The sequence below is a fragment of the Marmota marmota genome, unplaced genomic scaffold (assembly GCF_001458135.2).
Source record: "Marmota marmota marmota unplaced genomic scaffold, marMar, whole genome shotgun sequence".
NCBI lineage: Eukaryota > Metazoa > Chordata > Mammalia > Rodentia > Sciuridae > Marmota > Marmota marmota.
The window spans coordinates 12662126-12734214 of NW_025999924.1; the positions used below are offsets into that span (position 1 = coordinate 12662126).

The 72089-nt window shown below is 35.0% G+C and overlaps 1 protein-coding gene across 1 annotated transcript; it reads right to left on the bottom strand.

Moving 5' to 3' along the window:
• Nucleotides 1-31060: 31060 nt before the first annotated feature.
• Nucleotides 31061-38717, bottom strand: Mrps30 (mitochondrial ribosomal protein S30). The gene is made up of 5 exons (XM_015497325.2): nucleotides 38091-38717; nucleotides 36784-36929; nucleotides 35796-35901; nucleotides 34639-34815; nucleotides 31061-32301 (listed from the first exon to the last, which is right to left on the bottom strand). The coding sequence occupies exons 1-5, from the start codon at nucleotides 38671-38673 to the stop codon at nucleotides 32012-32014; spliced, it is 1302 nt and encodes a 433-aa protein (XP_015352811.1). The 5' UTR covers nucleotides 38674-38717; the 3' UTR covers nucleotides 31061-32011.
• Nucleotides 38718-72089: the final 33372 nt, after the last annotated feature.

The following is a 72089-nucleotide window of genomic DNA, read 5'->3' on the forward strand; positions in this document are numbered from 1 at the left end:
TGCTCATAACAGCATAATTATAAAGTAGAACAGCCCCCTTGGGAAAGCCTTGTGCTGAATGGAAAAGCTGGAATAGAGCCATAAACTACTATCTTCCGAGTATTCTCTCTCTCTCTCTCTCTCTCTCTCTCTCTCTCTCTCTCTCTCTCTGTGTGTGTGTGTGTGTGTATGTTGGGGGGGGGGAGAGGGAGAGAGACTTCAGCAAATGTTATGCCATAAAGAAACAAATTAGTAACATTCACCAAAATGTAAATTTCTTTCCTAGGAAAATATCAGTATACTTGATATAATTCTGTGGGCTAGGATGGAAAATAAGACAGTAAGTGTTTGAACTCAGTCTGCTAATGTATATCTGATCCTCTTTCCTCCCAAAGGAATCTTTTTTATTCTATAACTTCCCACACTTGAGCTGTGAACATTACAAGGTTAACATGGCATCTACTCTGTTGATATTTAAAAGCCCTCCAGGATTAAAGCTTTATGGTTTTTAACATTAAAAGTTTTTTGTCTCACCTCAAAACCTTGTTCTATTCCAAATCACCATGTTGATATTCATATGATGATTTGAAATGAAATCTGGGATGACTTCTGAGATGGGGAATTTTGAATGAAAGTAAAAATTAAATGTGCTAATCACAGTTTTTTTTTTTTTTTTTCTGAAACAGCAGGAGCAGTTGTCATCATTGTGCTGAAGGTTCTGGCAAGACTTGTTCTTCACAGCAGACCTTTGTTTTACTTCTACTTATCCAAGAAGTGAGTTAGAAGTTTTTGAGAATGAACAAACTAAGTCATGTCAATTACACATAGGTATTCCATTTACCTGCAAATGTTGAGATCCAACTATGTCATCAGTGTCTGAATAGTCTTTTTGTAACAAAAATATTTTTGAAGAACAATTCAGTAGGTTAGATACTGGAGAAAAATAACATTGTAAAAGTAAATTATTTAATTCTAAAAGGTTTTAAAACATTAGCATTGTATAGTCCTTCTTGAATCATCTTTGTTAATGTTTCATTAAAACAAGTTTTTTGTGACCTAACTGCCACAATGGAGTTTCAGTGTTTATATTCTGGTAGTGGTGAATTGAGAAATAACCCAATAAGCCAGATAAAGTAAGCTGTCAAAGTTAAGTTCTAGCCAATCTATTGCTCTTTTTTGTTTTTTTGTTTCAGCTTTTCAAATTGATGTTTCATTGTTTCCTCTTTTCACACACACACACACACACACACACACACATACACACACACACTTCCCATAAGTTAGACAAACCAATCAATCAACGCCTCAGTAGTAACCCCTCTACATCTTTATTTTTTTTTAAATTAAGTTATAAGCTATAAGCCCTTTTGGGTTTTTTCCTCCCCTAATTAGGAAGTGCAGATGTTTTTAGGTTTCATTTTAGTTTATTAATTTCTTCTTTATCTTTAGTAGCACTGAATATAAATATTTTTCATAAGTTTATCCTTCCAGACTTAGAAAAAATGGAATAATGAGAGCACTTGTTTTTAAAAGAATGGTAAATTTACATAAATGAAAATGTTGAAACATACCTAGGTATAGATGCTGGCCATATAAATTATCTTGTATATGCCTAGTAGAACATTTTATTTCTATTATAATGATGATGCCCATCATGATTCATGGATATTGAAACATTTTGAATTTAAAATAAAAAAAGAAGAAAGCAAGTTAAAAAGCACCAAGCAAGAATGAGAAGCAGGGAACTGAAAGGAAATTTTTCAAAAAATTAAAATTGGGTTGTCTCGAGCCATCCATGGGCTATGTGTATTAACTATGTGCATTTGAGTAGATGAGGGGGCTGGTCTGCCATTGTGCTCTGATTGGGCTGTGTGACACAAGTGTGCCTTTCCTCTCACTCTGCCTGTGATCACACACTGTACCTGAGATGGGTGTGACTTTCCAAGATGTCAATCAATCTGCTGACCACAAGACAACACCAAGCAAAACTCCACCTTTCAAAACCCTATCCCTTATCTTATTTGGGTTGAATATTCTATAGAATATCTTTTCCCCCAATAAATAGGGGTGTTCCAGGTGCACTATCACTCTTGCTCATTCTAGCACTATCCAGTGTGGAGCTGACCCTTGGGGTCACTGAGAAGTCCCACCCTCGAAACGTGTTTCGCATGGCTTCTTCGCCATTTTCTCAGTTATTTCTGCATCCAGCTCCTCTGCACCCAGCACATCTCCGCAGCCTGGCCAGCTGGCAACAAGGTTACATTTTGAACAATGGAATTAGGAGTGATTCTTGCTGTTGTTTTAAAATATAACAAAAATAGCATAGCTATTATAAAAATTGGGATAAATGTCCACTGGTGTGCATACAACAGATACAGCTGGAATGTACTCATATAAATATAAGATAGACAAATAAGGAATCTGAAGAAGAAATAATCTGATCAGTTGATCAGTACAGATTACTTTTCACAACATCGTTCCCTAATATCTTGTTGTTTTTTTGAAATTGTATCTAATGAAATTTTAGTCAGCTTTTTAGTATTTATTAGTTCGTCCACTTTTACATCATTATAATTATGATGTACTTTATCCTGAGTTTCTAAATACATTCTCTGTCTAGTTTCATTCCTTTGATCTGTTCTTGCACACTTGGGTCTCTTAAAAAAAGACAGGTAAAAGAAACACAAACCCACATCTGGAAAGAGCAGAGTCCCCCAGAATGCTGTGTACTTTATGTAGAACCCTACCTTTAGGGGCTTTTTATTTCAGTAAATATAGTTCACCATGGATTTTTAAACTTTCACACAACTTAGTTTTGTATATCATCCTTTAATTCTTCTATCTCTGTGTTGAAATTTAAAAAAAAAAAAACAGCTAGCTCTGTAGTAGGTGATGAGATGATAACAGTGAATCAGACAGTGTGTCTTCCCATATGTGGCTCACAGCCAGCTTTGTATTGCAAAGCTCCAGCTGGGTTTCCATGCTTCTTCACTCAATTATGCTTTGTTTTAATAGATCCCTGATATCAGGGCTCTTTTCTATTCTACCTTCTAACACAAAAACCCTATACTAATCTAGAATTCCCTAGTAAACTGATCACTGTCATAGGCATCCCCAAAAGCAGATAAAACCCACTATCAATGGACCTTTTCTAGTTCTCTGGCTAGTTCTGCCCAGTAGTTTTCCCCTTCTCCAACATCTGAGTTTTTATTAGCAATTCTGACTCCAGAAAAGAAAAATGTCTTTTAAGGAAATGGCATTTGAGGTGGAACTTCAAAGGAATAAAAGAAAAGGATTCATTTCAATCTGTGGAAAACATGAGAAAAGACATGGAGTCTGACTGATGAGGCAGAGAAGGATTACATGGAAAATACTCAAGCACTGCCAGTGCATAGAACCCCAAATGGAATGGGTACAATAAGGATATAAGAGATAGAGTGATCTTACTGGATGTGGCAGTGAATTCCTATAATCTCAGCTGCTAGGGAGGCTGAGGCAGGAGGATTTCAAGTTCAAGACCAGCCTCAGCCACTTAGCAAGACCCTAAGCAAATTAGTGAGACCCTGTCTCAAAATAAAAAAAACAAAAAGGGCCAGGGATATGGATCAGTGGTAAAATACTCCTGGGATAAATCACCAGTACCAAAAAAGAAAGGAAGAAAGGAGGGAGGGAGGGAAGCAGGGAAGGAAAGAAGGAAGGAGAAAAGAAAAGAAAAGAAATAAAGTGATCTCTATTCCACACTCAGATTAATGTTTTGGGCTTCCATGTGTGAGAGAGAACATGTAGTATATGTAGTACTTGTCTTTCTGTGTCTGGGTTATATATTAATATAATATGTTAATATTATATTAATATTTATTAATTCTTATTAATATTTATTAATTTATTATTCTTCAGTTCCACTCATTTTACTGCAAATTATAGGATATCATTTTTTTCTGTGGCTAAGTAATATTCCATTGTGGATATATACCACATTTTCTTTGTTCATTCATCACAATAACCTAGTATATATTGCATGAATAACTACACGAAGCTCAGAGTCTTCATACATAATGATAAAGAGATGAAAATTCTACTAGTCTTAGTTTGATCAGTACACATTTTATGTATGTTTTGAAATATTGCATTGTACCCCATAAATATGTGGTTCATGTTAATCCAAAATTTTTGAAATGTTTAAGGAGACGGAGATGCTAAATATCCTGATTTTATCATTCTACATTGTATACATGTAAAGAATTATCATATTGTTCTTAATGAATATATACTACTATCAGATTTTAGAAGAATTTGTTGCAGTGGCAAATAACAATGGCCTCTTTTTATTCCATAATATCTGCTTCACCTCATGCAGCGTACTTAATACATTACCTCCATCCACAGACACAATGAAGTGAGAGATAAGTTTAGCACAGAGCTGGAATTTGAATCCAGATCTCTCTTACTTCAGACTACTAGTTTTTACAGTAAGTAGCTTGGACAAGCCATGACACCTTCGGGCACCCTGGGAATCTAAGTCTTATGTCTCACATTTCTTTTTGGGGAAAATAGGTTACAACTTTCAAAAAATTAACTTTCAAATGAACTTCTAAACCATAACCTATTTAAAACCAGATGGAATTGACTATACAATTCTAAATGCTCTCTCTTCTTATGCAAGATGATAGAAGTTTTTCTACAGAAATAGAAAAATTATCAAGTATGTGAATTTTTAGGGTAGAATGCATGTTCTTGTATAATAAATTTTCTGATTCTAGTCTGTTAGGAAACTATAATTAGGCATTGTTTACTTATTGTTTTTTTTCTCTTCCACCAATTCATACTTCAACACATATCTTAAGGTAATAGTCTATCTATGAAATGGACTATCCAAAAAGGAGGACATTTGAGGATAATTACACTGTATACACTTACCATTCACACTTACCATTCATTACCATGTTTAGGTTCTGAAATTCTAATAACTCTTTATTTGAAACTTTCCCATCTAAGTCTTTGTTTTATAAACTTTTCTCTATTTTATGGTGTATGAATTGTTAGTTTTCACTGTCTGAAAACCACACATATACACATACACATATGTCCACAACCATATCTATAATGCCAATCCAAGAACTACTTACTGAGGTCTTTCTTAATAGTGTTACACAAACAGCTAAATGCCATGTTGCCTCTAGGACTCATGCTATGTGAACACAAAGCAGGATTTATGTTTTTTAACAGAATCAGATACTAAAAGTTAAGATAGTCCCCTGAATGGGACAATTATCTTCTTAGACGGAGACATTCACTCAGATACAGTAACACTACTTAAATGCAATATATTTCATGTTTCTTCTATTTTCCTATGAGTGGTTTATAGTTTTTGGTTTAAAAACACCTCAAGACATTATATTGGGGAATATTAAATTGTGAACTACTTAAAAATAATAATATGGTTGGAAGCATTAGACTTCAAAGAGAAAATACATAAATTTAATATTGTCCTACATCAGTATATTTGATTTTAATAATCTATTATTACCTTCTTTGTGATCACAGAACCCATCTTCAAAATGAAGATAGTAAGCTGGGCATGGGGGTGCATGCCTATAATCCCACCAGCTCAGGAAACTGAGACAGGGCAATTTCAAAGCCAGCCTAGGTAATTTAGCAAGACCCTAAACAACTTAACAAAATCCTATCTCAAAATAAATAAAACATAAAAAGTGCAATGGATGTGGCTCCGTGGTGAGCACCTCTGGGTTCAATCCCTGGTACCAAAAAAAAAAAAAAAAAAGAGCATAATAAGATAAAAAGAGGTAATTGCATTCATGACCCAATAGTATAAAATTACTGAATTTTCTGCAAACATAATACATTTTAATCCCTCTCTCAATTAATCATGCTATTCCTCTAACCGGAAGTATACTTCCTTCTCTTCTCCATCTACTGGTATCTTATTTCACTTCTAAGACAATTCAAATGCTTTCTTCAGGGGAACCTCCTCTGACTTCCCACCAGAACCACACCCCCACCCCAGCAAAACCTGAGGAGAGTCACTTGCTACTTCTCAAGTACTTTTTTGAAGAGATTTCTTAGCTAAAGTTTAGACTACACTGTTTCAATATTCCTTTGGATAGACTCAGTAAAATGTTTATGAGCTTGAGAGAGGAGCAATTTTCAGTATGATTTTTATACTGACTAAAATGTACACCATAACTAGAATCCAGTTTATTTTGAAATTTTTAAGTGTATTTTTCAAAGTTAGCAGTCACATTTTAGACCACAACCAAAAGTTTTCAAGTCAGAATTTCCCAAGATAAATTGCTCTAAAAAGCTATCTGGAATATTCTTTTTTTATTGTTTTTTAAATATCCATTTTTATTTTTTTAGCAACATGTTTTTCTTAAACATATTTAGGTCTAGCGAGGTTAATAATCATGGTTTTATTTTACTAGTGTACACTGAAAAGTGATAAATTTCTCATTGAATCCCACCTCTGTAAGGAAAATAGGATGGGCTTTCACCATTTCTTATTGTGATAGGGAAAATATTGATGTATGAATATTCAGAGCCACAATCTCATTTGTTCTCCATATCTTGCTTGGTTTCTGAGCTCTACATTTTATCAGTCATTTTTGTGGACAGGATTATGTTATATATATTAAGTGGCAGCACAAACAATAATATATGAGTGCGTGTGTGTGTGTATTTCTTATATTAAGACAGGTAAGTTAACTTCTTCAGAGAAAAGAATACATTTGGAAAAAGAGGGAAGAGAAGAAAATAGAAAATCAAGAGAACAAGGGTATTCTGAGATTTCATAGACAGCATTTGGATTGGGACAGATAATGTAACAGAAATTTCAAAGGGAGACAACCCAAGTGCAAGGTGAAGAGAAATTTGAAGGCAGCAGTCTTGCTATGATGATTGAGTTTGGAAGGTGGCTTGGTATAGATTTTTAGAATATTTTGCAATGTTTCATGTGATAACCACCCTTAACATTTCTGAAGGAAATATGCAAAACTGATGACATAGTTTTTCAGTGTTTGGATGGAGTTCCTCATGCATGTCACACTCCGTGGGACACCATGCTGAGTTAGGCCATTTAATAGTTCAGCTTTCTTCAGGCTACTTACTGATACTTTGCTAATCATCTCTTTAGGGACCGCTCTTCCTTACTAGGGTATAATCCCTGTGTGAAAGGGCTTCTATTGTACTCTTCAGTGTAACCACCATCTAGGAGAAGTCAATAAACATTCACTGAATGAATGAATGACTGAATGTGTGAAGATGAGGCTAGAAGGCTTGTGCTAGCTTCAGTAACAAAGATGTAAAGAAAAAAAATCTTAAGTTACATTTTTTCTTTAGAGCTTAGGATGAGTTATATAACAATATTTTTCCCCCAAAGGTAAGAACAGACAACGCCTACAATATTCCTTCAGCAGTCATTTTCCTTCTTGCATGGGAAAATTACACATCAGAGCACCCACACATGCTGCTTTGCAAAAGAAGGCAAATATGATATACAAAGCATTCTGCTGATTGTAGGGGAAAGGCATAAAATAGATAGTAGAGATAATAAATATGTTGATGTCTATAATTTACTGCAACTCTCTGATAATCTACTACAGTTGCAAACTGCATTTTTCCCTAAAGGTCAATATATTTAAATCAGACAGAATTACATTTTAACACATTCTGACTGATTATGAGTAAAACAAGTAAAGTATTCAACATTTTTGTAGATTCAGAAGTTTGTATGTTAAGTATTATTATGCTGTAAATTTTATTTGTTATTCTTATCAGGAGTCCTAATTAAAAGGGTGTATTAATTAATAACGAGATATTTACTGGACATTAATATGTACTAGGCACTGTGCTATGTACTGGAAAATGAACCAAAATCATTCTTGAGTGATCTCAGAACAGTGAGGTATAGTGAGGATATATGGGAGTGTATCTGGAAAAAGAGAGGAGAGCCTCAGTCTGTATGAAAGAGCAGGAAGTGGTTTATAGATCAATGAGAAACTACAGCCACATCTGAAAATCACTTTCTATGCAGGTGAAGAACAAACAAACAAACATAAAGTCAAGGACTTAAGGGACAACTTGACAAATTTAGATAAAGCAATTCCTTTATTATCGCTAAATCATAGGAGGTGAAGAATGACAATATTTTAGGCTAGAAAGGAAACCAGGTGTCTAGAATGTTTTATTTAGAAGCATATATTTAATTGGGGAAAAGGATTTGTATGCTAGGAATATCTTTCTGTTTCTTGGGAAGATTGATTAGAGGGTGGTGAGACTGGAGGCAAGGTCTTGGAAGACCCTGGGAGTTGTCCAAGTGATGGATGATGGGCATCTGCAGTGAGAGTGTTTGCAAGGCAAGAAATGAATGGTGAGTAGGAAACATCTTTAGGAATTGCAAGATTTGATGACTGGTTGGACATGGGGAGGGAAGAGTGAAAGTTAAAAATGAGTTCCCGGTTTTCTGATAGGAGACCTTAAACGGCAATTCCAATCCCTGGATTAGGGAATACTGAGAAAGGTAGGAAGCTGATGAGTTCAGTCCAGGGCATATTGAGTTGAGTGTATTTGAGATATCCAGGTGGAGATATGTGGAGAAATGCATGATTTGGTGCTCAGAAGCAAATGCAGACTGAAGAAAGAGCTTGAGAGTTCTTTAAGTACAACAGGACACTGAAGTCTTAGGATGATATAAGAATGTTTGGACTATATTAACAAAACTTTTACCTCTAATCTATCATCTAAATCTATATTTTTCACATATGAAGATTTTTTTCAAAAACAGCAGTGTACAAACTTTTATTTCCTCTGCTAGGGCATCTGGGAAATGTGAAACACTCCAAAATTAAATGTTAATGAAATAAAACATTTTTATCAAAATTGCTAATTTATGTTTCAACAAAAGTTGGCACATATGAAAAGTCTATGGTATAGACTACACATTATATCCTTTGCATAAAATTTAGTCCTTTTTGACAGCAAAGGCTTTGTAATTTAATAAAATAATTTTAAAACTATTATTTTTAAGGCTGAGAGGACTTTGTGGCCATGCTTCTAGAATATGGAGTTTTTATCTTACACACACACCTGGTTTACAAGAGTTAAATATTTTCATTATTTAACATCAAATTCTTATATTATATCAGATATTAAAAGTATCAATTATAGCCCCCTGCCTATAATTTACTTTAAATTGCTTTGTCAAAAGAATAATGATTTAGGTGTTTTTATAATTAAGACTTGTTTATACTTATTTAATGTGTTATGGTAAAAATAACAACACATTCAAAGTTTAATTGTATGTGCTCTATATAAATGAGAAGAAAGAAGATCTTAGAAATAAATAAGGAAAATTGAAGAAAAGTCTCAATATCTATATCATATGATAATAATGAATTTTTTTTACTTCTTTTTATTGTTAGGCAAAAGTAAACTTACATATTAAGAACATGAACCCCATCCTCTGAAAGCCCATTATGTCAGAAATGTCTTCAGACACTCCTCCCACCTTCATCAAACGTAATCATTTCATGTGTAATAATTTTGAGTTCATCAAAATAATTTCATGTCTTTTTTTATCATCATCTTTTCCTTTCTTTCGTGGCTTGATGCCCAAAGGCTCATATGTTGAAGACTTGATCCTCCATGCAAGGGTTCATGAGGGTGAATGGATCATGAGGAGTCTGGCCTCATCAGTGGGTTAATCCAGTGATGAATCCATAATTAGTTGGTATTAATGAGAGATGGTGGAAACTGTAGGAGGTGGGGTCAAGTTGGAAAAAGAATATCAATCACTGGTGGTGTGCATTGGAAGGATGTATTTTGTTCCAAGCATCTTTCTATGTTTCTTTGCTGCCCGGCTGCCATGAAGTGAGCAGCTCTCCTCTACCATGTGCTCCCTGCCATGATGTTCTGCCTTACCAAAGGCCCAAAGCAATGGGGCTGAATGACCTTGAACTGAAACCTCTGAAACTGTGAGCCAGAATAAATCTTTCTTCCCTGAAGTTTATTGTCTCAGGTATTTTGTCACAGTGACAGAAAGTTCACTCACACTCCTTTCCGCTTTCCCTGTCCTTCTGTTGTCTTGCCTTCAAGCATAGATATATTGGCATATTGGAAGAGTGGGAAAGAAGGTACCTCACAGAGTTCTCAGCATCAACGCAGCAAAATGGTGATGAGGGTGGGGCCTAAGGAAGTAACTAACATGCCTATGTCAGGTAGATGAAGAAGCAAGAGATGGTGGTGGCAGCCAGCCTGGAGGAAGCCAAAGAGTGGAAGAGGCAGCTGAAGTGGTTGGAGACACGGTTGGAGACACAGGGTTGGGAGTAAATGTGGATATTTATTTAAAAATAAGTAAATTCATTGAGGAGCCAGGTTTCTCAACATCTCAGAAAAGATTTATAAGCAAAGAAAAGGGAGAGGACTAGTGTAGGAAGAAATTGTTAAAGACTTTGAAATAGACCATGAAACATTACTGAATGTTTTCAGTAAGAAACTAGGCATTATCTGGTAATGACTCCTGTGGTATCTGTTTCTAAGGAATCTTGCATTTTTCATTGTTGAGCTTCTCAATGTAAATTATTCTTGTTCATAAACAGGCAAATTAAATTGTCCAGTAGAAATATAATTAGCCTCCTCACTCCATGGAATAAACGAGTTCAGAATCTATTTTTTTTAAAAGAGAGAGAGAGAGAGAGAGAGAGAGAGAGAGAATTTTTAAAAAAATATTTATTTTTCTTAGTTTTTTCAGTGGACACAACATCTTTGTTTGTATGTGGTGCTGAGGATCAAACGCGGGCCGCACGCATGCCAGGCGAGCACGCTACCGCTTGAGCCACATCCCCAGCCCAAGAATCTATTTTTAAATATATAATCAACCTTTGCTATCTACTTATGTATGTGGAGTTCCTTGAATTCCCCTTTTAGTTAATTGCAATAACTTACTGATTCATTCAAAGGATTATTCATGAGTTAAATGAAATGTTTGACTGCTGCTCATTTTATATCTAAATGAAAATCGTAATTTGACGGTCTTCTAAAATTGATCTTTTAACACTATAAAGAATCCCCAGGGATTAAATTGAGATTGAAAATCTACCACCTCATAGAGTATATATTTTAAAATATGTATAATTTTAAATACATATGTATATATATTAAATATATATATTTAAACATATATATTTCAAATATATACATGTACATTTAATATATGTATATATTTTTAAAATATATGCATAGATATAAAAATTGCCAGTAAGGACTTTTCTCTCTCTCTCTCTTTCTCTCTCTCTCTCTTACACACACACACACACACACACACACACACCCCTCATATTCCTAGTTTCATTTATAGAGGCCCCTTAGAAGCAATGAAATCTCCGTATCAATGAGAACTCAGAATGTACACCTTGATTTCTAAATACCTTTCTCCCCTAAAAGGGGCCAGGTCTTCATGGAGACATGGCCAATTCCAAGGAAAGAAGAAAGGAAAGAAGCCTGATATACTTTTGATACAATAGATTAAGTATATGCTCAAAGAAATCAGTTTCAGGAATCTCTTGCAGGTAAAATCTTTCACATTCTGAACATCAAAATAAATAATGAATTTACAACCTGTTAAATAAAATGGGAACCTCTATTATTTCTTAACAGATATAATTAATCAAATAAACAGATAAGAAGGGACATTTGTTTTTCCTTTGTACTAAATGAAGAAGAAATGATTCAAATAAAACTTTAGCATGTGGCATTGTTATACTGGTAGTCTGTAAAGATGGAAACTTTCAAGAGATTCTAAGACTGCTAAGTCAAGGTTTTAGTTTTGTTTTCTTTTGTTTTTGTTTTGTTTTAGTTGTTTATGAACCTTTATTTAATTTATTTATTTATATGAAGTACAGAGGATTAAACTCAGTGCCTCACACATGCTAGGCAAGTGCTCTAACACTGAGCCACACCCCAGCCCAGAAATGGTTTGATGAGAACACTATATATAAGGATAGTATCAGAAAGACTTTCCAAAAAGGACAAATGAAATTTATAGGAAAACCATGACCTTACATTGGAGAAAGTAGGCAAACACCAAATTGACAAGGTTATTAGTTTTGGAAACCAGATGAAATTATGGGTGCCCTCAATGAGGTACATTAAAAGCAGAGTTGCTCTCTCTTTCCCTCTCCCTCCCTCCCTCCCTCCCTTCCTCCCTCCTTTTCTTCCTTTCCTTTCTTTCCTATGACATAACAACTAAATGAAACATGTTTTTCTGGATTGCATCCCAACTTAAGAAGGGAAAAGACATTGATATGATATTTGGACGGGATTTGAACGGGATTCATGGAGTGTACGAAAATGTCCTATTAATGCTGCTTTGCTAAAGTTGAAAGATTATATAGTATTAAGATGAGAGACTTTATGTTTTGGAGTAATACATCCTGGAATATAAATATAAACTACATGCTAAGGAAATGTCTAAGCTATAAATGCATAAAAACAATCAAAAAGTCATGTTTTGTCCAGTGTATATTCTAAGCACGAATTGATGGAGGTCTAGCAAGAAACAGATACGCACCTAAACTAATAAGTTGATGATAGTTTAATAAAAGAACACTTCAAAAGATGCAGGAATTATGTAGAGAAACCACAAGAGGTGAGGCAATCCCCTCAGACTGTGAAGAGCCACATTCTTAGTAATTCAGGAGGTGGCAGGGAATGCATTTATTCTTTCTGATATTATCTGACGTCAGTGATTGTTGTATGTTGGAGTTCATTCCCTTTGTGCATTTCCCTGGAGTTAGATGACTACAAAATCCCCCCATCAACATTAATTCTGGAGCCACAATGATAATGATAGAACACTCTCTTTAGAATCTGAATCTTCCCTTTATTTTGGTTGACCAAGTAACCAGATATTAATATATTTTACTTATTTCCTTCTTTTGAGGCCAAGTATGTATCTTTGAATCAACATTCAGATTAGACAACCAAAAATTAAACTGGTTACTAACATTATTTTTGGTATAAAGCAGCTTAGTTGGCAAAAGATTATTTGAGTGACCATGAAGAATGTTAGAGATTTCATTGACTTTTAATGCAGAAGCCAACATCTGTTCTGATAATCTGCATAAAATTGTTGCAGAAATTTTCTGGAAGTGCTTAGTGGTTGTGCAACTAACTCTATTCAATAATGTTGTCATAGCAATTAGCAGAAACATTTCAATTTTTACCTTTGGTTCCTGGGTAACAATTTAAATTATGTATTTTTAGAACCCTAACAGACTTCAAATAGATTGGCCATTGAAATTAACAGTCATTACATATGACTGTTGCCCAAATAACTCTCCAAGCAAGATCTGTCGCTAACACATCAGTCTTCCTTTATGCTTATCACTTACTACTCTTTGTTACCTGGTAGGGTTTTTCTTCAGTTTTGACCATCAGAATTCATGGACATGGCAAAGATATTGTAAATGGAGTCAACTGGCCATTTTGCTATAGTTTCTTTAACACTTTGTCCCCATTTCTCAAGTGCCTGAATGGGCATGCACATGCTTCCAAGCAGTACTTTGGAGCTCAGGAGTGTCAATTAATACTTGTCTTGATTTAGAATAATTACCAATGCATTATCTACATATGCACAAGTGTGTGCATATGCACTTGTATTATAAGGTGGGGAGAGAGAACTAAAAGGGTAGAAAAGATAGGAAGGGAGAGGAAAGTCAGAAAAGAAAGGGGAGAGAAGGAGGAAGAGACCGGAGAAGAATGTTTATATATAGATATTGCCTAAATAGATATATCCAAACATTATTGCAAAGAATACAGCAATCATCAAAATATTAAGAACAGGGGCTAGGGATAGCTCCACTGGTAGAGTGTCTCACTTGCATGCACAAAGCCCTGGGCTCAATCCCCAGCACCACAATATATAAACAAATAAACAAACAAAAGTGCGACCAACTTTGTGCCCTATAAATAGCAATAATTCATTCTTTCACAGTCTTAGAGGACAGAAGTTCAAGATCAGGCTTTAAAAAAAAATGTTTTTAGGGCTGGGGATGTGGCTCAAGCGGTAGCGTGCTTGCCTGGCATGCGTGCGGCCTGGGTTCGATCCTCAGCACCACATACAAAACAAAGATGTTGTATCCGCCGATAACTAAAAAATAAATATTAAAATTCTCTCTCTCTCTCTCTCTCTCTCTCTCTCTCTCTCTCCCTCCGCTCTCTCTCTCTCTCTCTCTTAAAAAAAATGTTTTTAGTAGTGCATTATAGTTATACAGAATGGGTTCATTCTCACATACAAATGCATGTAACATAATTTGCTCCATTTCAATCTGCAGTACTTCCCCTCTTCCATCCCCCTGATATCCTTTCTCTATTGGTCTTCCTTCCATTTATGCATTTTTAAAATTTAAAGATTATAGTCATACATAAAAGTGGAATTTATTGTGACTTATTGATACATGGACTTAGTATAATTTGTTACATTTCATTCCACAGTTCTTCCCCTTTCCCATCCCTTCTCTTTCCCTCAGTTCCCTTTCTCTTTTCCACTACCCTCCTTTCTATTTTCATGGAATCCCCTGTTTTAAATTTCTTATTTCTCTAAAGCTTCTTCATCCGAAAGATAACATTCAACTTTGATTTTTTGAGTTTGGCTTATAAATCACTTAGCATGATATTCTCCAGTTCCATTCATTTACCAGCAGATGACATAATTTCATTATTTTTATGGCTGAGTAAAACTTCATTGTGTATATATACCACATTGTCTCCATCCATTCCTTGGCATTTATCCAAAATAACTAAAATAAGCATTCTACAGTGATATGTGCATACCAATATTTATATCAGCACAATTTACAATAGTCAAGTGATGGAACCAACCTAGGTTCCATTCAACAGACAATAAATTATATATATATATATATATCAAAAAGTTTGTGATAATTTGTTNATATAGTGTGTGTGTGTGTGTGTGGTTCTCTCCTACCCTCTCCTCCATATATATACACACATATATGTATGCACACACACACACACAATCAGTTTAAGTGGCCCAATTCAAGAAGTTCCCATGCACCAGGAGATTAGGAAATGGACATGGTTTGCGGCTCCATTTTTCAACTTGGGACATGCACTAACTCTATTGCAACCACTGCTCTTTCAGTGTTACCAGTGGTTAAGACCTGGGAAACTGTTTTTTCACACATTAGATCAGTCTGGGGACGAGTCTAAGCTTAAAATTAAGAGACAAGCATTTACTAATTATTTGTGATAAATGAACCATACGTGGCAGTAAAGTATTCCTTTTCACTCCACTCCAAGAGTGCCCTGAAAGCAGAGTGAGTCTTATCTCTGGATCCTCCATGCTCATCTCAGTGCTTGCTGTACTATAAAATTCCCTGTGCACTTGGAACAGACAAACAAACATGTTAGGTTTTCCTCAGTGCTGCCATCAATCCTCTCACAGTACCTAAGCTTCATTCTTCCTTGACAAAATCAATAATGGAGGTTATAGTTACAGGAAGCTCAGCTTTTTGCCTCTGTTCCTCCAGGTCTGCCTCACTCATTTCTTTGTTGGTGCTCTCCTGCCCTCTCCTCTGGGATTCCTCCTCACTCACAACCACAGCAGTCAGCAACTGGTTCTTTTCCCAGCCCTGTCGCCCCTAGCAAGATGGCTCTTGAGAGAGGCACAGGATGTAGCAATCCTTGCAGGGTGAACCAAGAAAGGACCATGGGCAGAAGTTCTTTTCTGTCATCCAGACACACCATGTTTTACCTTATATGTGTCCCAGTTTCTGTTAGATCGTTTTCCAAAACTAAGAGAAATTGATATACCTCTTTTCTTCTACAACTCAACAGAGCACATTGAGTGTTTTTAAATCAAAGGATTTTTATAGTTTTGCTTCTGTTTCTTGTTTGATTTTATTTTATCCATCTCACCCCCCCCCCATTTTTTTTTCTGTGCTTTGAATGCTGTATTAGGGGAATTCATTTAATTTCTACCACACTCAAAGTACTCACCATGACACCTTACTTACCTCACACACATCCCTAACATGCCACCTCATACTTTACTTTAACTCCTTTAGCACTTGGTCTTCAGGCTTTGTATTCTGATTATGCATCTCCTCCTACACAAAGAAGAAGTATACATTCAGCTATGGAGGTTTGGGGAGGCACTTAGCCAAAGGGGAACTATGTTACATTTGCATCACAAGAATTTGCTCAGAAGAAAGATTTCACTCAGCTTCCTTCTCAGAGCATTAATGCACTGAGAGTACTTGGAAATTTGGTGTAGGATGTGAGCTGCTAGGTAAGCAGCTTCAATCTTCTCACTTAGGTTCAGATTTCAACCTGAGAAATCTTCCCAAGAAATGACATTTCCTTTCACAGTTGTCAAAAGCAGCATTATCTGCTAGAAATTGCAAAGCCACCTAGATACTCCCTTAGAATATGAAGGCATCTTATAGACAAGGAGAGATTATCTCTTTGAGAGGATCTGTTTCCAGTGGCATGAAAAAGTCATGAAGGACAGTATTATTAGGAAAAATGAAAAAAATATGAAGAACTAACAGAAGAAAAAAAACAATGAAAGAAGAAACAAGTAAACAGAGAAGGGAAAATAGGCCAATGGATAAGTAGAACAACTGACAACAGTAGTGGAAAAGATAGGATTGGAATTTGGTCTCCAGCCTCTTAGTCAATTTATTTCCTATACCCAGGGTTTCCCAACCATTGTCTTAAGCATGAGGTTGGTGGACATATAATTATCTTGACCAGTCGATTACAATGGTAGTGATAATATGAAACTTGTGGGGAAATTCAGGAAATATCACACAGACTTCATTAGTTCTATGTAGTCACCTGATTTTTGGAATCCTGAGCTACCAGGAAAAAGTCCAACTACATGGACACGACCATGTTGTGAGGAAGCCCACGCCACATGAAAAGGCTATGTGTGTATATTCTCTGGTCAGTTAACCCCAGCTGAGATCCCAGCCAAAAACCAACATCAATTGCCAAATATGTGAGTAAACATGGCTCCAGACAACCTGAGCCCTATGCTGTAGAGTCACTACCAATGTTTAAGTTTTCCCAGATGAAACTCCAGACGTTGCGGTATACAAACAAACCAGTCCTGCAATAGGTCTTTGTAACCTCCAGTTATATCAGGTGAATTTTCTTACTGCTCCATTGTATAGGGTGAATATTTATTATTCAGCTTAAATATTTTGTTATTTTTCCTAAAATTTGAAGCTTCTCTACTACAAACACTTTGCCATTTTTAAATGGCCAAATGTTAATATAGAAAAATATATAAATTATAATATTTAATAAGCATTAATTAAAAACTTCTCACTATCTCTAGATGATTTAGCATGTTACAAATAACTAAGAAAGGTAGAATTATCAGATCAGCAAATATCTAGTTCCCAAACCTCAGCTCTGTGATCCATCCTCAGGGAATGCTTAGTGGCTATAAATATAGGAAAAGAAGATGGATACAAAAATGACCTCCATTCTTTGTCACTTGTTTTAATGCTTCCATGTTCTTTACTTTTTCCCAAAGGAAACAATTCCCTTACTAAAAATACAACCATTTCTCCACAAATTCTATGCTGTTGTACAGAATATCTGATGGCACTAAAAATGTTCCCTTTTGCTAGTCACAAAATCATATATCTAGGTTGTAAAATAAAGATAAGAAGATAACCTGAATTCTAAAAAAAAAAAAGACAACCCCAATTCTAATAAATTGTACTCTTCCTTTTTACTACCTATAGTTAGAAAGGAATAATAAATCAATCTTGTAAACCAAAAGATCAGGTAGATAATACAGGTACCAGCTCACATGTACACACATAACAGTTTTTGCTGCATGCCATATATCATTCATTTATCCATATATTTGTTTATATAAACTCACATAGATTTTATTACATATGTATACACATATACATATACATATTGCAAGTCTTCATAAAAATTAGAAAATATTGAATGAAAATCAAAACACCTGTCATCCAGTCTTAAGAAACACTATTATTTTACTATATTTACTCCTTATACTCCTTCTTTTTAAGAATAAACAAAATATTATAAACATAACTGAAGTAACCAAATGTAACCACCAAAGGTAACCATCAAATATGAACACGTTCATATCTAATGATCCTTTACTAATAATATTACTAGCATTCTGAAATATGTACTGAGTTTTCAACTCTTATTTTTATGTTATTATACATGTATATATATCAATATAGATAATGTTCTGTGGACTTTTTATCTTATTATAAATGGGTATATTAACAGTTCTGAAGGCTGGAAATCCAAAATCAAGTTGTCCAAGGGCACATTCCCTCTGAGATTGGTAAGGGAAATCCTTCCTTGCCTCTTCTTAGCCTTTGTTGGCTTCCTGGGAATTTTGGGCAATCCTTGGCTTGCAGCTGAAATGCTCAGTCTCCAGTGTTACATGGAATTCTCTCCTCCCATATCTATACTTCCGTGTTTCTTCTCATTAGAACATTGATCCTATTTGATGAAGAACCCACTTTACTCCTCTATGACCTCATCTTAACTGTGTCTACCTGTAATAACCTTATCTCAAGGTAAGGCCACATTCTGAGGTATCTGGGTTAGGAGTTCAACATGTCTTTTGGGGAGTCACAATTCAACATGTAATTCTACCCACTGTTGATAGCTAGTGATAGGATGTAATGTGATGATCATTACTATCCAAAGTACATGTATGAAGACATGAATTTGTGTGAATATACTATGTATACAACCAGAGATATGAAAAATTGTGCTCTATATATGTAATAAGAATTGTAATGCATTCTGCTGTCATATATAAATTAAAAAAAAAACTGATCTTGTGTTCCTATCTAAAAAAGAAATAAAATAAAATGAAGAACATAATGATAATAGGGCTTTCTATAGGAGCATTTTTCCTGACCTTCTGCTATAGACTATGTCCTACCCAAATTAATTTCATGGGGCCTTTGGGGGATGATTAGATCACAAGGGCAGATTGTTTATGAATGGAATTAGTGCGTAAAGGCTCTGGGAGTTCTCTACCCCACTTTCACCATGTGACGGATGGATGTCCATGAACAAAGAAGCAGACACCAAGGAAACACCAAATCTGTTGGTGCCTTGATTTGGAACTTTTCAGCCCCAAGAATGGAAGAAACAAATTTTTGACAAGCCATTTTTTTTTTATTGTACTCTGTTTTAGCATCTCAAGTAGACTAAGAATTTTTTATGAATACTGGGTCTGCTTCTGTACTACATTATATAAGCAACTAAATAGTCATTTAATCATTTAAGTAGATATATAACATTTTAGTAGGTTTAATAGCATTCTCCCCAAAATTCATGCCCACTTGGAACCTCAGAATGTGAGCTTATTTGGAAATGGGGTCTTTGCAGGTGTTAAGAATCTTGACATAAAATACTTTTGGACTTAGGTAATAAATTCAGTGACTGGTATACTTATGAAAAGGGAAAGAACACACACAAGACACAGGGAGGAAGACCAGGTGAACATAAAAATCAGGTACGATGTCATAGCCAAGGAATGTCAGGAGCTACTGGAAATTTGAAGAAGCAAAAGGTTTTTCATTAGAGCCTTCAGGGGAACATTCCTTTCTGGTATCTTGAGTTTTAGATTGCTGGCTTCCAAAACCATGAGAAAATAAAACTCTGTAGTTTTAGGAATCAAGTGTGATGTGACCTGTTATTGAAACTTTAGGAAGTTAACCTAGTATTCTATTTTATAGATTGAAAGAAATGTATTTTTCCAATTCCTTATCATTGGACAAGTAGGTTATTTCTAATTAGAAAGAAACAGTAAGGATGTGTATTTGTTGTTTTTTGACATAATAAGTTTCTTTATGCAGCTGATTTTAATTTTATTTAGCATGAATTTATAGATGGACAGATCAAAAGATTTCCAGACTCTTGATTACATATAGTAAAGGAACTGTTTAAGTCATTCTATTCACTTCAACACCATTTATGTTGTAAAGAATATTTCTTAAATTGTTGAGCACTTTGAGATTTTGTTTCAGCATTTTTTTTTATGGCACTAGGGATTGAACACAGGGCCTCATGCATGCTAGGCAATTATCTACCACCCAGCTACAACCCCAACCCTGTTAGAGTATTTTTTAATCTCCTGAATGTTTTTAATTTATGTGTAGAGAAGTATATGTATATTTTCATTTACAATTTCTGCTTAAGGGATCACCTTTGCATACCTCCATTTATCTTAAACTTATATAAATATCAACTATTCATTCTTGTCATGTTATTATTAATTTTGTTTTAATTTTGACCCATGTATTTTTTTCTATCACTTGTGAGACATCGATTTTTACTTTCTGCTTAAATGCCTAGCTTTCTCAATCTGTTTGTGCTGCTGTAACAAAATACCACAGAGATGTTTTTCTCACAGTTTTGGAGACTAGAATCCAAGATCAAGTTGCTGGTAGAATTGGTGTCTGTCTGGTGAGGACTACTCATTACTTCCAAGAGGATGCCTTGTTAGTGCATCCTCTGGAGGGGAGGAACATGGTGTTCCCATTGCAGAAGGGATTAAAGGGCAAGTGGACTTTCCCTTTAATCTTGAGTCCTTTTGCTAATCTCATTCAGGTGGACAGTCTCCTGATTTCATCACCTCCAAATGCCACAACTCTTTTAATACTGTTGCATTGAGGATTAAATTTCAACGCAAATTTCAGAGGGGACGTAGTATTTCAACTATAGTTCTAGCCAGATGAAATGATACCATTTGCTGAATTATCTGCTATTTTCTCACTGGCTTTAAGTTCTTTATTATACACTACAATTTCATTTGTAATGAGATCTGTTTGTAAAATTTGTATAACTTTTCATAGAATAGCTATCTTCATATCACTAAATATCATTTAAAAATAGTTGTAGTTTTATATTATGCTGGGAGAATAGAATTAAGGGAGGAAATTCAGGAGACAAGTGGAACAATTGGAAGAATTTTTCAATGGTTCTTATGATGAAGGCCTAGGTTAGGTAAGAACTCAGAGGAAAGGAAAGGATGGATTTTAGAATTATTTATGGAGTCAAATCAGCAATTGATTTTGTGTGGGAGATACACAAATGAACATGAAATTCTGTTTTGTTTTATATACATAGTTAAACAAAATGGTAAATTGATATTAATGAATAAAAGGAGTTCTGGGGAAAGAAGATTCTGTGTGTATATGACTATCTTTAAGTAAAATAGGTCTTATGACAGAAAACATTCATCAAGCATCAAAAGTATGTGATTATGACCAAAGGTTTGTCAGAGCTGGTACTTACAATTCAAGAGTATTGATTGAGTATGTGATTATTAAACTCCTAACAGTGGATGTAATTCCCCAAGGAAAACATATAGAGCAGTAATTCTCAAGCTTCATCACACATAGTAATCAACTGGGATGGAAATGCAGGCTCCACTCAGAAATTCTCATTCTCTGGGTCAAGGGTAAGAATCAGGAGTCTTGATCTTCATCAAGTGACACAGGAGATACTGATGTGTTGGTTGTGGTACTCTGTGAGAACTACTTACATAGAGGAAGTGAAGCTGCAGGCCAGAATGAAACCTGGGCGAGCCACCAAACTTTGACCACTGGAAGGAAAATCCAGGGGAGGGCATTATGAGGACTGAACAAAGGCAGCACAGTGATCAGAAGAGGGAAGCCCAGCTTCCCACGGAGTGAGATTCAGTAGTGACAAAGGCAACACAGCTTCCGAACAACTTAAAAAAAAAAAAAATACTGTAATGTAGAAGCCTTGAATGATACGCAGGGGAAAAGATTCAGGCAGAGGAATACAAGTGTAGGATTTACAGCATTTTATTTTCAGCAAGAATGATAGAACCCATGGTCCACGTGTATCACATGCTGTTTATTCCTGCTATTTTTTTCCTTGTCTATAAATCATACTTATTTGAAATTCACCACATAGATTTACAATTTTTTATCACAATTGTTTTAGTAATTTTCAAGAAGTCATAGAAAATGTAGAATAAGAATTATTCAACTTTCTAGATATGTGTTTGACTCAATTGTGTTAAGAAAAACCATGTAGTCCAAGTCTGATTTAAAACTAAGACAAGAGAATAATAAAGACATGTTTTAAGCATAGATAATTTAAAACTTTGTGAATCTTCTAGCTGTTCAAGAAGAGAGGTTGAATTCCTGCTTCATAAACCACTTAATATTTATTGGAATTTATTGAATAACAAATGAATTTTTATATGGATAATGAAACACATTTATTCACAGGAACAACAAATTCATGAAGCTATATCTAAAATGGAAAAGCATAAACTGCATGATTTCTTCCAATATCTTATAATTTAAAAATCACTGAAAACACTCAGTTTTTTTTTTACCTTATAATATTACCTTCATTCTGTTGATCATGATGAGGTATATATCAAGTTAATTATTATTAAGTGAAACTTGACAGGTATTATTATTAATACAAAGAACCCTCCATTTGAAAAGCAAGAAATCAAAGAAAGAAAGCAAAACTTCCTTTGCAAGGAAGAAAGGTTGCTTTAAAGATTAAATGACATTACTGTGTCTAATTAAGTACTCTGCATGTAGTAGATGCTCAGCAAATATTAGTGTTCCTGCTCTTCTTTCTGACAAGTTAGAGGAAGCAATTAAGGGAACTGGTACGTGAAGACCTAACTCTAACCAGTAAGAAGGTTGAACTGACAAATTCCCTGGTAAAAGATAAAATATATGAGCTCAAAATCAATGTTGGCCAAATGGGAAGAGCTGAATCCTGTAATATATTATATTTGGAGAAGATTTACATAACTTCAGAGAAAATATAAACATCAAACATTTAATGGGAAAAAAAAAAAAAAAACCTCAAGAACAGAGGAAGGCACTCAAAAGTGTACTTGAACCTGATGAAAACAAATGGAGAAAAGCCCTAAATAACTTTAAGAGATACAGCTACAATGAATGGGGGAACGCTACCAGGAATAGATAAAAACTCAAACATTGTTCAATAATAACTATAGTTTACATCAAGAAAGTGATAGATCTTCATCCTTCAAGCACAGAGGGGACTGAATTCAGTATACATTTTCTAGAGGACCTTAGTGCGTAATGGATTGTATTGGATGACCACAGACTTTCCTTCAAATGTTTATGAGCATAGCCTCAGAGGATAAAGCACGAAAGCTATCACAACTGAGGAAATTCAGTGAAAGGGCAAGTTAAACCTCACACAACTCTTTAGCTCTTATGAACATTCCTACTGTGTCATCAGGAAACAGTAGTTTTTTAAAAGAAAACAAAAAAAAAATGTTAAAGGCAAACTCCATCTCCAATATGAGGCTTAGAAGGAACGTCAGGAGGAACTTTGAAGATCTTATCCAATCTACTGAATTTATTAGACAAAGAAACTTGAGTTCAAGAAAAATCAATTGGTCTTACATTACTTAGCTTGTTAATAGCAAAAGCAAGACTTCTATCTAGACTTTTAGATTAGGCTGTCAAGCTGATTGTAAAACTTGTTTATATTTTCAGAAAACATGAGATTAAAAGGATAGAATTTTCCTAGCAATGTTCTTTCAAATGACATTTAAAAGTCTAGGTTTCAAAGGTTGCAGCAAATTATACTTTACCAGAGGATAATTGTATAGATATTTTTATCTTTTAGGGCTTTCTAAATACACAGATCCTTTATTTCTCCAATTATGAATCACACCCAGGTGGCAAGATATGGAAATCTTGTAAATATACTGAAAGTCAGGATTTAATCATCTGAGTACTGTGAACTATTCCAACATTAAACATGTTAACACCCACATTAGTTAATCTTACATAATGATCATGTTTGGGTTTTTTTTAATAATGGAAAAATTTTGATTCTTCTTCTCCTGTAAATGAGTATGACCTAATACTATAGAGGGTCCACACTTATAAATTTGTCTTTTAGTATATAACACTGTAATAAACTTTAATATACAAGTTTCTAAAAATACCCAAAACATTTATTATATAGAAATTTATGATTAGGAAAATTATTTTTACAAAGGTAAAAATCTATATCTCCAGTATGATCTCAAAAGCAAAAAGATAAAAAAAAAACAAATTTTAACTGTATGAGATTATCTTCTGCATTTGTTTTTTAAATTTCTGTAATGATCATGCTTCACAGCAACAACAAACTTTATATTCCAAAGGTTAAAATGAAACTAAAAGAAAAAAAAATCTATATGGAACTCTGATTTTCTAAAGTAAACCATATATTTTTCATCTGAAGTAAATAAAAATTCATTAGTACATATTAGCTTATCTGTGTATATAAATTCATAAACCATCACTGAATTCTTCTAAAGAGTATTGCTGTACATAAATACCTAAGTGTATGTCTCCTGGGTAGTCCATGATTAAGTAACTAAAATTTCCCATCAAGTTCCAAATGAACAGGAATGTTGAGTGTTGGCTGCTTCAATGCTAATGTAATACCTGGCATTAAGAAATTTACTACCATATGCTTTCTTTTCCTTCCCACCTTCCTGTGCATTTATTTGAATGATAAAATTTCTGGATCTTCTTCAGCATGAATCCAACTGGAGATCATTTTCAAACTAATATGCAATTGATAATGAACATTACATTTATAAAGAATTCTTTAAAAGGAGAAATATTAGTATGATTTAGTTTATAGAGGACTTTGCTTGTTGAAGGTTACAGGTAGCTTGGATTTTTAAATTGCTGTCTCTATCAATTGACAATTCAAAAAGGTCTTTCAGATATTCTAATGGTTTATTCCAAAGAAATCCTACAAACATTAAAAGGATTTTCAATTATAACCAACTGAACAGAAATTGAAGGTCTATGACATAAACTAAAATTGGCTCTTGACCTGACTGGAGTCGAGTCATGTTGTTTTTGGACATTTGAAATACTTATTTACTGAAACCAAACTTGTTGCTGGGAAGAGTGGTGCATTCTTGTAATCCTACTCAGGAGACTGAGGCAGAAGGATGGCAAGTTTTAGGACAGCTTCAGCAATTTAGAGAGAACCTGTCTCTAAAATAAAACAAAATATTTAAAAAACTAGAATAAAATGGAGAACTTGCTTAGTACACATAAAGACCCTAGTTTGATCCCCAGGACTAGGAGGAAAAAAATTGTGTGTGTGTATCTGTGTGTGTGTAAAAGCTTGTTCAGTCTGGCTAAAACTGCAGCTGCATCACCCCAAAATGATAACAGGGTAATTTTTGCAAAAAGCTTCCCCAAACCTATCCAAGATGGCACTGGTTGGTACTCCCAAGAAAGGAGGATTAAATACATGTTGAACAGTTCAAAGCATTTATTAGGGGACACATACAATGAGTTGCTGCAGCAGTCCTCAGGATGGGAAGAAATGTCTACCCGTTTTCCTAGGTATGTCTGCAATGGGTATGGAGTTCATATGGGGGTTTGTGCTATCTGATTCAGAGTCACACTAATTCTATGTTTAGTAATGTTTGACTTTTTCAGTGTTTCAAGTAACAACCTAAACAAGTTCACTAGTGCCTGGGAATGTTCAAGGCCCAGGACTGGGCTCAAGTCTAGGGGAAACACTAGCTGACCAACTCACAGCAGTCAAGGAATTGTATTTCTTGGTCAGGACACAAAAACATGGAGAGGGGCCTAGAGGGGCAGAGGGACACTGTAATGTTAACATGAGTATATCCATTGCCCATGAGGCAATGCTACTTGAAAAAGAAACACCTATTTAAGAAAACATTTTTCCGAAATAAATATGTACCTTAAGAATCCTTTGCAAAAAATAAAAATATTGTGTAATTGCTAGCAATTTATAGACACATTTTCACTGCTTTTTCACTAGCATTTTCACAATCAGCATTGAACATACCTACTGAGAGCAGCAAACTATATAGAGATCAGTACAAATAGTACTAAAGATCAGATATACTCTGGTGACAAGAATAAATGGGATTCCTAAACAAATAATTTAATCTTTCATTCCTTTCCCTTTAAAGTCTCATTTTTAAGCTCCTACATTCAATTAACATATATCCTTTAACCTTCTCTCTACACTATTTCCATTATTGTGTGGCATAGGTATCAACTCTCCCTTACTGGTGAAAACAGAAAAATAGTGTCAAAGTCTATGGAGGAAAAAAAACCCCAAAACAAAAAAACTATAATCCTGAATATTTTCTCATTTTCCAGTTCAGTTTTTCATAACTTTTGGTGAGATCTAAACTGCCCTGACACCCAAATTAGTCTGTATCTTCTGAATCATGCCATTGTGTAATCCCCTCTCCTTAGCTGTGAGCTGGACAGTTACTTGGCTTCTGACAGTCTCATTCACACTCTCCCTAAGGCTCTCTTTTCAAGTTGTAAATTGCTTTAAATGAGAGGTTCATAGGGCAAGGAATAGAAGGATGCCACTAATAGCCAGGAAGCTACTGTGGCCCTCAATTTAATAATCTACTAGCAAATACATGAATTTTAAGCAGATCTTTCCCTAGGTGAGCCCTCAGACTTTTATTGCAGCCTGAAGTAGAGAAACCCACAGAAGCTGAGATATAATAATGTGTGCTACTTTAAGTCACCAAGTTTGTGGCACTGAAGTTATGCAGCAATAACTAATGTTTGGAGTCACAACTTTCTTTACTGCATTGTTTTTACCAATTCTTATATTACTAATTGACTTATTTATAAATAGTAGTTTCCAATTACATATTGAACATTTCAATCTTTTATTTCTTTGAATGGAGTAAACATATTTAGTCTATCTCATTGTCCCAATATTTGGTGGCTCTTTGGGTCTATTGTTTCTATTGGTTTTCATTCTTTCTTTTTCTTCCTGTGCCTGGTACTTATGTGAAGATCCTTTATTTGAAGAAGTATTTGTTGAAACAGTTGGAGGTCTAGGAAAATTTCTTCCTCCAGGTTTGCTTCTTTCAGATTCTTAGAGGTCTTAGAAATCTAAGGTCACTGTAATAAACATTCAAAATTTAAAAAATTTCTGAGCTACCTAGATATACATTCTTTTCTAATGGTTTATTTCATCCCTTACCTTTAGGATGCTGCCCTTCAGAACCACAAACTAAACAATTCCACTGGCATCAAAAGTCCTATAGCTTAATAACTTTTGCCCTTGTAGCTTTTTGCAAGGCTATTAGAACACTACTCATCCTTTCAGCCTTAGAAAAAACTCTCCCATCCAAAGCAAAGCAGCCTGATACCAAGTTCATCTTTCTGGATTTGCATTTTCTGCCATTTATGTCTGGCAATTATTATCAACCTTTTTAGATCCCCAAAGCCTTCAAGTACTATATGCAGCCAGGTATTGTAGAAAGACTGGGCAAATCTAGTCCATCAATTTTGGGAGCAGAGATTGAAAGGGTTATTATTTTTTTTTTAATGGGGTCACCTTACCAACTTTTAAGCCAGTCTGTACATGAATCACCATGTAGGCTACCAAGGGTTCAACCTTTAAAAGCACTGTAACTATTCTTCCTATTCTTCCTAATTTAGACTAGAAAGGGAAACTTCATATTTGATGTAGCATCCAAATACTCTCTGGCCACCAATTTTGGTTCTATAAAAATTCACAATAACTTATTAATCTTACAATAAGTAAATCGCCCAAATAAATCAGTTAGCAATTCATTTAGCAGAGAATAAAGGGTAATGTAAGTTCAAATATTTTGCCAGATACATTCATATAGCATCTTCTACCCCAAAGGTTTTTAAAATATATATTATTTTTTAGTTGAAGATGGACACAATACCTTTATTTTATTTCTTTATTTTTATGTAGTGCTGAGGATTGAACCCATTGCCTCACACATGGTAGGTTAAGTACTCTACCACTGAGCTACAACCCCAGTCCAGGTTAGAGGTTTTATTTCACTTAATTATTTAAAATGAAATTGAATTTCTTTGATTTATTATTATTACAGTGTCTACTACTAGAAAATTGAGATTCTCAAGCCTAAAGAATAATTGTAAAGGATGAGATTTTCTAGCAATAATGCAAGTTCTTAACAGCTATTTAGGCCTCAGGAGTCATAAACTCAATGCCACAGGAAAAAATATCACAGAAATTAGTGAGGAAGAACCAAAAGTGTTGGCCAGGTAAAGACAAATAAGGAGCAGTGGGAACTGTGACAAAAAGGAGTATGCCCCAGCTAAAGGGACACAGAACTAACTATTCCAGCTTCTGTATGCTTCTGTTGACATTTAAGAACATAAACCTGAAGCTGTCAGATTTTCTCATTTTTCAAGTAAATGCGAAAATCTGAATACTTAATTTTTGAATAGAATACATTAACAAATAGTGAATTGGGTACCAATGCCACTGAAATTATCTGCTGTCTCTTTCAGCTTTAAATCTTGCCTATCTTCTCTATTAGTTCTATTAACAACAAATGAGTTTGAAAAAACAATAATAAATTACTTATAACAGAAATATTGCTAGTTTGCAAATAAAAGTCAAGTTTTACATGACACCCAAATACTTCCCAGGAGGCTAAACCTCATGCAAATATTCATTATCTGAAAATCAGGACAGCTTTCAGTAATTTAAATCTACAATTAAAATAATTAAGAAGTATAGCCTGGATCCTTCATAAAGCTTACTGACAATTTGGGGTGCATACTGCTATAATATATACATATATATACACACACACAGTATGAATAAGGCCTTGGCAAAAATGAGATTCCTATTTTATATATACACACATATAGATTTTTATATGTGTGTATATTTATGTATATGTAATTTAAAATATGCTAAATTTATAGGTTTCTATATATCAGCACACAATTTTCATAGAAATATTCTGAGTTTATATTTAAAATATTAAGACATCAATTTTTTATTCACTTAAATATGTATTATAAAACACAGATATATTTTGTCCTCAGGTTATTTTTTTGGTGGTTTATAAGTGTGTGTGTATCTCTGTGTGTTACTGGTGATTGAATATGGGGGAGCTCTACTACTGAGCTACACCCCCAGCCATTTTTAATTTTGAAACAGGGTCTCACTAAGTTGCCCAGGCTGGCCTTGAACTTACTATCCTTTCTCAGCTTCCTAGGTAGCTGGGATTATAAGGTAGCACCACTAAGTCTGGCTTGTCCTTCGGTTTCTGGTTGATAGATGAGTTTTTACTCATTAAGTCTACATTGCCACAAAGGATTACAATAAAATTTCATTTACTGTGTACAAAAATATAAAAGGTTATAAAAAAAGCAAATGAGATACCATTTATATTTATCAATATAGACTTCTCATCAATTTGATTCATTTCTAGAAAATATCACCTGCATCTTAAATCCAATGGCAATTCCGTTACATAATTGTAAAAATAAATCATCTTATAACCACTTCTTTAAAAAATTTAAAGTCAAAACACAACTTACACATTAGATTTCAGACTTCTGTACAAACTATTATAAAAGTTTTAAGAGTCAGTATCAAGTGTTAAGTGCTATTTACAAAAATTTCACCAAGTGAAATACAGAATCTATAGGATAAAAAAGCACATAATGCAATAAAAATCTGAGAAAGAATTTGGTATTTTTCAAAGGAAAAGAACAGAAAGGAGTGAGAAATGGGGATTAACTCATACTTAAAAAGGATATTACAGAAATATTTAAAATATGCTGAGACAATTAAAGTCATATAGCCATATAAGTTATATTTAATGTAGAATAAGTTTATTATTTGCATAGCAGCTATTCCCAATTTTGGTATACCCTGACATTACCAAATCAGTAATCATATCTCAACCCTTGAAACATTATTACTTACAATTTCTCAGTTTCTGTGGCATCTCTATTCTTCTCTGATTTTTATTTTTTATTGTTACTGTTCTGTTTTACAAAATCTTCTAACCAAACTGGACAATAGAGCAGTCTTTTGAGTTTAGAAATTCAACCCATTCAATCAAATATTGATCAATACTGATGTTGTAAATATGCAGGCCTGTTCACATCTATTTTTGACATTCTCTGTAGCGATTCTGGACCATTTGTCTTCCTTGTACCTTGCTCAATTATTATTTTATTCTGCCTCTATAAGGAAGCCATAATATTTTCTATAATCGTAAATAAAGAATTTAAAAATCATGTCTTAACAATTTTCTGTAAAATTAACTTTACCTTTTAATTAAAGCATTATGCACAAGCTAGAACAAAAACAGGCATACTGATTACTTTTACTAGTAGTCTTAATACATTAACAAAATACCATAAACTGGGTGGTAAGACATGATAAACAGAAATTTATTTCTCACAGTTCTAAAGGTCAAGAAGTCCATAAAGGAGACAGTAGATTCAGTATTTGGCAAGGACCTGCTCTCTGGTTCATAAATAGTTCCTTCTTACTATTTTCACATGGTACAAGGGGTGAATGAACTGCCCTAGGCCTATTTTATATGGATAATAATTCCATTTAAGAGAACAGAGCTCCTTTCCAAATATTTTCCAAAAGGCCTCACCTTTGAAAAGGGCTCATCCTCCTAATACCATAGCCCTGGAGGTTACAATTTAAACATGAATTTTGGGGAAAAACAAGCATTCACACCATAGTGCTGGCCTGTTGGAATATCTCATTTAAAAAAAATTAAGTAATTTATACGTAGTATTTAAATCTTCAGTTTCCAGGGACCAACTCTTAGGATAAGTTAAAATACATTATGTGCTTTTTATCCTATAGATTCTGCATTTCACTTGGTGAAATTTTTGTAAACAGCATTTAATACTTGATACTGCCTCTTGAAACTTTTATAACAATTTGTACAGTCTGAAATTTAATGTACAGGTTATGTATTGGCTTTTTAAATTTTTTAAAGAAAGTTATGATTTATTTCTATAACTGTGTAATGGAATTGCCATTGGATTTAAGATGCAATGTATGTATGGATAGAAACTGTCCAATGAATTATGCTACAGGGAGTTAATGGTTATGCATGCTAATATGTAATTTCAGGAGAATGCAAAATAGACTGGACACAAATACCTCATGAAAGTGAGCTGAAAACACTGATTTAATAAGCTAACTAAATTGGCCTTTTACAAAATTATACAGCAACCAACATCAGCCATTTTTAGAAGCTATAAAAATATAATTGAAAAGAACAAATACATTCACAATAACATAAAAATTTAGGCATAAATAAGAACTATGTAGATATCTACGTAATGAAAACCTTAAGCTTTACTGAGATGTGAAAGATATAAATAAATAACATATGCCAGATCTCAAACTAGAAACTAGAAAGACTAATTTACTGACATCCATTCACATCTACTGAATGCCTACTTCTATGATTCTGGGCGTGTGAAGTAGACTAGCAAGCCAGTGAAGGTCAAAGTTGGCGATCTCATTTTTCCTTCCAATGAAAATATCACTTATGTTTAGCCATTAGGCAAAGGTTGGGTGTTGACTAAAACATAAGACTCTCTCAGTGAAGTATACTATTAATACTTTTCTATTTTTCTTTCCTGTTCAAACCAAGATTAAGAATAAAGCATTAGTTTACAATATGTGAAATGGACTGCACATATTTTGAAGGGGTCTAAGTAAGGCTCTGAAACTTTGTACCAATGATAACAAAAATAAAAACCAAAACAGCAAAGATAAGTATGATACATAGATTCTCAAATATTTAAAATATTGCCATATTACTTTTAAAATCACACTCAAATAGGGATTCTCAAGGTATTAAAGAAAACCAAATTAATATTTCAGTAAGTAGGATGTAAACAAAATTACTTTAAATCAACTGTATTCAAAATTAAAATCTTTCAGTAATGAATTTGAATAGAATGAGATCTAATCACAGGTTAACATAAGAAACACACGTCTCAAAAATTAATACATTTAACATCTGACAGTTATAAGTGGCACACTTAAAATCCTTTTGTTGTTCCTTTGATGAAATTTAAATACTTTGAAAGTCCTAAATGAAATATTTCTCCTACTTTTCCAACAAGTGTGATTTTTCTTCTTTTGGTTTATTCAGTAGAAAGTGAACTATCTGAAGTAAGACATCATCATTAAAACCTTTCACCTCATTATCCTCGACTGTCTCATAAAGAGGCTTACTTTGTGTCCCCCAACAAATATTTTTACGAGGGTTATTCTGATCAGCTTGTGCAGTCAATGCCAAAGTATTTAACTGGTAGCAGAAAAATGAAAAATATTTTCCATCTGTGATTACGCCCTGGGAGACAAATGGTCGAGTAACATCTGCTTCACTCCAGAATCCTGTAGAAGAAAGTAATGCTGAAATTTACACACATAATACATTTCACCAAAATAAAACACACATTAAAGAGTAGCAAACACCTACATCCTAAATATTTTACCTGAAGATCCAAAGTTTCCCTGTCTTCTTCATCTCAATCCTATAGTCAATTTCTGCATCAACGTTTATTTCCTCCCTTCTAGCTAGTATTCCCAAATTCATGATGCATTTTTTTTCATTATCAGTCTTTAGATTCCAACTTTATTTCATCTAATTAAAGTTCACTAAGCTCTGTGTATGCATATCCATCCTACATCTAGAAGTACTTTTATTCCTCACTGATTTCAGCAAATACATTCAAACTTCCCAAAACCAGGAACATCTACTACCCAATAACCATACTGGCCATTTATTTTGACAAATCCATGTGTGCACATGTGCGTGCGCCACACACACACCCCTTCAGATAAAATTGTCTTTCTGCAGTTCAACATATCCTTAGCTAAATTCATTGTATTCCTTTATATATTTCCAAACTGGTTTTATGAGTTGCTATCATTTAGCCTAGCGTCTTATGTCATAAGGCTCCAGGATGCCTTAATACCTTTACCACTCAAATTTTCTGGCTTTTTAAAAAATTCATCTGCCAAGGCCAAGCAACAACTTTACTTCACACATATTTTATAGCATCTTTAATGGAGACAGCCAATAAATATTGTTAAAGTATGAAATTAAATCTAACGTAAAACAAACTTTTTTTCATGAATAAAGAGGGCCATTCTAACACCTCCAACAAAGTTCCTCTCACATTTTTCTGATTCTGTCTACCCCTCTCACCTTCTCCATTCAGTGCATATATGTGCGCGAGCGCACACACACATACACACACACAGTAAAAGGTAAGCCTAGTCTTTAGCAGATCTATATCAAAATTCCTCCCAGAAGCTAGGCGTGGTGGTACATGTGTATAATCCCAGTGACTCAGAAGGCTGATGGAGGAGGATTCCAAGTTGGAGACCAGAATCAGCAACTGAGCAAGATGCTGTCTCAAAATAAAAAAAAGGGCTGAGGATGTAGCTCAGTGGTAAAGCACCCCTGAATTCAATCTTTTAATACCATAAGGCAAAACAAAACAAAACAAAAATCAAAGATACGAAAATTCCTCCTGGATAATTATATTACTTCAGGTTTCACAATAAAAGTGTTATGAGGGTGAGGTTTGTAGCTCAACGGTGGAGCTTTTGCTTAGAAGGCAAGAGGCCCTGGGTTCAATCTCAGAACTCATGAATAAATAAACAGTCTACATGATATAGCCTCCAGATTCCTCTCATTCCTCATCACTCTCCCCAGCTCTTCTTTCATCAACCTTCATATTGTTCCTTAAATACCTCAAGCTTGTTCCTACCTCAGACTTTTTACCTGCCATTCCTTTTATCAGGAAGTGTCTTTCCCCATTATGCATAGATAACTCCTCACCATGCATGTCTCTGTTCAAACCATTTTTTAGAGATCACCCCTTAATGATTCCAGCAATATGGATTTTGCCTCATACTTCATTTACATCCACCCCCATAAATTATTCTACCCTTTATAATAGTATATTTGTTCCATTCTCTGAAAATAGTACATGCTTATTATCTTTTCCCCTCCCACTATACTCCAGGAGAGCAAGATCTGTCTTTTATTCAACACAGTATCCCCAAAGCCAACAGTGTCTGGCAAATGAAACCACTGATCATTTACTGAATGAATGAACAATCTCCTGATCCAAATTCTGGACATAGCCTTTAAAGAAATGAAATAGGATAGCCATAATTTAATCTAAACATTTAATCCTTCAAATCATTTCCTCTTCTACCTTCAGAAAACTGTTAGGAACTACAAAAAGTTGACTTATAAGAGTTAACAATAAGCCAGGCATGGTGGTCCATGTGTATAATCCGGGGGATCCAGGAGGTTTAGACAGGAGGATCATAAGCTGGAGGCCAGCCTCAGCAATTTAGCAAGACCTTGTCTCAAAATAAAAATAAAAAAGGACTGGGGAAGTAGTTCAGTGGTAATAGCAAATCTTACTTAAAATGGTTATGAAAACCATTGGGAAAAAATATATTCACACAGGAGGCAGTCAAAGTAAAAACAAAAAAAAAATCAAAATAACTATTCAAATGTCTCTTCCAATTAGAAATGTAAAATATTTAATTATGGGTTTAAAACCAATTCTATTTGGTGTCAACATAATAATTTTCAAACTGTTAAGATATCTTCATTTTAACCAAAGAAAGCAACCTAAATAATTACATTCTTACAATGTCATAGATAACCTTCAAAGAACAATAATGTCATCTATTTAGTTTTACCTTGATACACTGCTTGTGCTCCAGTCCAAGCAAAAAGGCTTGCAATAGCATTAGCTCTAAAAATAACTTCTATCTGGTCAGCACGGTTTCGTTTCAAAAGCCATTCTCTATTTAATCTGTCAGGTAACAGATGAAACTGGGTGTGGCCATAACAGCATGGATCTGCTGTTTTTGAGCCTGAAGAACAAAACAAAAACATTCACATGAACTGATCCTGTGGAATATCTGAAGCACACATTTTAGTATTCAGTTCAAGCATGTCTTCAGTAATCTGTTCTCAAAATTACATAAATGAGAATGTTAATTCATTCATTTTATTGACTATAATAAAATTAAATCTCACTTAAAAGTATGATTTTTCTCATAAAGTCCACTATGATCAGAGTAAGCTACAACAATATATGTAAAAGTTATTGAAAATTCTCTATTATTTCAATTTCTCAAATGTCTTGGTTGTCATTAGGAGCTCTGTTACACTTTACTTGTCATATTTACCACAGGATACATTTTATGAATTTAAAACTTCCTTGATTATTTAATGTAATAATTAAAGAATGTGTATTTTACTAATAAAACCACTTTTATACTACAAGTATAAGTAAAAAAAAAAATGAATAATATTTCATGAACTAACATTCTTGATTTCATTGGTAATGTCTTTTTAAAAATGTCCCCCTTGGGTCATTCCCTAAGACTACAATGACTGAAAAGGGACTGATAAAATAGGTCTGGAGGAAAAGTATAAAGCTTGCTTAAAATCTTCCTCAAGTCAACTAGGAATTAATGAAGGAATAAAAAATATGAAAATAAGTTGCATGTGGGCAGACAAGAGGCCTTGTTAATTTCTGAATCCCAAGTCCAGTTCTAAACATTTTTGCTTTTGAAAAAGCAAATTACTTTTCCCATACAATAAATCAACAAAACCTAGTAAGTATAATTTTAAAGTTAAATACTGTAAGTGAAATTTCAAATAATGTGCTGAAAGAATTTCTTTCTAATTTTCTTGCATGTTGCAATAACTTGAGATTATAAATTATACTGCTCATGCACAAAGAGAAGCTCTCAGTCATCAAGAATTATTTTTATAGCTAGTGCTCCAAAGTTATACAGCACACTTTGAACATATTTATGGTACAATATATAAAAAAGAAACTTACCAATAAATATGTTGTTTTCATATTGCCGTTTGAATAATGGAAGCTTGTCTGGTTTACATTTCATAACAGGGATTTCTACAGGAACAGAATAATCCAATGGCACAAACTTAAAGAAAAAAATAAAAGAATGAATTCACAACAACAACAGTATCTATTTTATATACATTCTTATTAGATCCAAAATTTTTAAATGAGATGTTCTTTGCAAAATGATCTAATCATATGTATCATCAAAGTATCTTAAAGTGCTAGAGACCAGAAGCATTTCAGATATCAGAGTTCTTTGGAAGACTTTACAGGTTGAGCACCCCTACTCCAAAAAATATGACATGCTCTGAATTTCAGATTTTTAAGCATTTCAGATTTTCATATTAGAAATACTCAATGTGTACCACCATCTAGGGATGGGCTAAATCTACCCAGCCCCCTGATTTTACAAATAAAGTTTTACTGGAACACAGCCGTACACATTCACTGATACATCGTATATGGCTGCTTTTACACCATAAGATGAGAGCCAAATAGTTCCAACAGAGACTTAAGGCCTGAACAGCCTAAAATATTTACAATTTGGACCTTTACAGAAAAAGTATGCCAACCTGACATGGCAGCACAAAAAGCACTCAAAATGCAGTGACTTTCTTTTAAAAGAACTGCAAATACGGAAAATGACCCAGTTCACAACTAAAAATCAGACTAATATGTGTAAATTACAATCATAAACTATTATAGCATATTGATATAAAGAAAAGGAAAAGGTCTGAACAATCATGAAAACTTAACCTCACTTGAAATGATTATTTGGCCTCTGAAGAATATATCATACCAGAGGGAAAAACTAAAAATGATTTTCAGATGAGTGGTTTACAAAGGAAACATGAATGGCAAGAGATCAAACCAAAATATTTCATTTTAGTAAGCCCATCACTTGATCTGCCTACATTTCCTACATCAGATGTTAATAAATACATATGCCATAAACCCTTACCTCTGGGAGTTGCTTGGATATTCGAATCTGATTGTGTGGTTTATCATCTATTTGGTATCGCAAAGCATCAACTCGACCTTTCCGATGACCAGAAGAAATAATTTCTTCACCACGCACCCAGTAAAAATGAACGAGCCGCTTATGATCTGTTAAAAGATATCCAAAATTTTCTCATCTGATTAATCAGATAAATCTAATAGAATACTAACTAGCAATTGACAACTTAAGGATGATCATCTAATTAAAAATATATCAAAAGTTAAAGAGTTGGGATTATGTGACAATTTATTGTGGCTTAAATACAGCACTCAAACATCTACTTGTGCCAACATTACACTAAACCCTGTAACCAAAGAAAATAATTAGCTAAGAATACATATAAAATAAGACCAACAGGAATATCAGTCACCAGAAATTAAAATGGTTCAATAATTCAATCTTCACAATTACTGAAAAAGGTACCTACAGTTACAATCATTTCTATTTTGTATAAGAGGTATCTGAGTCTTGACAAAGAAAGTTTAGTAAGCCACCAATCTCAAAGTTCACCAAAGTTCCCCTTAATACCATTTCCTTCCCAACTGAGAAAGGGAAATATTGCACACTACAAAAATCAGTTGAGCACATGCCTATAACAACATTAATGCTACCAACACTAAGACACCCACTAGGTGATATATGTAAAATGAATGTACTGGAACAGTTATTTTTAAGATACGCTAATTATTTTTCATGTCTATATGAACAGTTAGAAAGAAGCTGTTAAATTATTTGCTGGGTCCGAATCTTTACCTCTAAATCTACCAAGTATAGAGTCTTGATTAGCTTCTGCGTGCCATTTTGTTTTTCATTTATAAAATTTATTATAAAATTTATAAAATCAGGCAATCATGCTACCTCCTGTAAATGGTTATTGAGAGGATTAGCTGGCACACATAAAATTTGAAATTAGGCCTGGCACACAATAAATACTGAAGGTTAGGTATTCTACTTAATATATCACTTAATCGCCACAATGCTAATGAAGAAGCACTATTACCATAATTCTCAACTTGAAATAAGAAAAAAACATGGTAAAAGATATTAATGAATTCACATATTATTGTCCCACCGATTTTTTAAGAGCCAAAAGCAACCCAGGTCTGTACTGCTCCCTAGGAGGCTCTTTTCTTAACCACAGCTCTTCATTTAGCTGGACAAAGCAGAGTCAAGAATTTGACTCCCGAAGAGCTTAAGCTATTAGGGCCAGGGGAAAAGGATCACACAGAGAGGGAAGCCGCATACGCGGTGAGGGTCCCGAAGCTCACCAAGAGCGGCTGTAGCCAGGACGGGATTGAGCGGGCTGAGCAATCCCGTGAGGGTCGCCACCAGCTGATCCAAGAAGGGCGAAGCGATAGCCTCCTGCTCCTGGAAGAGGGGCGCCCGCCGCCTGCGCCGCAAGTAGAAATGTTCCTGCAGGAGGCAGTCGCACGCGGCAGAGCGCAGGGCAGCCAGGTCCAGCGCGGGCGCCGGCTCGGCCTCCGGGGACGCAGGCGGCAGACCCGACAGGAACACAGTCTTGGTGAAGCCTTGGTACCAGCGATCGGCGTTCAAGGCGAAGGTCTGCGGGTAAACCACGTACTTTTTGAACTGCATCTTCGTAAGGATTCGCAGCTTTTCGTCCACCGACTTGGCCGCGTGCACCGCTGCCTGCCAGCGTTCCACCCGCCGCTGCCGTGCCGCCTTGCTCTTGGCGGTCAAGGAGGCCACAATCGGCGGGTACCGCGCAACGGAGGTCGCCAACACATCTGGGCTGATCGTTCCCGTGGCCGTGGAGTTAGTCTCGGCAGCGGTGTGCAATGACGGCCCCCGACCGCGAGGCACAAACCTCCAGCACCGGGACGCCGCCATCTTCGCCCTCGATTCCGGAACCAGAGGTCAACTTCAGCAGTTGTCCCTGCACTCTTGCCGTAGGGACCAATCAGAAAACGCAATCTGAGCTAGGCTTACTCTGATTCTGAGTGGTGTTGGGATACGTTGCGTCATTTGTTCTGTAGCCAATCAGCTGCTCCTACCAAGTTTATCGCGGTTTTGAGTGCTTGGAGTGAAAGAACCTGCCTATGCCTGGGTTTCTGCAATTCTGACTGGAAGGAATGAAACCTTAAAAAAGGGGGTGCTGCCCGCTAGGTTGCTTTTAGGGCCTGGACAACGTTCTTGCCATAACCATTTATGAACATTATGCACGGAAACTCTAAACTCTTAGCTAAATTTCCTAGTTTCATTAATGTATCCCACACCACTTCTTTTGTTTTGCTTTAGGAATAGTAACTTAATTTTTGAAAGTACGTTTGCCTTTGGATATACATGCTGAATTTTTAAAAATTAGGCAAACATCACTCATGTGTAACCATTACTAAACTTCGGTAAAGTAACTCCATATATTTCTCTGTGCTAATATAATTTAATTATATGCTTTTTTTAAAGGGGGAGATGTATTTTACTTGGATTTATCTGGGGGAAATAATGGAAATAAACTACTAAAGAACTGCGTTTAAATTTTGCTTTGTATTAAAATGCATTACTTCAGCAAAAGTCCATTCCCACTAATCTGTAACCTCCTTAAAGAAGGGACTGCTATATTTTTATTGTTTGGCAACCAATCATTATCTGTGCCAAATGGATGCCCAGTATATGAAGAAAAATAATCCCAATCTAAGTTTATTTCAGATAATCTATTTTATTTATTGGCTCATTCTTCTATAATTAAGAGTTAGCATGTTGATTCTTTTTATTTTTAATTTTTTTTGTAGTTGTAGAGGGACAGTATGTTTTTTTTGTTGTTGTTGTTTTAATTAGGTGGTATTTGGGGTCTTTTTTTTTATTAGTTGCTCATGATAATACAATGATCTTGACATATCATACATTTGAATCAAATGGGATATAATTTCTCATTTTTTCAAGTGTACAGGTTGCAGAATCACATTGGTTATACAGCAATACTAGTGTCTATTTTATTCTTCTGCCCTTCCTATGCCCCCTTCCCCCACCCTCCCCTCTCATCACCTCTCTCTACTAATCTAATGTGACACATTTCTTTTTTTTTTCCCCTCACATCATCATACATGTATTTTGTATAACCATTAGGGTCTCCTTATTTTTATGTGGTGCTTAGGATGGAACCCAGTGCCTCACACGTGCAAGGCAAGCCCTAGCATGTTGATTCTTATTGCAGTAATTCTTGAATATATTGAAAATCAAACATTTTGTTGTTAAAAGAAACAAAGATAGAGGGATACAGATTTGTCTGTGTGTGCGATGGAGAGTGTGTGTGTTTGTGCGCAGTGTATTGTTTTTAATATATATATATATATATATATACCTTTTTTTTTTTTTTTTTTTCTTAAACTGTAGATGGACCTTTACTTATTTACATGTAGTGCTGAAAATCGAACCCAGTGCCTCATACATGTTAGGCAAGCGCTCTGCCACTGAGCCACAGCCCGAGCCCCAGAGTATGTTTTTTTTTTTTTTTTACCTCACTTTAGGTATATCACCAAGAAATCAAATATCGTTTTTGAGTAAAGTTTTGTTATTTCTAGTAAGTATATTGGTCACTTACAATAATGTTATTTAAGTTTATGTTATATCTTGGATCTGAAATGTTCCCTAAAAAAGTCTTGGTCCTTGGAGAGATCCTTTTTGGAGGTGGTGGGACCTAGTAGAAGGAAGTTATGTCATTGGGAGTGTCCCCTTGAAGGGGCTATTGGATATTGGCCCCTGGCCCCATTCCCCACCCCACCCTTTGTTTCTGCTTTCTGACTGCCATGAGTTGAGCTAATTTCCTCTGCTAAGTACATCTGCTATGATCTACCACCTTGCTACAGGCCTAAAAGCAACAGAGCCAACCAACCAGAGACTGAAACTGAGCTAAAATTAAAATTGCTTCTTTTTTAAGTTGATTATCTCAGGTATCTTGTCAGTGATGGGAAGCTAACATAGTTTATGAGAATATTGATTAATCAAATCACTCAGCCCCTGCCCCTCTTGCCTTACTTAGAAATCTCTGGAGAGTGAGTTTAAGTGGCCAAGGTCACACAACTGATGACCATCAGAGCCAGATTCCAATGCAGCATTTAAATAATAGGACCCTGACAGATAATAGGCTGGACAAATTTACCAGCATAAGAATTCCAGGGAGCAAGAATGATAGACTCCCTCTTCCCAACCTGAAGACTGCATTTTCAAGCAGTGATGGCTTATAGCATCTTCAGAGATTATGGAAAACTTTCCAAAGCCACTGTCAGAGGATGAAGTCTTAATAAGTATTTTAAAAGATGATGGAAGATATGAATTTAAATGAAGTTAAAGAAGGATTGTTGTAGGAAAAAGGCTTCAGTTGCAAAATAAAAATGGTGATGCAGTACATTAACACTGCTTCTAAGACAGTTTTAGTGTGATAGAAAGGCTGAAGCATTAATAACTGCAGTGGAGGTTGCCTGGTGAATTTTGGCATAGTTTACCTTCTGGGAGAAATAAGAGAAGTCTTAAAAGTAGCTGACAGATTTCACCTCAGGAATTCATCTATGAACCGAAAATGTGGTCTGCAGATGAGAAACTTGTGACACACATGTGAGTCCCTCCCAGTGTCTTTGACCAGCAATTCTGTGAGGGTTGCTAAGCAGAAATCTGAAGAGGGCCTTATGGGGAGATTATGATGAATCTTTCCTCCCAGTCAACTCCCTAGGTGTTAATACCATGTTTTATAATAGTGTCTTAGGGAACACAGCATTTTGTTATAGCATCATTATGTCTGCAAAGTGCTACAATCCCTTTGACACCAATCATTCTGAGTTGAAAGAAAAGGAATTGAATTCCTTGAGTGTAGTTATGATGAGTCTTTAAAAACCAAAAAGTTATTACAGATATTCAGATGTTAAAAGACCATTGAACTATCCTATAAATTTTATTTTCTAAACAAGTAAATGTCAGTCTCCATAACCCATTGAAGCAATGAGCTTCTGGAGTCCTTTCTCATTATTAAGGTGGAAAAGGTCCTGAGATCAAAAAGTGAGATGGCCACCATGGGTAAATCCCAGATGTGACTGGGCCAGTTCTTGCTCTGAACTCACAAGGAGTCACTGTGAGGGGATTTCAAACACCTGCTATATATAAGGCCTTGGCTGCATCTGGGTTTTCATCCGTACATATAGGAATGTGACTGGTCAGATTCGTGGAAGATTAGCTCATTTGGTGGTTTGTTTCTTCTGCTTTTTATCTTTTGATATTGTTTTTGTTGTTGTTGTTGATATTATTTGTTTTCTGTCTTTTGTTCTTTCTTTTGTTTTCATAACAGGCATTGAACTCAAGAGTGCTTAATCATGGAGCCACATCTCCAGCCCCCTTTTTTATCTTTTATTTTGAGACAGGGGTTCACTAAATTGCATAGGGCATCACTAAGTTGCTGAGGCTGGCTTTGAACTCACTATTCTCCTGCCTCAGTCTCCCAAGCAGCTGTTATTATAGGTATGGAGCACTGTCCCTGGATTCTGGGATTGCAGAGATGGTTCTTAATAAATTTCTGTTTCTCCCAAAAAATGTTCCTGGAAAAAGTAATCTGTACTCACAAGAAAATGTTCTTTGCTCTTTCTTGTTAGGTATTCTTTGCCCTCCATGTTTTTCCTTTCTAAAACACAAATGTACAATGCCACCAACCACCAGAACAAAAGCCCAATTTACTGAAAAATGGTGAAGCAGACATATAGATCTGACTTGTGTCTTCTTTGAGTCATGTACTAGCCTGGATGCTTATCTCCAGACACTTTGTGATGTGAGAAAAAATCAGATTCATTACTTATCTGCAGTCTGTTTCTCTTATTCTTGGATTCAGAAGAGCAGAACTAATCATTGCTTTCCAAAAAAATCACAAAACTATAGGTATTTTAAATAGATGCCTATATGTATAAAGACATATATGCTCACATAGAGAGATAAACACTTATACTTATTTTTTTTCTATTTGGGGACTATGTTAGCTTTTTGTTGTTGTGACCAAAATGAGAACAACTCACAGTATCAAGGATTTATTTTGGTTCAGAGTTTCAGAGTATTCAGTTCATGGTGGGCCAGCTCTGTGGCTCTCGGCCTGAGGAAAGGCGGAACATCATGGTGAAAGAGAAAAGCAGAAAAAAGCTGCTCCACTCATGGAAGCTGGGAATAAAAGAGAGAAGAGAGTGTTAAGAAGAGGCTATAGAGAAGATAAGACCATCCAGGGCCTGCCCCCAGTGACTGGCTTCCCCCAACTAGGTCCCACCTCCCAGTAGTCCATTTAGTCATCAATGGGTTAATGCACTGATAAGGTCAGAACTCTCATGACCCAATCACTACCCAAAATCCCTACACAGGAGACTTAGGAGGATGTTCTAGGTCCAAACTATAACAGGAAGGATTTTTGTTAAAAAAAAAGAAAGAAAAAAAAAACAGGATCATATTATTGAACAGTTCTTTAATAGACAAAAATATAACTTTTTTTGTTTTATTTTTGCTTCTCTGCCTTTCTTTATATATAATTTATAATATATAATATATATAAATTTTGTATATATAAAAAGAGATGTGTTATTTTTGTTTTATATGTTTTATGTTTATTTTATGTTTTTTAATGTTTTATTTTTATTTCCCGTCTGCTGCCTCTCTCCCCTTCTCTCTCTCTCTCTCTCTCTCTCTCTCTCTCTCTCTCTCTCCATATATATATGTGTGTGTATTCTTTTTAGTTATATGCAAATTAGGATACATTTTGATATAATCAAAATATGAAATATAATTTGCTCTAATTAGTTCCCAGCACTCCCTCCTCCCTTGCATCTACTCTATTGATCTTTCTGCAATTAATTTATACTTTTTTTTAAATTAGTGCCTTGTGGATGTACATGATGTTATGATTCACTGAGGTATATTAATATATGTACAGATGAAAGTTTGGTCAGATTCATTTCACTGTTCTTTCCTTATCCCACCCTCCCCTTCAATCCCCTAATTGTGTTATCTACTGATAATTCCTCTATTCTGATGGAATTCCCTCTCCTTTCTTTTTTTCCTTTCTCTATCTATCCACCTCCTCCCGATACACACACCTCATTTTTAGATTAGCTTCCTGTACCAGAGAAAACATTTGACCTTTGACTTTTTGGTACTGGTTTATTTCATTTGACATGGTAGTCTCCAATTCTATCCATTTACTAGCCAATGGCATACTTTCATTCTTCTTTATGGCTGAGTTATACTCTATTGTTTATGTATGCCACATTTTCTTTATCCATTAATCTGTTGAAGGGCACCTAGGTTGGCTCCATAGCTTGGCTATTGTGAATTTTGGTCCTATATATATTGATGGGGCTGCATCATTGTAGTATGCTGATTTTAAATCCTATAGATATATACCAAGGAGTGGGATAGCTGAGTCATATTGTGGTTCCATTCCTAGCTTTTTGAGAAATCTCCATACTGCTTTCCAGAGTGGTTGCACTAATTTACAATCACACCAACAATGTAAGAATGTACATTTCCCCCTACATTCTCCCCAGAATTTCTTGTTGATTACCATTCTCTGATTGGAGAGGGAATCTCACTGTAGTTTTGGTTTACATTCCCCTAATTGATAGAGGTATTGAACCTTTTATCAGATATTTATTGGCCTTTCATTTTTCCTTCTTTTGAGAAGTGTCTTTTTAGTTCTTTTGCCAATTTATTGATTGGGTTATTTGTTTTCTTTTTCTTTTTTGGTGTTAAATTTTGTTGAGTTCTTTGTATATTCTGGATATCCATTCCCTATTTGAGGAGCAGATGAAAAAGATCTTCTCCCACAGAAGATAAGATCTTCTCTGGGCTCTCTTTTCACTCTCTTAATTGTTTCCTTTGTTGTGACAAAGCTTTTTATTTTGATGCCATCCCTCTTATTGATTTTCTATTTTATTTCTTGCACTTTAGGAGTCTTGTTAAAGGAAGTTGGTACCTGTGCCAACATACTGGAGTGTTGGGCATACACTTTCTTCTAGCAGTTGCAGAGTTTCTAGTTTAATTCCTAGGTCTTTGATCCATTTTAGTTGATATTGTGCAGGATGAGAGATAGGGGTTAAATTTCATTCTTATATTAGTGTTTTGTGGATGTACATGATGGTGACATTCATTGTGGTGTATTCATATACATGCATAGGAAAATTAGATCAGATTCATTTCACTCTCTTTCCCTGTCCCAACCCTCCTTCCTTCCCTTTATTTCCCCTTGTCTTCTCTCCTGATCTTTCTTCCATTCTTTATTTATGCCCCCCTTATTTTGGATTAGATTTTGCATATCACAGAAAACATTCAACCTTTGGCTTTTATTTCACTTAGCAGGATAGCCTTCAATTTCATCTGTTTACCAGCAAATGCCATATTTTTTTATTCTTCTTTATGGCTTAGTTACACTCCATTGTTTATGTATGCCTTGTTTTCTTTACCAATTATCTGTTGAAGGGCATCTAGATTGGCTCTATAGCTTGGCTATTATGAATTTTGGTCCTATGTACATTTATGGGGCTACATCACTGTGGTATGCTGATTTTAAATCCTTTAGATATATACCAAGGAGTGGAATAGCTGAATTTATCTTTTGAGTACATAAATAAAATGCTCCTTCCAGCTCTTCTATTATATGTAGCAACCATGAGCTGACCAACTGCTTAATGGTGCTAGAACTTGTGTTGGAAGAGTCATTCTATTTTCCTTGATCCATTCTACCTTTTATCCTTTTATATCTGAGACCACATTCTCCTCTGTCAGCAATTTGCAAAAGAGTCACTATATTACACTAAATATCTCATAATGGAAACCATACAGATTTACATCTCCCCTTTAAAGGCAGTCGGTATTAATGGAACTCACATCTTGACCAATTTTCTTTTCTATGTTGCATTATTTTGCTATCCAGTGTTTAAGGAAACTTTAGTACCCAATACCCCCTCTTTCTCAATTTGCATTGATTCCTTTTCTCCTAGGGAATTTTTCAATTGTCAAGTAATTTCCTAACTTATTACACACACCACCTACTTGTCTTTCCTCCCACATATATTTTTATTTTTCTAGAATTTCATCATGTTAATTCAGTTGAACACTTAAAAGAGACACAAGTGCCCTGTAAGCTATTTTCTCTTTGAGTGCACATTAATCCATCTGTTTCTATTACCAAAAAGCACAGATTTTCAGATATTTTGCTATAGGGTATATAATGGTTGAAAATTTAGGAAATTAAATCTTTGAGGAATAGAGGATTAAAGTAAGTTCTACCTTTTCGTTTTCTCCCATTACTGCTCATGCTCATCATAATTCAGTTATAAATATTAGGAACATATAGAAAAATTTTGGACAGGAAATATTCAGGTGATGGTCCTATAAGTTCTCAATTCCTTAGAAGACCATAGTTGGTTTCAGCAACTTTTGGAAATCAGTAAACTAACTCTTAGCCTCTGTTTCCTAACTGTAAAAACCTTAATTGTGTTAAGGCGTATAATTCGATGTACTCTGCAAAGGAGACACTCCCCTCAACCCATGGAGGGGTAGCGGGTGGATCATTTGATTAGTCTGGTCAATTAGGATAATTCTAGCCACTTCTCAATACTGGCTCAGGAATGGGCTTGTGAACCAATCTTGGCCAATTAAGGCTGAGGGGATTCTGCTGTGAAATGCTTTTCTCTTTGATAAAAGAGGCATCCTAGCTTTTTCTCCAACAGTTGTTATATCTTCATATATTTCCATGCTCAGAATTGCTTCAGGCATTTATAACCATGGAGGGAGACATTGCAGAAATGTTAAGAATCACAGAATGGAAGGTCAGTTCTGGTTTCTTTATGTCATTTTTATAATGCTAAATTAAAAGACTGTGCATGTTATGGTTTAGATATTAAGAGTCCCCCTAAAGCTTATGTCTGAGACAATGCAAAAAAGTTTATAGTTGAAATAATTGGGTTATGAGAGTTTTAACCTAATCAGTGTGTTAATGTCCTGATAGGAATTAATTGGATGGTAACTGTAGGCAGGTAGGGAGGGTGTGACTATAGGAGGTGGATCACTGGGACCTGCCTTTGGGTATATATTTTATTCTTGGTGAGAGTGGAGCACACACTCATGGGCGTTCATGCTTGCTTGCGCTCTCTCTCACATGGTGCCAGGTCTCTCTCGTACCTCGTACCTTGTTCCCAGTTGCTTTCCTCAGTCACACTCTTCTACCTTGATGTTCTGCCTTATATCAGACCCTGAGGAATGGAGTTAACCATCTGTGGACTGAGACCTCTGAAACTATGAGACCCAAGTAACTCTTCCTGCTTTAAATTGTTCTTTTATTATTTTATCTTCTGGTGACAGCAATAAAAAAATAGGTGACTAAAACAGTGCATTAAAGGGATAACACACCAGGCTTGAAGTATTGAAGTATGTAAACCCTGCATATTATAAAATAAAAATTGGCCTTTGGGCTCCTGGGAGATAACCACCTACCCTTAGAATGTCCTGATTGATGATAGTGTCTTTATTTACTTGGGGCCCTGACCCAAGCATTATCAGACTCTCCTTTGGAGGGTCTAGAGACTGGATAACTGAGGTCAGTTAAGCAGTCCATGCCTACAGGACTGACCCCAGTGAAAACACTGGATGCCAAATCTCAGCTAAGTTCCCTTGTTGGTAACACTTCATACATATCGTCACATATCATTGCTGGAAAAATTAAGTACTGCCCATATAATCCAATGGGAGAGGGACAACTAGAAAACTATTTGTGTTCTCATGCACTCTCTTAGGTACCTTTTTCTTTTATTGATACTAATAAATATCATTTTATGAAACAAATCATAACATGACTCTAACAACTTTTATGAGTTCCATGAGTCCTGGAAAATCAAAGAATCTAAGGATGGTCTTGGGGGCCTGAAACAAGAGCCCAAGAAATACCACCTCCACATTCCTTATCTGAATTATGGGTTAGTCCAGGGGAGACTTGCAGCTCTTTCAAACTATCAGTTCACACTGTGAAGTTAATTCTAATATTAACTATGTGAACTTGAGTCTTAGGTGAACTATGACTATAGCCCCTTCAATGTCATAATATTTGAAGCTCAAATTAGACACTTTATATTTACCTCATTCATTGATACCTTGTCTAGACCAGACAACAGTATCTTTTGAAGATCCTTTTTAGGTCTTGATGGCGTAACCTTCGTTTTTGTTATGATTCCTTCCTTTTATTTGCCAAAGTGTGTGACATGTCACCATTCTTGATCATATCTTTATATATCTCCCATAATGTAAATTCTATAACAGTAGGAATCTCGTCTTCTTTGTTCATAGCTGTCTTCTTCCTAGCACTAGAGGAATCTATTTTTTGTAGTAAATAGATGAAAAGAGATTTTATCTCTAGAGAGATTATTTTTAACACATGTGAACCTAGAAATAATATTACTACCATTTGGCAGTCTGATGCAATATAGACTGTCTGTGATCTTGTCTACACTGGCTAATAAAAAAACATCTAGGTGTAGAATGTATTTAATAGATGGCTCACACCTGTAATCCCAGTGATTGGGGAGACTGAGGCAGGAAGATAGCAAGTCCAAAGCCAGACTCAGCAATTTAGCAAGGCCCTAAGAAACTTAGTGAGACCTTGTTTCAAAATAAAAAAGAAAAAGGGTTGGGGATGTTTCTCCATGGTTAAGTGATCTTGGGCTCAATTCCCAAATTCCCAGTACAAAATAAACAAAAAACACACACAAAAAAACCCACAAAGTTCTTTTGGTGATAGTGAGATAAGAAAGAGGGAAGCATCTAGAAGCATGAAAAAGAAGAAGAAAGACCTGGTTGGAAGACACAGTAGGGACTTCTGACATTTTCATTGGCCACATGAGCATGCTGATCTAAACAACAAGGGAAGAAAGGGTGACCAGGGCACACACACTAAGCCAGCAATAAAGAGAGGGTCTCTCTTTCCTCTACTGCAATAATTAAGGGTATGTCAAAAAGCTGAATACTCAACATAAAATATTTTATCAAAGTAGCTTTTAAATAAAAATTAATACCAAAGTATCCATAATAAATGAGACTTCAATTTGTAAATAAAAACAAGATCAAGAGAAGTACTGAAGCATGCCTATAATCCCAGTGGCTTGGGAGGCTGAGGGTGGAGATTCACAGTTTCAAAGCCAACCTCAGCAGTTTAGCAAAGCCCTAAGAAATTTAGGGAGATCCTGTTTTAAAATAAAAAATAAAAAGAGCTGGATGTGACTCAAAAAAAAAAAAGGAAAAAAGAATTGATCCACTTGATCTACTCACCGTCTAGAATTGCACCCCCAAGAGGCCAAATATATATATATATATATGATCTTTCCTCAAATATTAGAGTGCTGAGTTTTTCTACATCCCATTCTTTGTATTTATACATAGTTTCTATTTCTTCCTCCATAGTAAGGACTTCTTAGGGAGAAACTAGTGAATTTAGATGTACTTTTTTATATGTGGAACCATATTTCAATATGGTCTAGGTGTCCCAACACACTGATTACACCCCAAATATGTGGTTATATATTTTCACATTTCTCTGTCATTGAAATTTGAACAGGTCTAAAATACGAATTATTTGAAATTCGAACATATATTTCAAATGTTCTTTCAACTTGCACAACACAGAGTTCCTTAAGTCATGCACATGGCAGTAATCTGTTATATTTAGAACATATGGCTGCATTTGATATATCAAATGTCTTTGGCAAGTGAAGCAATCCAACTTTTATGGAAACTCGTCTGCAATATGACATAGGGGGAAAACAATGATTTTTCTCTCATTATATATATATATATATATATATATTTCAAATTCACATCAATATAAGTTGGCCTAAAACATATTTTTTGCTCGAATAACTCAAGTAGTTAAAATAGTCTCAAATAATTTATAAATAGGCATAAAAGTGTTATATTCACAACGAGAAAATAAATTGCTACCACCTTTCCGGAGAGTATTTTGTTGCTATAGCTCAGCCTTTTAAAATGTCTGTTACTTCAAACCCTGAGGAAATATTCACAATTCAAAGGGAGTGACTCAGTATAATTTTCAAATTAAACCACACACACACACACACACACACACATACATTTTATTGGTGATAGTGTGTCAGTTGCTACCCCACTTCCAGGAAAATTTTAGCTTTGTCAAGGGAGAGAGGATCACTAATTGTAGCACAATCCCCACCACCTAACCCTTTAGCAGATCTAAATCCCCATTCTCTAATCAGGAGGATTTAAAGTGCCCAGGACTGCTGGACTGCAGGAAAAGGCAGTTACACTACAAGTGGTTGGTCTGAATCCCTTCAATCCAGCTTCCTGGTTCTGCATCAAAAACAGTTTTTTTCTCTCTGTCTTCCTAATTGGTGGACACTTGGTCCCTTTGAATTGCTTTCTTTCTCCTTCGCATTTTCATTTGAGTCTCCACTCTGATTCTTCTTCCTCTTCCTTTAGGATCTATTTTCTATAATTATTATGGAAGGAGATGGGGAATAGTTCTAGAAACATGTCCTTAAGTTCAGGGCTCTTAGTACTGGCATTAACCTTTTAATATAGTCTGAAAGAAAATGACCTCAAGGAAAAAGTGAGAAAGGGAACAGGGATGGATATGTGTGTGTGTGTGTAAAATTTGCTTGATAACTGGCAATATATCTTGCTCAATTCTAAGTAGTAAATACTATATTATATACATATAGTACATATATATATATATCCTAATTGTATGTATAATCTTATATATACACATATGCTTTGTATGGTCTTTATATGGTATTTTATATAATTAGATAACCTACTAATAGGGGACTGATTATATAAACTATGATACATTTGAATTTCGTATGTAATACATATAAAATCATTGGAACAACATCCATAAAATAGTAAAATGATTCTGAATAAAGATGCACCTAAAAACCAAGATAAATACCATATAAGTGCATGATATGGTACATGCACATAATGACAAACAGACTCAAGAAAGAAATGCAACTAAATGTTAACAAAAAGTTTATTATTGGTATTTTTCTTCCCTGAAATTTTAAATTTATATTTATTGGATACAGATTGTAAGAAATGAGAAACTAAAATATCACCAGAATCTGAATAGATGAATTACATATTATTTTGTCAGATAGACCATCAGTTGCTGAATATATCTGATCACATTAAAACTCCAAAGTAGAATTCTGAATTATGCTGATGCTGCAAGCCAAAGTTTAATAGTCTGCTTACCCAAGATTAAATTTGAGGAATTTAAGTTGGAATATTAATGAAATTTTAATGACTACATCTGTGTGTAGAGGCTCGTATGTCATGTAATTTTCCTTATGTTCCTGTAGAAGATGGACAGCCATTAGAAAACTATGTGAAGAGAAATGGTGACATAGAGGAGAGATTATGATGACAATGAAAATTAATAAAAAGCCAGATCAGAGGTATAGAAAGTACTCACAAAAATATTGCAATCCTCAAGAGAAAAACAATGAGTTGGGAACAAGGCTAGTTGAAGTGCGATGAAGAGATTAATCTCCAGGAGAAACATTTTGGATGTACACTCGACTAAGTGTGTATGTGGAAAGTAGGAAAATTTAGACATCTCCTAAGAATAACCTTAATAATCCTTCTTAGAAAGCTGTATGGATGTTAGAGTTATTTTTCAAAAGGGGAAGACAACCATATTTTGGTGAAATATCTGATGAGTCCATTTTTGGATATCTTAAATTGAATTGCCAGTGGAACATCTTGGTGGAAGGACAAAGTTCTGATCTTGAAACAGGAAATACGAATGAGGGAGTCAATAAAGGACATACGTGAAATTGCCTTGGGATAGTATTGTAGATGAGAATAAAGTAGTTTGGACCTTTTGGAGTTGGTTAATTAGAGCAACTTTCCTGAGGTAAAGTAAAATCTTTCTCTAAAGATTGTTAAAGGAAGAAAAGAGGCCATGAGAGTGTGGTTTGTAGCTAGCATATCAGAAAATTCTCAATAGTGTTGAACCCTGAAGAGAACTTAAATGAGAAGCTGACACTTTTAATGAATTTTGGGAGTGAAAAAGCTATTGGTAGTGCTAGTGAATATAATTACAGGGTAAACTGGAAACAGATTTGCGATGCAGAAGTGGAACCAGTGAGTGCTTCTAAAAATTGTGATTTAATATCAAGTATATACAAGATAATATTGATTATATTTTTATGAACCTTAAGCAATGAAACAAAATAAAGAGCCAGATACCCAACACCAAGATCAGAAGATGAAAATATCCCCTGATGCTTTGAAGAGTTTTTCCTCTACTGTGCCACCAGTCTCACCCCTCCTTCTTGCAAAGAGGCAGCTACCATCTTGAACTTTGTTGTTCTTTTGTCTTTTGTGTGTAGTCTTATCATGAGTGGATATTCCTGAATATCTCTTCCTGAATGGCAGTCCTGTGTTTGAAAAATAAGCAACTTATGTGTCCATTCAAGGCAGTTCCAGCAATATATTTAGTCTTGCATATTTTTGAACTTTTTATAAAGAAAATCATGCTACCTATTTTCTTCTGTAATAGGTTTAATCATTCAGTCTTAAGATTCTGAGATCCATCCATATTGAATTTTTCATTGTAGTTTATATTTATGTAGTACCATGTCTTCCCCTTATTCACAGTTTTGCTTTCCATGGTTTCAGTTATCCACAATTGCTATACAACCCCCCCCCCCAAAAAAAAAGATGGAACATTCTAGAATTGAACAATATGTAACTTTTAAATTGCAAGTCATTCTGAGTAGTGATAATATCTCATTCTGTCTCACTCTGTCTTGTCTGGGACAGGAACCATCCCTTTGCCCAGTGTTTTCACTGTATACATTACCTGCTGGCTACTGAGTTGGAAGAAATCTGAGTTAGTAGATCAGTTGTTGTTGTATCATAGTGCTGGTGCTAACTAACCTCTATTTTACTGAATGATAGGCCCAAGGTGTAAGAATAGTGATCCAAAGGAAGCACAAAACATGAATGGACAGATAAGCCAATACTGTGTCACAGCACTGCAAGGCATAGGAAAAACATGGGATATATAGTGTTGAATTCTATCTATGGTTTCAGGCATACTCTAGAGGTCTTGGAATGTGCCCCCCATGGATAAGGGAGAACTATTTTATTGTGTTCTGTGGATAGACCTCAGTAGATTAATCTTCCAGTCAATATTTTTATTGTTTCTCACTTCAGTTATTTCATACAATCCTTTTTGAATATACATGTCTCAGTGGTACATATTAGAAGTGTAATGACAGGATCATCATTTAGGAGGGGCCACAATTGTTTTTCAAAGAAGTCTTCTCTGCTTGCTAGCAATACTTGGTGTTGTCAGCCTTTTAAGTTTTTATTTTTGTAATAAGTGTAAAATCTGTGGTTCTAAATTGCATTTCCCTGCTTACTAATGAACTTAAGTGTGTTTTTTAAGCTTATGCATTTCTATTTCCTCTTCTATGAAATGCCTATTTGGGATTTTTTCATCTTTTTTTTTAACAGTTTGCAAATATATTTTCCAATTTATGGCTTGACTTTTATTTTATTAGATCATTTGATGAACAAAATTTATTTGCTTATAAGTGGTCATATTTATGCTTTACCCATTTTAAAAATCCAGTTTGAAAAGTGCTTTTCAACTTTCAAGTTACAGATATATCTTCCCCAAATTTTATGATTTTTTTTTCTTCTCACATTTTAGTTTTATTCCACCTGAAAATGATTTTTGTGTATGGTGTGAGATAAGGGTCCATTTTCATGTTTCTTCCAATGACTGATAAATCATTTTCTTCTGTACTACAGGCAGCAGAGACCAATGGTGGTGACTTCCCTTTCCGGATTTCTGCAACCAGACTTTCTATTTCCATTCTCTATATTAAAACTCCTTTTGCACTAGATTTCTAGGCCCAACTGTTTCAATATTGTTGAGGTAGTATTTAACTGCAGAAACCTGAATCTGCAAGCAGAAATCTAGATGCTTACTTTTTTTCCATCATTGAAGCAGAAAAAAGAGATGGGATGCTTCGGAAGAACAAGTAAAAGTCAAGGGAAGATGGGACATTAGAGTTTATAGACCAAGTGATTAGAATAACACACCATGGGGTTGGGTTGAATAGGAATCAGGTTTCGATGTGCATGTTTAAGTTCACTATGCCTGCCCAAACACCACATGTCTGTACACACAGAAGCAACCTTCAACATCCTCATGTATGGCTTTCATACGTCATTCTTCAAGTAGTATTTTCACTCAAACTGCCTTTTGTATACTGAATTGGAGCTTCAATGTGTCAACAACAACAACAAAACATCAATCTCCCGTTGAAAAAAAATATGACAAATATCCTTAGGCTTTGTAGCACCTGAAGGTTTCCAAGGAAAAGTAGTTTACTTTCCTTCTTCCTTCTTGAGATTTGACTAGTCTATGTCATTTAAGTTCTTGAGTTAGTTATATAACAATTTAAATACAATATCTTCATGACTACAGATTATTTGTGTGCAAAGAGAAGTAGAATTTTCATGACTATAGCATTTTGGTTATCAGAAATCACTAAGAATAATATCTAAACAAAAGGTTAGATAGAGGTCAGTCACCCATGCATTCTGATGGAAAAGCATGTCTTTTTCAGATTTGTGGAAAATTATGCCCACTGGAGTTAGATTTCATAAGAACAAATCTTGACCTTCTGCTTATTAGCTTTGCCATCCTCTGATAAGTCACTTAGGCTATGTTCCTTTTACTCATCTCAAAACAAATGTAGCAACATATCTACCTGATAAGGATGTTGTTTTATTTAAATGCAGTGATATAACTTTAAAGTGCCTGGAAGAGTGACAGCCACACTGAGCATTCATTAAAGTTTACCTGTTACTATGATTATTTAGCACTCTGCAGTATCAGTGACAGGGATCAGCAAGATGAAATGATCTGTGCATTCTATGGAAGGAACAGGTCCTCTTTTCCCTGAATTTGCCCCCACGAATTGCCCTCCAACACTCACACAGCATCCAGTTCCAATTTGTGGAAAGCTTTCATTCATGAAACTCAAAAATATGCAACTTAGGATCATAAAAGAGTATTCTGCAGGATAATGATGTCACGCTGTCGATTTTAAAACAAGCAGTACCAAACATTACCAAAGAACCTGTTTGAAATGTAAATTTGAGGACCCCTAATATCTTTTAAATTAGAAACTGGAAGTGGTGCCCAGCAATCCACATTTTATAAAGCCTTCTAGGTCACTTGAATACTTGTTAAAACTTGAAGAATACTGCCTTTGGGTATCATTCTGGGCAATGATTGGAAAATAAATTCACCATATATGGTATAAATGAAGATCTTTAAATGAATTAAGTTAATGTACTTATGTGTGGTCAGAGTTAGAAGAACAAACAAAGGGTATTGAAACTCTCTGAGATGGGCAACAGGCAGGCATGCCTACCCACTGTCTGAAGAGGCAAAGACGAAAAAATCATTACCAGAGCCCAGAGAGATCTGTGCCTGACAGAGGGTCCACCTGACAGAAGCAGTTGTCATGGGGAAATCCAGAAGTGAAACACAGGAGACACAGAGAAAAAAATTGTGTAACTTCTCTCTCCTCTTACACTTTGGCCAAATCCAGCCAGGAGCTTGTCATCAGGAAAGCCCAGAAGAGCCAGACCTCAGGGCTTAATTTCAAGTGCAGCAAGCACAACAAAGAAGAGAGCCAGGAGCAGATGGTAAATATTCAGTGCACAGAATGCAGACCCAGGGCAGACAGTGAGAAACGGGAGCCGATGGCACCATTTCTGTATGTTGCTACGTGCAAGGTAGATGATGTTTCTCCTCTTTGTTCACAGGACTAGAATGGTAGATACAAATTTCAGATGAGAGGATGTTAGCATAATTGAACAAACATGATTGGGTGTCTGTCATGAGCTTGATGCCATGCCAGGCCATGAGGATTCAACTGAGACACAAACAAATAAAACTGTTATTTAATGCTGTCTCAGGGAGATAGAAAACAAACACATGTGTGCTATTTCATGTGGTGTGAACTCTCTGGAAGCTGATAAAATAGGGAAAAGGAACAGAGAGTCATGGAGGAGGTTACTTTTTTGTATGAGTGGTCTGGAAATATTTCTCTAACAAGGGGGATTTGAACAGAAAAAATAAAGAAATGGAGTAAGTCATGAAGATTTCTGAGGAAAGACAGTTCCAGCTAGGTAGATCAGCAAGTACAAAAGTTGTTAGGTAAAGCGAGAAGGACAGGAGGTGGAGGAGTATCAGAGGCCGGGGAAAACATCAGAGGTAGTCCATGATGAAATAAGTTCATAATGAAGTTGTCTTGTTTGTGGTTGGGAAGATCCAAGGAGAAGAATTAAGAGATGTGTTATTTGCAAATAAGTCCCAAAGTTTTAAGAAACAAAATTGTTAATAATTGTATTTTTACAGCAATATAAATTCATTACATATGATCTAGAACATCCAAAAATTGTGAAATCTTTTCCTTTTGTTTGTATTTTGTTCTTATTTTTGGAAAGAGTAATATATTTTACTTCATAAAACCAATGATTTTCATAATTTCAAGGGATTTTTCTAATTTAAATGTACCTTTGAAATTTTGAAATAGTGTCAGATTAAAGAGCAGTTACAAAGAGAGTATAGAATTCTGTTTTTATATACCACTTGGTCAGTTTCTCCTCTTGTTTACAATTTACAAATCACCATGGTACATGTCACAATCAAGAAACTGACATCAATGTATTGTTGTTAGGCAAACTCCAAGTTTTACTTGAATTTAAATACGTTTTCCTTAATGTCCTTTTTTCTGTTCCAGAAATCCATCCAAGATATCATGTTGCATTTAGTTTCATGTCTTTTAGCTTTCAAACAACTGTGAAAGCTTCTAATTACCTTGTTTTTGGTGACTTTGATGATTATGAGGGCTACCAGTCAAGTTATTTGGAGACTGCCTCTAAAGTCAGATTTGTGTGATATTTTCCTCTTGGCTAGACTGGAGTTTTGAGTTTTGGGGAAGAGACCACAGAAATGACTTGCTGTTCTCATTATATACAGTGAACATGCCATCAATATGACTTAAATATAATTTGATCTAATGAATTCAGCAATTAAAGAAGATTTGCATAGTGGACAAGCATGATAAATATATTTGGAAGTGTAAGGATAAATTGGATAGCTTTGAAACAAAAAAAGTGTATATTTGTACTTTGCTTTTATTTATATATATTTATATATAATGTTTATATATATAAACATTATGTGTGTGTGAATATATATATATATATATATATATATATATATCTTTTTCAGTAAAATTCTGACCACAAGATGTCACTATTACCTTATGTAAGGAAGGGAAGGTAGCCTTGAACAGCAGTTTTTGTGGGGCTTGTGTGGTTAGAAACCATTATTCAAAAAATCCTTGGCAATAATTAACCCTCAAAATGTTTCACTTTTTCAAAACCACTAGAGTGATTTCAGAGTTTGGGATGTTAAATTTTCTTTTTAAGTTTGCAAAATATTTTTCCTTGAATTCACACCCAAGTACATTTATTGGAAATTTAATTTAAAACAATAGTTGGCTAATGAAGTTGAAGCATCTCTTTTCAAATGAAGAAAAAATCCATTTCTGAAATCCACAAAAATTAATCTAAGCTTGCATTATTCTTTTAAGCAGGGAAAATAGTTTTATTTGTACTAATAATGAACATTTCCTCCAGAAAATATTTAATACAGGATTCTTTTTTAAAAAAGCATTATACAAGAGACTTTAAATGATTAGAATTGGCCTTATGAGCAAATAAAACTATTATATGATTGGAAGTGTTCGATTAATATGTCATTTATTTACTGTATCATTTTTTTAAAAATTGTATGTAAATGGGAAGGAAAACTAATTTTAACCCCTACTTCCCAGCACAACTATATTTAAATCTACTTGAATGTAACAGTTTTGATTTCCAAAGCAGGTCTGTGGCTCTGACTCTCATATTTTTTCTGTTACTTATCCTGTTTTCTCTTGAGTCTTTCTCTTTGTCCTCATCTTTCTTTTCCTGCCCCTCTCTGTACACAGTCTCACTCTTAGACCTTTTCTGAACAATTCTGAATCCTCCTTCACAGGATCTTGGAAGTGTGTTGACCACCTCCACCTCCCCACCCCACCTCCCCTTTTTCATTTAGTCCTTTCAATTTACTCGACAATAGCTATATACCAGTCTCAGTGGTAGTCATTTATAATACAAAATTAGTCTTTTTCAACAAACTCAATGCTATGATTTTTTATATTATTTTATTTTCAAAACCTCCAAGTGGACTGTGTTTGATTAATTATTAAACATTTCCTGAATAAATGAAAACAATAACAAGTTCACTGCTTTGGAGATGGCATGGGGTTGTGGAAAGAACACTGGGTTGTACATGGGAGAAAGAGAAAGAGTTATAGGCCTGCATCCACAGTGAGTTTTCATCACCTTCATCAATTCACTTAATCTTGCCAAAATTCAATTTCCATATCTGTAAAATTAAGGAACAAGATTAAAATAGTACGAAGGTACTTTTCATTTTTTTCCCCATTCTCTGTGAATTCAAAGCAGCCTCTTCTACTGTTGAAAAGTATTAAGACTAGAAAATTCTTTCCTAGTTGAACCTGAATTCTCCTTGTTTTTAGTTTACCGCTTGGTCCACTTTCTACCCTTGGGTGATATGAAGAGCTAAGTCCTTTTCTTCTTCCACAATAACCCTTCAAATAATGAGTAACAATTTTCACTTAACTAATATTCTCTTCCATTTTCCTAAATTCATCGAGACTTTTGGGACATTTTAATTACTTTTAAATCCACATCAACTTGCTACCTTCCTCTAATGTCACAAACCTTGTGATGGTCCTCTTAAAATGTGATGCTTAGAGCTGATATTCAATTCATCAGACATATGGAAAGACTATAAATACATTAGGGCAATTGATTTACAAAATAATTTTTGTATTCTAAAGACATTATTAACTTTACTAATTATTTAAAACTTTCCAAACTCTCTGCCCATGGAATTCTGTCACTTGAGTCCCACTGGTCTGATGAGTGAGTCTGTATGTGTGTGTGCCCAAATCCACCTCTCCAGTTCCTACTGAAACTGCAGGTTTCTGATACCTAGGCTATGGATGTTTAAGTAGAAAAAGGAGTATATCCTCTGAATATGCTCTCATAAAAGCCAAGGTTAATGGACCATGCAGATCAAGATGTGTATGAGATCTCTGTAGCTATTCATACTATTTATCTAATGTGTTCTTACATCTTTCACTTGGAACTGTACATTTCCTGTTATAAGATTGTGCTAGTTGTAAGTTGACTTGAAATCCCAAATGTTTGAATTATGATCTAGATTTTAAACCTATAACCTAAATTAATCTATGAGAGAACAAACTCTCCTGAAGCATATTACTTCCTCTCAAATGACTATACAGAAACTAAACCCAAAGGAACAGTAGTACAATGAAGTGACTTAGAATGTAGGAGTGAGGAACAGATGGACTGTTATCAAATCATGTGCCTTCCACATACCAGTTTTGATTCTCTGGACTTCTTACAAATTTGCTTTAATGCCTACCCCCAGCATTAGTGTAAGGGTTACAATGAGATATATAAGCATAGGGCTGGTCCATAGGGGAAACTCAGTAAAATGTATCTAATATGATGAATAACAAACATCTCAAAAAAGTTTGTACTTTCTGTGTACATAGAATTGACAGATGTTTAAAGGAAATCATTGATGGATTTGCAGTGTTCCCAGAATACCTTGCTCCTTGTGTGATACTCAGTCAGTACTTATAAATTAGAGAATAGGCTTCTGGTGATGAAATAGAACTAGGCCACAAAGGGTTAATTTCCCATAGAAGCTTTATTAGCATTCTACCTAACCATTTGTCCTTTCTTTAGTGTGGCAGTAACAGCGTATGGCTCTAGTTTAGCCACCAATTTTTATACACATGGAATTACAAGGGAAGAGCTAAATACCCTTCAGTTTCTTTCCTCCTTGACTCTTTAAAGTGAGCTCTGTATTTCCTTTCGGGTCCCTATAAACTGAGACTTGCTGGAGAAAAATTTAAAAACCCATATAAAAAACCATACTTATTCCTCCAATGTTTTAGAGAATGGTTATATTGAAATCAGAATCTGGGCATTTGTTCCTCTACATGAGGACAATTTAGGGGATTTCAAAAGTCTCTCATCATTACCTCATTTCCATCCCTTGGGTACACTTTAGTAGCCAGCTCAGCAAGAAGTCAAATGATGAATTCCTCATTGTTGTTACATTATTCAACTAAAGATTCACTGACTTTCCTCCCATGTCCAAAAATCCACAGTTATCAATCTTTCCACAAAAAGTCAACCTCTGGGACCAGGTCTGATAATACTTTGCCCTAATACAATTTGGCTGTGGATCAGTGAGTATTTTCCCTGCATTAATAATATAATGATTGGTTCTCGCTGGTCTCCATCAAAATGATGATATTAGAATATGTCACAATTACTAGATAAATATGTTACTATGAATTATGTATATTGCTGAGTTATCAGAAAACAGATTGAGCAATGTTACTTGCAGTCTATGTGAAACTATCAACTTTAAATTGGGCAATTTTAGAAAATTTCTCAATTTTTTCAGAAATTTGTAAATAAGTTCCATATTCACAGTATGTTGTCAGATTATTTGTATAGATATTCAGACTAAGTCAGCTTTGGGGATCTACATGATCTATAGGGTTTTTCTGTTTTTCCTTTTGATCTTCATCTTTAAAATACTTTATTATTATAAAACCAATAATTTTACATTGATAATTTGCATTTGATGGGTATTCCCTTGAATTAGGGGATATCATGCTTGATTGGATTTGTAGACCCCTTATTTTCCAGTCTATGAGAATGTATTTTTCCTTTAGGAAGAATCTGTATAATATCCAATCTTAAGAAATATTTGAAGTGTATATCCTGATACCAAGCACAATCTTAAGTTTTCTGTAATTGAATTTTAATCATATTGATTTTATCTGAAGAACACATTATTCTTGATTTTCTGATCGACAGGGCTAAACAGAAATTACTATAAACCCCCACTCTGCTCTTCTTTTCCCCCAGAGAAAAGCCAAGGTCAGAGATGATGCATGTTCTAGGACATTTTCAGGAAAGAGAGTGAAATTGAACTCAGGGGCACTCAACCACTGAGCCACATCTCCAGCCCTATTTCATGAAAGGTCCTCTCAGAGCTGTCCCCTTTGCTTGTCTTTTCATATCCTGGAGATGTGGGGAGAGCTCTCTTGTCAGTGTGGTTGCTGGCTCTGGATCTGCACATCTCCCTGGAGCTTAGAACAATCTGGATTTGGGGATAGATTCTCTGAGGGGGCTGGTGGAAGCTTACCACTCAGCAGTGTGCATTAGAGACCATAAATGTTCCAGGAAATCATCACAGAGCACTGGGATCATTGACTAGATAGTCCCAAGGGCTCAATCTGTGTTTGTTGCTCCAATGAGGTAATGTGGATTCTAAGCCACTCGTATGATGTTGCTGACTCAGTTTCTACATTGAGGGGTGTTAGGCTAACCTGCAATGAACACACAGATCTAATTGTTTTTGTTTGTTTGTTTGGCACTGGGAATTGAACTCAGGGGCACTCAACCACTGAGCCACACCTCCAGTCCTATTTCGTATTTTATTTAGAGACAGGGTCTCACTGAGTTGCTTAGTGCCTCGATAAGTTGCCTGATTGGCTTTGAACTCATGATCCTCCTGTCTTAGCCTCCAGAGCCATTGGATTTATAGGTGTGTGCCACCACACCCAGCCAGATCTAGTCTTGCTCTATGTTTGTTCTGTGTAAGACAGCTGAACCATAAACTGTGTCATGAATTTGAATTTTATTATACCTGATGAATGTGAGTGAAAGGTTTATGATGTTAATTTCCTCATGTCCACATATCTCTGTAGTGTTACCCAAAATGACATGGTTTTCAAAAGAAAAGCATAATTTACCTCCTGCTAGAATTACTTTATGACTCCTCAGACTGCTCATTTATGCACCATGGACATCAGTGGGGAATCCAATTAAGCAAATCTGCCCCAGCCTTTACTTTACTTTGCCATGAATGATCCTCGATTAGGATATTTTATCAATATTGATTTTGGAAGGTAGTATCCAGCTAATTTTTTGAGTTAAGATGACTCATTGGATGGGTAATGGCTAATTATTCTAATTTGCAGTTCTGGATGATTTCTGCAGGTGTGTTTGAACTCTGTTACCTAAGCTATTTATTAGCCAAAATGGCTTTGAAACCCCTCTAGTGGGGCAAAGTCGACTACCATGGACCTGCAATTTCTACATCAAAACTTAAGCCCTAACCTATGACCATACTAGCAGCTAGTCACTGATTGGGTCATTGCTAAGCCCCCTCAACAAGCATGCAGACAAATATAGTTTAAGCCCCTCCCCATTCCAGTTCCTCTGCCACGCGTTCGCTTTTCAACAGCACTTAATTTTCTATCAAAATATTTTCTACCAGGAAAAGAAAGAGAGAAAGGAGAATGAGTGATTCCAGTTAATGACTTCCAGATAAGAATTTGCTTATTTGCCTAATGGCCTACTGGGTCCTGCTATCATTTCACAAGGAGAAGAGATAACTTTCAGGGGAGGACTGGGGTCTCAGGACACAGCCATAGTACCCTTTTCTACATAAAGTATCTTTTAAAAATAAATAAACCAATGGGAGCTGCAAACAAATGAAATCTAAGAATAATATAATTGAGCCTTCAGGCAAAATATTTTCATAACCAATGAAATCAATAAAAGTAAAGTACTTAAAGACTAAAGGCATATATATATATATATATATATATATATATATATTATAAAATATAAATATATATTTTACCTTGTGAAAATGCCATTTCATCCTTAAGAGAGAATGTTAGAAAAGATGTGAATATAACGTAATACTTCTTCTCTGGAAGGCTAGACTGAAAATCCCAGTCCTGGGTTGTGTTGTTGAGACTTTCCTCAACTGTTTTTTTACCATAATTATGAATCTGACATACATCTTTCATAGCAGTTACTAAAATGAAACCCCTGCACCCCCACCAGAAAAAATGTAAACACTAAACAAACAGTAAATGTGGTCTTTAATTTACCACAGTGGTCTGACCACATCAAACATCAATGAGTAGGTGGTTTCTAGAATATTGCCAAATAACAGAAAGCAATCTGCTGCAGAAAATAACTTTGGTGGAAAAGAGATCTCAAATTGTTTATCCTCCTAATAGTAAAATTAAGTACTCATAAAAATTATAGCAAATAGGAGGTATAATTTAAGAGAAATAATTTCCTGTTTTGTTATAATTACCATAGAGAGAAAGAAATTGGATGAATTGTGATTACCATTTTCAGGACTACTCTGGCATGGAAGGTCCCTTTCCTGCTTCAGGTGGGCATTTATTTTCCACTCTTGTGTTGTCAGTCTGTAAATGGTGCTAGGGTAGGACAGTGCTACTCTAACAGATATTGAATTTAAAGTGATTTGATTGCTTAGAAATAAAAAAGTAAAAATTATTATTATAGCATTTGTGGCATTTACACCTGTAATTAAGGTGACCGAATATTTTCCAAAACCCACTTATTTCAGTAAATTACAAATATTTTGCAAATTTATGATGTGAATCTAAAACCTTCCATGTTCTATCTATGTATTGTCTGGAAAAACTTAAAAACAATTCAAATGAATTTGAATTTTGATAATTTGTCTTTTCTTGGATAATTTAAGAAAAAATATTAACATTTTTACCTGAAGCAAAAAGAATACTTCATTTTTTAAAAATTCAGCCTTAAAACCAAATGTAGCATTCCCAGAATTGTCAAAGGGAATTTATGTAAACTTGGAAATAATAGTTTAAAGATAATAAAGTTATTCATATATTAGACATATTCTGTTGCAAATTTTACCTTGGAAGTGTGTTCCTGCTACTTGGATCAGTGCTTACTCTCTCACTTGATTTATAACCTCACCAACTGGTTGTGTGAATACAATAGAGATAGCTTAGAACATAATGATTAATTTTGTTTTGAAAAAGATTTTATTTCTAGAAGCATTATATTCAGAAATTTTCCACTCTATTATACTTTGCATAGTTTAAGATAAATGATAAGAATGTAAATTTTTGAGATGAACTAAAATTGTACAAGTATATAACAAAATTCAATCTTAGGTTGATGTAATATATTAGTTTTAGCTTTTCAACATTTATCCAGTGAATATTTTGGGGCAAAGAGGGACAGATTGGAGACTCAGAGGAGAAGAGGGGGAAAGGTGAATCTTGATAATCTTTTACATTTTACATATTATGTATGAGTTTCTTTTTATTTGCTTAAAATATAGTAAAGAGAAATGCAATGACTAGGTTGGTCTTGGTGTGCTATCAATGAAAGTAAAGGAGTTAACGAGGGTGTTTTGGCTTTTAGGTTTTTTGTTTGTTTGTTTGTTTTTTGATGAAGATGCTGGCACACGTTCCACACCTTTGAAACTGAAAGCACAGGTCATTCATTATACATTTATTGACCACCTTTGGTGCCCCACCGGATAAAGCAAAAGAAGTACCAAAAGAATTAGATACAATAGAGAGTGGTTTCGAAGAATTGTGGGAAACAGAAAGTGATTGCAATACCCAGTGTTGCCTTAAAAGTAAATATGGAAAATTTTGGAATCCTTGAAAAACAAATCCATGACAGTTCTAGAAGTTTGGTAAGGCCGGTATAGATGACAGTAAACTATCCTAAACTCTTCTCAGTTAATTCTATTTTCCAGTCTGTCTTCAAATGCTTTAGAACTTAATGAGATCCTTATTTCTCATAGTATGGTCCATAGATTGGCATTATCTTGGAGATTGTTCAAAATACAGAATTATGGGCCAAATTCAGACCTACTAAATAAAAATGTTTATTTTCAAAAGATCATTATGTGATCTATATGAATATTAAGTATGCAATGCTTGCTTAATACACGTCAGTGGCTTCTTCTGGACACCATGTTATTGCATGCTAAGACTGGCAATGGAGACTGAAAGAAAAAAAAATGCTTAAAGACAGAAGGAAATTTCAGTACAAGTTCTAAGGCAGTAGCCTGTATGGCTCTGTGTATGTGTGTGTGTATGTAGACCCCTGTCTGTCTGACTGTATGTACCATTTATTACAACTTTGATCCCTTTATCACTTAATGTTGAATAAAATAATGCTGTATTAAAAAATCATCCCAAAATTCAATGACTTAAAATACTGAATAAATTATTATGACAGATCTGCTGATTATCTAATGATTGCTTAACTGAATGGTTTTACTGACTTAACTGGACACATTCATGCTTCTGAAACCAGCTGATTTCAGTTGAGTATGGTTCTATTCCACATGTTTCATTTTCTCTTTGTGGGACCATAAAGCCTGCTAAACTAAGAATGTCTCTTGGTTGTGCCAATAGAGGAGAAGAAAAGTACAAGGTCAATCATGCTACAGCTTTACAAACTCCTGTCTGTGTCACATCTGCTAATCCCCCCACTTTCCAAACAAAGTAATATAAAATAAATCAGAATCAGGGAGTGAGAAGGTTGATTCTAACAACCATAGGCAAGCAATAAAAGCTACATGCTGGGGTAGGGCTGTAGCTCAGTGGTAGAGTGCTTGCCTTGCATGTGTGAGGCACTGAGTTTGATCCTCAGAATCACATAAAAATAAATAAATAAAGATATTGTGTCTATCTACAACTAAAAAAAAAAAGTGCGTATTTTTTAAAAAAGCTACATGCCAGTGAGTATAGTTTTGTAATCCAATTATTACGGATAGAATTATAATCCACTCTGATTCAAATTCCCTTTTTAATATAACTACCATCACATCATAAGGAACTATCTAGCAATTAGTAATGATTAGAGATGCAAAGTGCAGCATAATAGTGCTGAAACTCTCCACAATATAACCCCATAATCAAATTTTTTCCTTTCTCACAGAAAAAAAACTTATTTATAAAATATAATTGATCACTGAATTGTATTACAAAATATACACATTTATAAATTTGATTGCATCATTTTCATGTTCTATTTGAGAGATCAACAGATTATGGCCTGCAGGCCAAGTCTGACCCTTCATCTGATTTTATGAATAAAGTTTTATTGGACAGCCCTTCTTGTTTATTTATTCTCTATGGCTGTTTTTCTCCTACAGCAGCAATGTTTAGTAGTTGTGATGGAGAACATTTTTGCCTGATGAAATACTTACTGAAAAGATGAAAATATTTATGATCTCATCCTATACAGAAAAGTTTTGTAAAGGATGAACATACCTGCCTATCATATTTAAGGCAATTACAGCTATTTATTTCCCATAGATGTCACCAAAGATCTATCTCCTTTCAAGTAGAAGAAAATTTTAATAAATAACAGAGCCAGAATCTTAATGCACACTGAACACATTTGTTTTGCACCAAAACAAATTTTTTTTTTCAAATATACTACTGTTTTAGCCAGCTTTTCTATTGCTGTGACGAAAGAACTGACAAGAACAATTAAAGGGGGAAAAGTTTATTTGGGGGCTTATGGTTTCAGAGGTCTCAGTCCTTAGATAGCCTGCTCCATTCCACAAGGTTCTAGGTGAGGTAGAACATCATGGTGGAATAATGTGGCAGAGGCATTCAGGTCAGGAGGTGGCCCTCAAGAAGCAGAGAGAGAAATAACTCGTTCAAAAGGACAAAATATATACCCAAGGGCATACCCCAAATGACCATCTCCTCTAACCACACCCTACCTGCATAGGCTACCATGCATTTAATCACTATCAGGGATTAGGTTAAGGCTCTCATAATCTAATCATTTCACTCTAAACTTTCTTGCATTGCCCTACACATGAGCTTTTGAGAAAACCACATACCCAAACTATAACAACTACACTATTTCTACAACATTTATAATACTTTGAGGAATACTGTCCCTCTATATTGCACAGGGAATGGCCAGTGATCAGTTATATGTGACTTGTGAAAAAATGTTAAAAATTCAAATCCTTAAAATGAAATTTCTGTGCTTGAAATGCAAGAATCTAAGTTTTAGCAAATTTTATAGGTAGTCCTTATTTACAGTAAAAAAGAAGAGGTATATGTGAAGGAAGCACATGTGATGATATTGTATCCAAGTTCATAGTTTCATGAAGAGTTTAACACTTTACATGATTATGCTAATAAATTGAGTAGGGAATTGAGGAGGTGTGGGGAAATAAAGGACTGCTAAAGAGAATCAAGAAATGCTTTTAAGTTATCTAAAATAAATTTCATGTGTTGTATTCCAACCCTTCCTCAGTTTCACACCCGAACTCCACTTTGTTAATTACAATTCTCAAGTGAATTTTTAATTCATAAGCAGTTGACATAACAAGAAAGCTCGTGAGGACAGGGGTAATATGTGCACTTTTTATACACAGATGCCTATTTTATGAGTGGAATTTTCATGCAACCCGCTTTCCCCATAGGTATTTAGGGAAGATTGTAACGATATCAACCAGAAACCTGACTCAACATTGACATAGTAGAAATACATTATTTTTGTGTATATCTCAGGTGAGTTTTCATTTCAAATGTTAAATGTGACTTTTACTTTGTTTAAAAATTTCAGGGAAAATATTGCAAACAAATTATCATTAGAACCTCGTTTTTAAGGATCAGAAAGATATTTATAAGGAACCTAAAGAGGGACCCAGCCACTGGGCTTCAGAGTTTGCTAAGGGCCAATGTAAGCCATCTTATCACCACTTCTCAGATATATGTTGCTTTCCCCTTTCAAAAATCCAGTAAGGCACTAAAAGTAAATCTTTCTTAAAGATTGAGAGTTCCTTTGGTGGTGATGCTCCTGTGGTCAGGGGAGATGTTGGCATATAGTTCCCCAAGTGGAAAATTGCTAAGATGTGGAGGAGGCTAAGTGCTCAACTCAAGCCACGACTAAAGAGGATTTCAGTGAGAAACTTCCCACAAGTGCAACCTTAGAATATGTTATGCTATTGTCTTCTGTTGCTTTCTTTCAAGTATAGGAAGAATTAGGAGTATGTGACATACATTCCTTGAAATTTGGACATAAACACTTGTGCCCTCTTCTGGTATAGAGATTTATGAATCCCAGAGGCTAAGTGAAATGGGCTATGCCCTCAGGTCTTAAAAGAGCCATGGTGTAATATATCTGGAAGAAGAACAAGGCCCCTTAGGAGTTCTGTGAGACTCTTAAGGGTAAGAGAAGATACTAATGGGATTTTATCCTACAACTAAGGAAGCATGAAGCTTGGTGGTGAAGCACGAACTGCAGAGGACTCTAGAGGTTATAAAGTTCAAGTGGTTAGATTTTTCTATTCAAGAAAGGATTGGAGATGCTAAAGGGAGTCATAGTTGTGTTTTCTGAAGGAGAAAGGAGTCTGAGTGAAGGTGAAAAAAGAATAAGCCTACATATCACCCAGGCATTGTTCAATAGAAGGTACTGGGAGAAGATAAAAATAAACAATATCAGAGCAAGGACCCAGACATTTCTACTCTGCCACCTGTGAACGCCCACTCTTTTCTACTCCTACTGAAAGAGGAGGAAGATGATGTTTCTGAGCCACAGCTTGTTATGCTATTCCAACGTTTGGGGTGTAGAAAATAAAAGACTGATCTTTGAACTGAATTGAGATCAAAGTTTTTAAGATGGAAATATATGTCCAGTTCCAAGACAAATAGAAATCTCTGCCAATAAATGAAGATAATTTCTCATAGAAAACTTATATTCCTGAAGCTTTTGTAAGCAGAGTCCCTACCTACTTTGTTGTGGACCATCTTTTCAACATCTATGTAAAAAAATTACCTTGGGAAAAAGACATAGTGTCTCTCTGGAGAAAAAGCCAAGGATAATAGAATTGTTATCAATTTCAAGAGCAAACCTAATACTCACAATAAAAAATAATCAGGTTCCCTTAGCTTGGGTTTCCTATCCTATAAAACAACCTGCTGCCTATGCAAGTATAATATGGCCCTCTCCCTGTCACCCATGAGAATGGAGACTTTTGAAACTAGCATAAACATGATACTTCTCTGGTTACTGCTATTCTTAAGAGTGATGATCTGTCTTCAGTTCTGACCTGAGAGTCTCGTGTCTTTACCAGCATCAGTGAAACCGCCGTACACTTATTTGTCTTATTTTTCACAGTTCTTATTAGGGAATAAACCAGAGTGTGTATATAGGGGAGTGTGGTTCATTGGAGGCCACCATGGTAAAGTCTATCACAGTTCATTTTCTGTCCCGAGTAATCTTCAAACTCTTTTTCTTAGAATGTTTCCTTGTTTGTCTCCCTCACCCCCCACAAGATCTCCAAAGCCTCGTCCTTTTATAACATGACTCTCAGAGTTGGAGTCCAGAATCTCATCATTAAAATCAGTTTCAGGTAATGGATAAGATTCCTCAGATCTAGTTCTTCTGACCTGAAGATCAGTGAACTGAAATCTCCCTATTTTATATTGAGGGTCACACAGGAACTTGTAATAGTGAAACAGACAAATGAACCACAGTTGAATATCTTACTTAAATATGACGAATGGGATGGTAAGCACTAAGAAATATATCACTAACAAATACATTAATTCTGAGATACAGCCTCTTTTTTATTGTTCTGGAGCAAGGAAAGTATATTCATTAAGACTTAATTCTGCTCCAGTTCTTACAAAACGGACATATACCTATGCTGTTCATATTATTACTATGCCAACATAATATTTTACTGTCAGAATCCTGTATTGACATTTATACTAAGACTTGTTTTTTTCTGGAAAATATTTTGCCAATCAGAAAACATGTGAATGAAAACAGTTTCGTTTTCCAATCTAGCATGTCCTGATTTATAAACAATTCATCTAGATTTTGAACAAAAATTGAAAGTTTCCTTTTTTAGTTATTATCTCTTTTGAAATACTTTGTCAAAGATCACTTTAAAGAAACAAATTATGCCTTCAACATTCTCTCTGGAGATCACCTAATTTTGACTACAGATTTGTAAGTTACTTTTTCTGTCTGTTGAGTTTCAACTACTGACAGTCTCTCAGGGGCTCCACCAATAAATGCCACAAATGACCTCCAGCCTACATTTCAATTCTATCAACAGTCACCTTAGAGCGACTGGCCCTGTTTCAGGTTTTAAGGACAGTATCTTTCTACCTTCAGATATCAATTTATATTCCAGTTATCCAGTAATGGATATCCAATAACTTCTCTATTGCCCCCAAACTAAGCAAATTAGAAAAATAAACATTTTATTTTCTTACAATTTGATGGATTGGTAGTTGCTAAAACTGAATGATTCTGCTGCTCTTGCTTGAAGTCAGATGGTGACTGGAGCCAGAACATTCAAACTTCATGCATTTGGCTCTTAGGCAGGGACAGCTTAGGAGTTTGGGACCTCTTTCACTATTTCAACATGACTAGCTGGGACGCTTTTCATACAGTATTGGGTTCCCAAAAGCAAGAGTTCCTAAAAGACAAGCCATAATGAACAAGCACACATAAAGCCTCAGCTTGAATTATGTTTCATAAATCCCACAGGTCAAACCACAGTTGATCCTGGAAATTGTATAAATTGTATTCCATTTTAGAGAATTTGACTACCTTTATGATTGCTTCATATGGCACCATAATGTAAGGTTCTATTACAAAAGCCAACAAATTTTCCTTCATACATTTCTATTATTGCATTAATCATGTAGCTTTGATGATTTTTTTATATTCATCATCATGTTGATAGGAAGAAAAGAAAAAGCTAAAATTCAGTGGACTAACAATAAATGCTTATTATTCTTTCTGAATAAATATGAAACTCTCAAGACAAAATCCATTTACTACTATCAGAGCATTTTAAGGATAGGGGTCAATGACATTAAAGTAGTAATTTCATAACATTGCACTTGTGTTAAATTCTAATTCTCTATATGTAGTGGTTTTCCTGAAAGAAAACAAGGCTTGTTAGTGCTAAAAATAAATGTTTACAGAAACAAGTTGATGTTTCTTATGGATGAGAAATTAGGGTATTTAGGAATACTCTAATTCTCCTAGTTAAGAAAAAAACGTATCAAGGAAGACTTGATTATCAAACTTTGAATTTTGAGAATTTGTAGCTCGTGAAACTGGGACTTCTGCCAGGTGCCCTGGCACATGCCTGTAATACCAGTGACTCAGGAGACTGAAGAAGGAAGATTACAAGTTCAAGGCCAGCCCTGGCAATTTAGCAAGACCCTGTCTCAGATTATATATATATCAGATTATATTATATATATTATATATATATGTGTGTATATATATATATATATATATATATATATATATATATATATACACACATACATATAGATATATTTTAAAGGCTCAGGATTTAGCGCAGTGGTAAAGTCCCCTGGGTTTTATCTCTCTCTTTCTCTCTTTCTCTCTCTGTGTGCGTGTGTCTCTCTCTCACACACACACACATAAATAAATACATAAATAAATAAACAATTAAAAATAAATCAATAAAAATAAACAAATAAAAAGTTGAGGTCTTGAATGTATTCATTTCCTATTGCAGCTATAACAAATTACCACAAATTTAGTGACTTAAACATCATAAATTAATTTTCTTTCTTCATGTGGAAAGTAGCTCAAATTCATTTCACTGGGCTCTTGAAGCTCTGGGTACAGAAGCATTTTTCTTCTTCTTCAACTTGGAGTATTCCTTGAATTGTGGTCCTCCCTCCATTGTGGAGCATATCACTCCAGTATCTGCTGCTATCAACATATACCCATCACCTTATATTCTCCAACTCCAATTCCTGCTGGTCCTTTTCATGAGGTCTTTAGAAGGTCCACCTGAATGATAGCTCTATTTCAAAATCTTTAGCTTAATCACACTTGCAAAATTACATATTTCATATAATGTGGCATTCACAAGTTCTGGGGATTAGCATTTGGACATATTTGGGAGCAATCATACATCCTACTGCAATGAGATACAAAATTATACATATTATGCTAAATTATGCATAATATATTAAGTAATGGATTTTTCTCTCCCTCAATTTTATGGAAATTTCCAATTTCAAAAATCTGGGGGATAGTAGTAAATATTTTTCAGATATTTCTTGCTTTTGTTTTTTGAAAATTTACATTTCAAGGGAGTTTAAAGTTTA

Coding starts and splice junctions, on each gene's coding strand:
- Mrps30 (XM_015497325.2), bottom strand. CDS start 38,673: ATGGCGGCGTCCCGGTGCTGGAGGTTTGTGCCTCGCGGTCGGGGGCCG. Junction 36,930..38,090: donor CCTGGCTACAGCCGCTCTTG/GTGAGCTTCGGG, acceptor ATCTTTTAACAG/ATCATAAGCGGCTCGTTCAT. Junction 35,902..36,783: donor TATCCAAGCAACTCCCAGAG/GTAAGGGTTTAT, acceptor TTTTTCTTTAAG/TTTGTGCCATTGGATTATTC.